Genomic DNA, 68,070 nt, shown 5'->3' with positions numbered 1-68,070 from the left:
GCCTTGATCTGGATGTTTCCACCCTGCAGGCATTCGTCAGACTACGTGCTTCGCGTCTGTGCGTTTTCTACGCGTGTCGTCCAGGTTTGCAAAATGTCTTTTAAAGGGCACTTCCTGCCCTTCCGACTCGTCTTCTTCCTAGCCCCAACCCTACCGACATCTGATCGCCTTTGGGTGCGACTCAGGACGCGAGGCGAGGGAATTCTAGCCTGTTCCTCTGCAAGGCAGCCCCAGGGCCAGGCGCGGCTATTTCAATCGCGATTAGTTAAAAAGAAACGAAACTTAAAGCTCGGTTCCTCGGTCCTACTGGCCACATTTCAAGTGCCCAATAGCCACGCGTGGCCAGGGGCTACCGTTCCGGGCAGTGGAGAATCCCGCTCCCCCGCATTTCCGTGGGGGCAGGGAGCTCTTCCGGCCCAGCGCCTCGCTGGCGGGCCAGGTCCCCGCCGCCGGGGACCACGCGTCTTGCAGGCTGCGGCCTCCCCAGCACCTAGCAATAAGCACCTGGCGAATGACCGGCGCGGAGGAATGGATGAAAGGAGCGAATGGAGGAGTGGGCGGATGGATGAATGAATGACCCGCGAGGCTCCGGCGTGGCTGTCCCCCGCCCCCGGCTGCCTCTCCCGAGACCCCACCTTGGCCTCGGGGTCGGTGCGGAAGAGCCCCTCGAGCACGTGCAGGGCGTCCAGGACGCCGTGGTCGCGGCCCTTGCAGTAGGAGAGCAGGCGGTGCACGTCGGCGGGGGCCACGAACTGCTTGGAGATCTTGTTGGTGGTGCGCACGGGCAGGCAGGCGTTGGCCAGCAGGTGGCCCGGGCGGAAGTAGTAGGCGAACTCGAGCGGGCAGGCCGGGTGCGAGTGGGTCAGCTGGCACTCTGTCACCACGAGGCGGTCCCGCAGCGGGCTCAGCTTGACGATGATGAAGGCCGGGCAGCCGGGCTGGGGGGGCCTGCGGGAGGAACGACCACCGCCGCCGTCACATCACCCTCTGCCCTTGTCCTCCTTCTCTGTCTCTCTCTCTGTCTCCTTTTTTAAATTTTCATTTTATATACTTTTTTTTTCTAATTTATTTTTTGAGAGAGAGAGAGAGAGAGAGAGCGTGCGCGCACAAATGGGGGAGGGGCAGAGGGCGAGAATCTTAAGCAGGTTCCACACTCAGCGCAGAGCCCCATGCTGGCCTCCGGCTGGATCTCACAGCCCTGAGATCATGACCTGAGCCGAAATCAAGAGTCGGACACTGCCCCCCCCCCCCCCTCCCCCCCCCGAGCCGCCCAGGCGCCCCTGTTTTCTAAAATTAAGAATTGTTTCCAGCACAGAGAAGAGAGAGGGCCTCACGATTCCAACGGTCGTGTGACCTGGGGCGAGTGGCTTCCAGCCTCTGTGCCTCAGTTTCCTCCTGAGTTGAAAGGGAGAGAATATGGATGGTGCCTGTCTCCTAGGCTTGTTGTCAGGGTTGAAAGAGTTGATGTGTGGAAAGCACTTGGCTTCCCGTGCGCTCAGGGTTTGCCGCGGCTCTTTACCTACGACGGCACCTCGAGAGCGATTTAGCTTATCATCTTTATCTCAATTTTAAGAAAGAAAACACTGCCATTTCCCATTTAGCGGTAACAACATCGCGAGTGCAGGGCCCCTGTGCACCTGCCCTCCCCCAAAAAGGACCCCTCCCTCCTCTGCCCCCCAAAGTAGCCACCTCCCAAAGTGGGTATTTTGCCTTCCTGCGTATGTTTTTAGCTACCCGTAAGCAGCAGGAGGTAGGTTCTTAGGTTCGGAAACTTTGTCTACGTGATGAGGCGCTCAAGCTCACCAGGCATCGAGGGAATGCAAACAGCAACCCCCAAGGACATGCCACTACACGCTGCCAGAAGGACGAAATAAACGTGGGCCAGGAGGCGGGGCAGGCCCGATTCGTACTTCTAGACCACGGGCGTGTAAAACCTAAGTCACTTGTGGGACACTGCGTGACACGATCTGCTAACGCTGATCACGGATGTGCCCCTCCGGGACCCAGGATTTCCACTCAAGCGTGGGGAAGTAAGCAGGGATATATTCCTCAAACGCAGCCCTAACCAACAGTAAGAGGGACCAAATTGTTACCGTCCCCGGCAACGTGGATCATCTCCCCAACCCGCCGAGCGAAGGAAGCCCGACGTGAAGGGTGATAAAGCACCACGCGTCCCGTTTATCGCGAGTTCAGGGGCGCCTGGGTGGCTCAGGTGGGTAGGCGTGCGACTCTTGATTTCGGCTCAGGTCGTGATCTCTTAGGTTCGTGAGTTCGAGCCCCACCTCAGGCTTTCTGCTATTGGAGGGGAGCCTGCTTCAGATCCTCGGTCTCCCTCTCTCTCTGCCTCTTCCCCGCTCCTTGTCTCTCTTTCTCTCAGTCTCTCTCTCTCTTTCAAAAAGTAAACATTAAAAAAAAAAAAAGAGGGGTGCCTGGGTGGCTCAGTCGGTTAAACGTCCGACTTCGGCTCAGGTCATGATCTCGCGGTCTGTGAGTTCGAGCCCCGCGTCAGGCTCTGTGCTGACAGCTCAGAGCCTGGAGCCTGTTTCAGATTCTGTGTCTCCCTCTCTCTCTGACCCTCCCCCGTTCATGCTTTGTCTCTCTCTGTCTCAAAAATAAACTTAAAAAAAAAAAAAAAAGAAATTTCAAGAGGAAAGCCAGACTGCTGTGGAGAGATCAGAGAGAGGTCACGACCTCGAGTGGTTAACCCTAAGAGGGGGGAGTGTGAGGGGGTTCTTGGCACTGGACGCGTGTATTCCCTTGTTCTGGGTACTGGTTACATATGCATCTTATTTCCGGGAAATTCACTGAGTTGCATACATACGCTGCGTGTGCTTTTTTAAACATGTGATGAAATTAAGGGTCTTGCAATGGGGACGTGATCCTGGCTTATCCAGGTGGGTTCTGTGTACTGACAAGGGTCTTTGTAAGGGGAAGAGAGAAGCAAGAGAGGCAAATCAGAGAGAGAGAGAGAGAGAGAGAGAGATGTTTCTCTGCTGGAGGAGTGGCAAACCCAGAGGAGGCTCCAAGCCCAGGAACACAAGTGCATCTAGAAGCTGGAAAAAGGAAGGCAGCAGATTCTCCCCTGGAACATCCAGCTCTGCGGACACCTTGATTTTTTAGCCCCGGGAGTCCCGTGCTGGACTTGCGCCCCCTCAGAGCTGTAAAATCACAGATTTGCATTGTTTTAAGACCCTCCAGTTTGTGATCATTTGTCACGGCAGCAACAGGAAACTAGCCTGAGCATCACATTCTATATATACTTTTGCAACTTGCTTTCTCGGTGCTTTTCCACCCATCAGTTTTTCAACACTGTATCCTTTGGCTGCCCCACATTCCACTCACAATTCTTCCAGCTCTACGTTGGGGTGTTTTGTTTGTTTGTTTGATTTTTATTTTCATGTAATCTCTACACCCAACATGGGGCTCGAACTCACAACCCCGAGATCGAGAGTCGCACGCTCCAACTGACCGGCCAGGCGCCCCTCTAGTTCTCTAGTTCTAATTCTAGTTCGTCTCTAGTTCTCTCTTCTTACAAACAACGCTTTGATGACACCCAACTCTCTCACCCGTCTGTGTGTGAAAAGAGCCTGTCTGTCTAGGACAATGGTTCTCAGACTGCAGGGCCTGGCCCCGTAGCTGAAATTGATTTAGGGGGTACAACCAGCATTGTAAAGAATGAAAGAGAAATGGCGGGGCTGGGGAGGGGGGGTGGGGGGACAATCAGGGTGTATTTCCCTGACAATAATACTTAAAACTGACATCGGCTTTTGGAAAGGAGGCTCCGTGTTTCTCCATGAGGGACGCTAGCAGCATTTTTGGTAGGGGGTTTTTATGTTTGCAGACCAGGGACTGGCCGTGCTTTTTCTGCAAAAGGCCAGACAGTAAATATCCTCTATTTGGTGAACACGGCCATAGAGCCCATGTAAATGCATGGGCCTGGCTGGGTTCCAATAAAACTTTATTTATGAAAAAGAGCTGCAGGGTGCACCTGGCCAAGGGCCTTGTAGTCTGTTGACCCCGGTGACACAGGCTGTCCAGGGCTTGGCGAGTCATTACGAAGCCTGACTCCCAAGCAGTAAATGCCAGGCGCGCTCCCTAAAACGCTCCCAGATTGTTTCCAAATGGCCCCTGAGAAGGGTGAGGCTCCTCAGCAGCCAGGGTAAATATTTCAGAACTGTCTCCGTTAAACCAGAAGGGGACCCTCGACACGTTCCTTTCCTTCTCTGCGCAGGAGGTCAAAACCCAGGGAGCCTGCTAGATTGTAAAAGTCTGCCAAAGACGCGTGAGACGCTTTGCCTTATTTAAAGTAACAAAAATAACACAAGTTTGGAAAACCTGTAAGCACACAAGTCATTATACACAAGACACAAAAATGTCCAGCCACCACAGTGCTGTCGGGAGGGACTGAAGGAAGTTTCCGACGTGCGGTCATCTTTGACCAAAACGGCCAGTTCGTGGGGCTCTTAACCCGACACGTTTCTCCCTGGATAACTCACGGGCTTTTTGTGAAACTCTCTGGTCTGGCGTCTTGTGGCCTGAGTGTTTCAGCCCCGAGAACAAGCCCCCCCCCCCCCCCCCCCCCGCCCCGCTCAAGAGAGGTCACACTTCCGTGAGTCCCCTCTGGGGTTCCAGGACCTCCCAGGACTGGCTACTGAAGCCTCCAGACGCTAGTTTTGCACTTTCTTTACTTCACACCTGGCGGGGGGGGGGGGTGAAATAATGCCCCCCAGCTCTGAATGTGAACTCCAAGGGGGCAGGAATCTTTGTTTTGCAAACCGCTATCTTCCCAGCACCGAGAATGCCAGAATGCCGGGAGGCGCTCCGTAAATAAATGACGTGGAATGATGGAATCCTGTTGTACGAACCCCCCAGTACCCAGGCAGTCTGCTCGTTACATCAAGCCACCCAGTACCAAGTCCTGCCTATGGCGCCTTCTAACCTCGTCCAACCATCCACTTTCCCCCATCCCCACTGCCACCGGTCTACTCGGTTCTTTCCTTCTTCGTCCTCCTTTGCACCTAGTTACCTCCTACGCATCCTTCACGGCTCAGACTCAGTGTCCCCTCCTCCAGGAAGACTTCTCTGACCATCCTCTGGGAAAGGGGGACAGAATGGCCAAGGAGACAAAGTCCTGATGTGTGTTCTTGGGACCCTCAGTCCCAGCCTCCTCCCCGGCCTCCCGTCTCTCTCTTCCGGTCCGTCCCCCCCCCACCCCCCCGTGGCCCCCGGAGGGATCATCCTAAACCCAGAGCTGCCCCTGCTCACAGCCCTCCCAGGGCTCCCCCAAGATGAGTCCTGGCCCCTGGACTCAGCCCCGCCGGGCAAGACCCTGACACCATTCCCCCCACATCTGCTGCCCCGTCACACACCAGACACCCCCTATAGCACCCTGGCCTATGGGCTGCTCCTGGGTTGTGACACCGGACAGGTGCTGCCTGAGCAGTTGGGGGAAGAGAGGGTCTCAGAAACCATGGGCCCCCAGTCATCATCCCTGAACTGGCTTGCTAATCCCCCCTTCCTCCTGGGCTCCCCATCCCGGGACCATCCTGCTGTCTCCCCAAAGCCACCACCAGCCTGTCAATCCCCAGCCCTGCCCCTCCTGTCCCCTGGCTCCCTGTGATATTTGCAGAGCACTGGGGACAGTGCCTGTGCACAGCAAGCGCTGCGTGTTGAAGTCACATACATACATCCATAAGTGTATAAACAGAGAGAGCCCTTCGAGTTTTCATTTACTGGTCACCTCTTCCAGGAAGGCTTCCAGGAGCACCCCATAAGCTCTCGGATGGAGCTGCCCACTCCTCTTTTATCCCCCTCCCTCCCCCCTTCAACTTCTTCTCTCTCACAACTGCCCTCATTTCCCTTAAAAATAACATTTTGGGGGGGGGTCTTTGTCTCCTCCATTAGGTACTCAGCTGCTCAAGCGCTGAGCAAAGTGCCCAGCAAAGAGCGTGCACTCAGTTGGTGCTCAATAAGTGTTTGTTACTTGGAATTGGGTTCTGTTAACGAAGAGAGATTCCAGGATTGGGCCCAAGCCACTCGCAAACTCTGGTGTTCTAGAGTTCTCTGTGATGATGGGTGTTTGACGCTGCTCTGCTTCTGGGTCTCTGCTTCTACATAGGCAGTGAGTAAACTACCGAGAACAGTAAACTCCCAATAAATGTTTAAATAACTACGGTCAGAATCGCTGTCAGAAGGTGCTCACGTCGTCTTTTGAGCGACGTGCCTCTATTAGCTCATTTAATCCTCACAAAACCTAGGAGATCGATGCCACGACTTCCTCCACTTTCCAAGGCAGAGGACTGAGACCCAGAAGGGTGACGTCACTTGCTCGGTGTCGCTGGCTAACTGCAGCAGGCCTGGGGGGTCGGAGGCTAGGCTGCTGGCTTGAGGCTGTGCTCTTTGACTTCTAGAATAGCTGTCGTTTACCGGGCCGCCCATGTTCCAGGTACCTGGTAAGTGCCTTCCCCCATCTTGGTCTCACGGTAACCTCACAACAGCCCTGTAATACGGAGCCTGTCTTTAAGTGCCCCGTCCTTGCCCATGGCTCTCCAGCCAAGGGTCTCAAACTTATGCACCCACAGGGACCAGGCGGGCGAAACACACAAGCGGCAGGGGCCACGTATGAGGCAATGGAGAGCGGTGGGGTCTGGGGCAAACCTGAACGCCATCACCCAGTCTAACTGGAGTGGCCATCTGCCTCGCAGGAAGGTGGGCTCAGCCTCTTCCTGTGTTTCCAGAAAAGCCGGAAACCAAACATTTTATGGGGAATGCTCTGATTTAGAAGTGGGGTCGATTGAAACACCCTTGGCCACCCGGGTGAGTCTCCCGGGTCTCTTTTGGGTGTTTTGCTTGCCCCTTGTGACATTATGTTTATAGGAAACTGTGAGCTTGTTCATATAATGTGTCAGTCTCCCTGTCTTGCCTGAAAGTTCCACGAGGGGAGGGGATGTGTCTGTCCCGCTCAACCCCTGCTCTCCCCAGTGAGGTATCGCTAGCCCCTGTGTGGGACCTGGCCCCGTATTTACGGAAAGCGTGGATGAATCTTTTTCTCTTTGTCCTGTGGCTTTCTCTGCAGCTCAGTCTGGCTCTGGTCTCTTTCTGTGTGTCCCAAACCTGGCTCTCACCCAGTTTTCTGACTTTGGCTTGGGTCATGATCTCACGGTTTGTGAGTTTGAGCCCCGCGTGGGGCTCTGCACTGACAGCTCGGAGCCTGGGGCCTGCTTTGGATTCTGTGTCTCCCTCTCTCTCTGCCCCTCCCCTGCTTGCACACACACACTCTCTCTACCCCTCAAAAATAAATACGTTAAAAAAATGTAAGTCTGGGGCGCCTGGGTGGTTCAGTCAGTTAAATGGCCAACTTCGGCTCAGGCCTCTGTCTGGCAGTCAGTGAGTTCAAGCCCTGCATGGGGCTCTGTGCTGATGGCTCAGCGCCTGGAGCCTGCTTTGTATTCCGTGTCTCCCTCTCTCCGCCCCACCCCTGCTGTGCTCTGTCTCTCAAAAATAAATAAAGGTTAAAAAAAAAAAAAAAAGGTCTGTAATTGGAGCCCACCCTGTCACTCACTGTGTGTGCGCCTTTGTCCGGCCAGCAGACTGGCTGTCTCCCTTTCTCCCTTACTCTCGGCCTCTCTGCAAGGTGTATGCATTTAGCAGTTTTAGCGGGCATGTCTCCCTCCGGGTCTTTCTCCGCGGGGGGCTCACTGCCTACTCCTCCCCGTTGCTTCCCCTCCGCCCTCCCCCCCCCCCCCCCCCCGCTCCCCGCCCCCCAGCACCCAGCAAGGGGCAGCTCAGCTCACGCACCCCACGGTGGGCCGGCTGGGGGCGCGCACGTCCTTGCACACGAGCCGCACGTAGCTGTACTTGAGCACGTCGATGAGCGTGTAGAGCGGGGGCGCGCTGGCCCAGCGGCAGCGCGCCAGGTGCATGGAGCTCTTGACGAAGAAGAGTGCCAGCCGCTGCTGGCACCACGCGTCGAAGAAGCGGCTGAACTCGGCCCACGAGAAGAAGGCCCGCTCCCGCAGCTCCTGCTCCTCCTGGCCTGCCGTGCTGGGTGGGGACTCCATCCTGGGGCGCCTGAGGGGAAGAGGGGACACGTGGATATCAGAGTCGTCCCCATCAGGGTACCCCACCTCCTCCGTTTTCCGCCCGCCTCTTTGGTGCTGGTGCCTCTTTCCAGGTGGGGTCCACGGCGGGATGCACCCCCATTAATATTTATGTATGAATCTACGCTCCACCTTCGGCTTTCTCCCATCCCTGCATTATTCCTTGGGACAACTGGAGCCGGTCATCCTGGTCCCTGATTTCAGCTCTGGCCCCTTCCTCCGTAGATGTGCCCCTGGGTACAGCTGGGGTCCCTCTCCCAAAATGGGACTCTTAAATTCCGTGGTGCACACCTCCTCAAATGTGTTCCCTCCTTCCATTTAAGACCTCCTCCCCCTCCTGATGTCTCTCCTCCACTTGGCCGCCACCTCTAGCGCCCCCATTCTTATGAAACGCCCCCTTGTGTCTCCTCTTGGCCCTAACCCACATCCATCTGTGCCCTCTTCTAAAGATGTTCCATCTCCAGATGTGCTCCGACGTCCAGTCACGGACCCCGCAACCCCGGTCATATTCTTCACGCACCTGTGGCTCCCTCCTCCCAGGATGTATCTCCGATATGCAGCCGCTGCCCCTCTCCCAGAGGTGACCCCATGGGTCGCCACATCCAGCTGTAGCCCCTGCCTCCGAGATGCTCCCATATCCAGATGTCCTCTCCACATCCAGTACGTACTTTGCGCCCACAGGTGTGTGCCCCATTCACTTGTGGCCAATTCTCACAAGTGTCACCGATATTTGTCTGTGGTCCTTCCTGCCCAGACGCTCCCCCAAGTCCAGCTGTGGTTCCCTCCTCCCATTCGCAGCTATCCTACTCCCCAGATGTGCATCCTGGTCCTAGACATGGCCCCTGGTCTTCAGATGGGCTTCATCACCCCAGATGCTCCCCCACGTCCAGCTGCGCCTCCCCACCGGGTGCAGCCCCTCCCAGCCCGCCTCTGTCTCCCCAAGCCCTCCCAGCCCCTCCTGCCGCGGGCCCTCCCATCTCCGCTGTCCCACCCAGCTGTGCCTCTCCCCTCCCCCAGATGTGCACCCTTCCAGCCCCTCCCCACTCACCTACCCGCCCCGGAGCGGCGTCCACCTCCCACAATGCTCCGCGCCGGGGCCAGGCCCGGCCCTTGCTCCCGGGATGCCCCGCGCGGTCGCCCGCCTCTCTTCCCGCCGTGCCACGCGCAGCGGCTTGCCCTGAATCTCCTTTCCCCGTCAGTCACTTCTCGGACCCACAGCTACACCCGCCCACCCCGAGCGAGGGAAAGCGCGGGCCGTTTCCCGTCGTGCTCTGCGGGAGGGCTCACCCCACTTCACCCCTTTTCCTAGTAGCCTCCGGTCGGGGAGACTACAACTCCCAGCGTCCCCCGGGCGGCAGCGGCGGAGGGGACGACGCCCGGGCCCCGCCCCCCCGGCGCGGCCCCGCCCCCGCCCGCCCAAGTCTGCGCGCGAATTCCGTGGCGCCAATTGAGGACTGCAGTCGAGCGCCGAGCGGTTCCGGGTGTGACGCGCGAGACAGCGGCGCGCGGGGCCGGCGCGAGGCAAGTGGGGCTGCCGACGCGGGGCTGGGAGACTGGGGGGCGTAGCGCGTGCCGTACGCTCGGGGCCCACGGCTCCGCGGGGTCGGTCGGCTGCAGAGGAGCCGGCGTGGGAGATGCTCAGGGGGCCCAGAGCGTGGCAGGGAAGGGAGAGCGCCCGCAGCGGGTCGCTTGAGGGGGCGGGGGGCGTCCGCGGGAGAGAGAGGGCCTGGTAGAGGGTAGACGAGGGCCGGAGTCCGCAGGACCGGACGGGGTTTGAGGAGAGGCCTGGAGGGGCGGTGCCTCCGCGGGGGGGCGTGGTCGTAGACGCTCGAGGGGAGGGGCGGGGGGGCGGAAATGCTTGATGGGCGGGGCCATGGAGATTGAATGGCCGGGGAGGCGGGCCCACCTGGAAGGGGGTGGGGAAAAGTTTGTTAGTGGGCGGGGCCAGATGCTAGCAGGCGGGGCCAGGGAAAAGGTTCCAGGAGAGGTGGGGTCGGCTTTAAGTGGGGAGGGAATCCCGCTGGACGGAGGTGGGGCAGAGAGAGAGATTAGTGGAAGGGTCCAGGTCTAGGCAAAGGGCAAACGAAGCGTCGGGAACCTTCTGTGTAAGGAGAGGTCTGGCTTTGTGGATGCCTGATGAGGGAGCGGAGCTGAGGTGGGGTTGGCCGAGGCCAGGGAAGGGAGGGGGCCCTGGAGAGAGTAAATCAAATGTCTCGGTGTATTGGGTTTATTGTTGCCCGAAGGGGTGGAGGGAGGGTCAGAGGAGCCTGGGGAGCCAAGAGAGAAGGATGTTGATGACCTTAGGTGAGGGGGCGGCTTGAAGGGTAAGGCGAGGCAGGGGCGCACGTGGCTGGTAGAGATGAGCCTTTGGAAAGGGGAGCTGGCATCTGAAAGCTGCGGGGAACCATTGAGGAGAGACGGTAGGGAATGGGATCAAGGACATCACTTCACTTCTTGGCCCCCCCCCCCCCCCCCGGTCCCCATTTCAGCCCGTTTTAATCTCTCACCTGTTAGTTAGCCAGAGGGAGGCATGAAGGAAAAGCCAGTGGAGTCTAAGTGAGACTTCCTTAATATCCTTTTGTCTTAGGATTCTCTGGGAGTTTGCTAGGCTTGCAGATCTCTCCCCCCCCCCCGTCCCCGTCTTCTATTCCCAGAACTTCTAATTCAGTGGGCTGGGGTATTGTAAACATAGTCCCAGGCGGTTCGTGGAGCTGGCACTCTCCATTCCTGGTATCCATCATTGGCTGGCTATGTGGCCCTGAGCAAAAGGTCACTTTCCTTCTCCTGTCTCAGCTTCCCCAGTCGTCTTTGGGGGACGTTGAGCTGTTCTAAGCCTCAGAGGATGAGAGAGAGTAGCGGATTTAGGGGAACGGTGTAAAATATTTTCCGTGGGTGGAAGGGGGGGTGGTCAGGGGAGCAGAGAGGTCAGGAGATGTGAGCTTTCATTAACGAGAAGAGAAAGACTAAACTGTTTAAAGACCCTTTTATATTTCACTCCTTGCCCTGTGGCTTCCAGGTTTTTGAAAGATCGAAAGATCCTGCTTAGTAATTCTTCAGTAATGATGTTTTTTGTTACCCTGATTTTTTTTTTAATGTTTTTTTTTTTTTTTTTTTTTCAACGTTTATTTATTTTTGGGACAGAGAGAGACAGAGCATGAACGGGGGAGGGGCAGAGAGAGAGACACAGAATTGGAAACAGGCTCCAGGCTCTGAGCCATCAGCCCAGAGCCCGATGCGGGGCTCGAACTCACGGACCGCGAGATCGTGACCTGGCTGAAGTCGGACGCTTAACCGACTGCGCCACCCAGGCGCCCCATTAATGTTTTTTTTTCAACGTTTATTTATTTTTGGGACAGAGAGAGACAGAGCATGAATGGGGGAGGGGCAGAGAGAGAGGGAGACACAGAATCGGAAACAGGCTCCAGGCTCCGAGCCATCAGCCCAGAGCCTGACGCGGGGCTCGAACTCACGGACCGCGAGATCGTGACCTGGCTGAAGTCGGACACTTAACCGACTGCGCCACCCAGGCGCCCCTGATTTTTTTAAATAAAGGCATATGTGTGGGCCAACGCATTCAGGACCAGGCACCGGTTTAGGTCCTGTGGCCATAATCTGAACAAAGTAGACAAAATCCTTACCTTTATGGAACTCAGCATTTTAGCTCTGCACTGCTGAATAGAGTAGCAACTAGCCACATATAAATATTGTATCTATTTATTTGTTTTGAGAGAGAGTGTGCAAGAAAGTGATCGGGGGAGGGGCTGCGAGAAAGGGAGAGAGAGAATCCCAAGCAGATTCTGCACTGTCAGCACAGAGCCCTACACGGGGTCTCGAACCCACCAGCTGTGAGATCATGACCTGAGCCAAAACCAAGGGTCTGACGCTTAACCGACTGAGCCCCCCCCCCCCCCCCCGCCCCGCCAGGCATCTGCCACATGTACATTTTTAAATTTAAATTAGAAACAAATGAGAAACTCCTCAGCCCCACTAGCCGCGTTTCAAATGCTTGAAGCCCCACGTGGATAGAGTGAGCTTTTTGGACTACGTGGGTACAGAACGTTTCTATCGTGCAGAAAATTGTGTTAGAAGCACTGCTCTAGAGAGTGGGGCAAATTCTAATCTGTAAGGTCCGGTTGTGCTAAATACTGGGAAGGATAAGAGGGAGGGGTTAGGACAGCATTTGTGGCAGCGGGATTGACTGTGGGGGATCTTTTGGAGACGGCGCCAGTGGGATTTATGGGTTGATGAGTTTTGGGCGTGAGAGAAAGAGGTTGAGTCTTTGGGAACTCCAAGAGTTGGTGGTGGTTGTTTTGTTTTCCTTAATATTAAAAAAAATTGCGTAGAGTCAACTTCCTCTTTTTGGCGTATGGTTCTGCCGGTTTTGAAACGTGTCGAATTACGTGACGATCACTGCGCTCAACACACGGCACGGTTTCGGGGGGCCTGGGTGGCTCCGTCGGTCAAGCGTCGGACTTCGGCTCAGGTCATGATTTCACGGTTCATAGTTTCCAGCCCCGCGTCGGGCTCTGTGCTAACAGCCTGGAGCCTGCTTCGGATTCTGTGTCTCCCTCTCTCTCTGCCCCTCCCCTGCTTGCGCTCTGTCTGTCTCTCAAAAATAAATAAACGTTCAAAAAATTAAGGAAAAAAAAAAAAAGAATAGGTAGCAGTTAAGGACACGGACTTCGGAGCCAGATACCTGTCTTCGGGTCCTGGCTTTGCAACCCTTCAGGCTGTGTGACTTTGGGCAGATTACTCGACCTCTCTGCTTCTCTCGCCTCATTTGTAAAATCACTTTCATCCAGTGCTCAGAGCTAGGCAGGGCGCCTGGCTGCTGGGGGGGGGCAGGGAGGGCATTTCCCAGAGGGAGTGGGAGGCTGGGTAAGTACAATTTTTTCTTTTTTCTTTTTTTTAATATGTCAGTGTTTAATTTTGAGAGTGTGAGCGGGGCAGGGGCAGAGAGAGAGACGGGGAGACACAGAATCCGAAGCAGGCTCCAGGCTCCAGGCTCCGAGCTGTCAGCACAGAGCCCGACGCGGGGCTCGAGCTGACGAACCGTGAGATCGTGACCTGTGTCAAAGTTGGCCACGGAACCGACTGAGCCGCCCAGGCGCCCCTGGACAATGACATTTGAATAATTACATGGGGCCTAGAAATTGAACAGGTAATAGATACGCAGGGTTTCACATGAAACCGGGACAGAGGTATGACAGGTCTGGTTCCCACCCTTCCTCCCAGCCGCCTTGGGTGCCCCCAGCCACACCTGTTGGCTTCTTGATTATCCTTCTGTAGTTTCTATCTGGCAAATAAAAGCAATACGAAAGAATAAACAGGATCGTATTTTCTCCTGTTTTACAAAATTAGGAGCATATTACATACACCGTTCTGCCTCCTTCTTATTTATTATTATTGTTTCAAATGTGACTTAAGTATTCCTAGGGACTCGATCATGTGACTCAGGTCATGATCTCATGGCTTGTGGGGTTGAGTCCCGCGTCAGGCTCTGCACTGACCGTGTGGAGCCTGCTGGAAATTCTCTCCTTCTCTCTCTGCCCCTCCCCCACCTCAAAATAAACAAACATTTAAAAATATGTATACGTATACTGGGACGTCTGGGTGGCTCAGTCGGTGGAGCGACCAACTTCTTGGTCTTGGCTCAGGTCATGATCTCAAAATTCACGAGTTCGAGCCCCACATCCGGCTCCACGCTGACAGCACAGAGCCTGCTTGGCATTCTCTCTGTCCCTTTCTCTGCCCGTCCCTTGTTCATGCTCTCTCTCTCTTAAGTAAATAAAACAAAAAAAATTAAAAGTATATATATATATATATATATATACCTAGAACTTCTTTTTACATTGGCACGTAGATTCTGCCTTTTTTTTTTTTTTAATTGAAAGATTTCTATAGACTTACAGGAAGTTGTAAAACCAGTACCCCTGTCTTCCCCCAGGGGTGACATATACCCAGAGTCCAATATCAAAACCAGGAAGTTGGCAGTGGACGGTACCGGGAACTAGACCACAGAGTTTGTCCGGGGGGGGGGGTGTGTGTGCGCGCGAGCGCGTGCATTTTCAACCCATGTGTAAATCTGTGTAACCACAACCACGGTCTGGGTGTGGAAAAGCTCCACAAAGGCACTCACTGTGCTGACCCTTGTAGCCGCTCCCCACCTTTTGTCCCTAAGCTCCGACAAACCCCTGATCTCTTCTCCATCCTGAGTTTTGTCATTTGGAGAATGTTGTGTAAATGGAATCGTACAGTACACAACTTCCTTTCTTTTCTTCTCTTTTTGTATGTGTTCATATTAGATAAGAAGAAAGCTCTGTTCCGTCGAGGAGCCTTCTTATCTTGTTCTGACTTGGAGCTTTTTCTTTTTTGTTTTGAGAGAGAAAGAGAGTGCGAGCAGGGGAGGGGCAGAGGGACAAGGAGACGGAGCATCTTAAGCAGGCTCCACACTCCGCACGGGAGCCCGACTCGGGGCTCGATCCCACGACCGGGAGATCATGACCTGAGCCCAAATCAAGAGTCAGATGCGTAACCGACTGAGCCCCCCAGGTGCCTCCGGAACTTTATCTTCGCTAATAAATCCCACCAGCCAGTCATTCCGGTCCATAAAAAACGGGAGTTTCATCTCGGTGGAGGAACTCATGTTTCTGACTTTGTGGGGTTTTCTTCTCTCTGGAAGAAGGAGGGCCGTGTGTTTCGGTCTCTGCACGACCCGTATTCTCACCAGCTGTTGGGATTTCTGTCTCAGGAACATCTGGCTGGACAAGAGGAGGAGGAGAGGGGGGAGAGAGACTTCGGACGGCACCATGCAGCGGAGTATCATGTAAGGAAACAACTCCCCCACCCCGCCCTGTCCTACGCTCTCTAAAGGTCTCTGCTCTTCTCTCTCTCTTTCTGCGCCTCTTCCTGGAAGAACACAAGTCACTCTTCAAATTGGAATGTCCAAGAGTCAGAAGGTAACATGGGGAGTGCGACGCGTAGGACAGTGAGTGTGTCGACCGAGAGTTTTGAGCCACGGGGTTCGGAAGTGCTGACCCGGTGCTTTGCAGTCGGTGGTTCGGCCCCCCCCCAGGGAACAGCCGGCAGCGTCGTAACTAGGGGGAAGAGAGGGGGCGCTTCTCATCAGCATCTGCTGGAGAAGGGCCAGGCACGCTGCCGGACGACAGTGCACAGGGCAGCCCCCGCCACCAAGAACGGGCGGCCTGAAACATCAGTAGCGCCCAGGTTGGGAAACCCTGTCCTGATGCAGGCCGGCCTCGGGGAAGCAGGAAGGGGAAGGCCTCGGCTTGTGGAGTTGAAACCGCTCGGTTGGGGCGCCTGGGTGGCGCAGTCGGTTGAGCGTCCGACTTCAGCCAGGTCACGATCTCGCGGTCCGTGAGTTCGAGCCCCGCGTCGGGCTCTGGGCTGATGGCTCGGAGCCTGGAGCCTGTTTCCGATTCTGTGTCTCCCTCTCTCTCTGCCCCTCCCCCATTCATGCTCTGTCTCTCTCTGTCCCAAAAATAAATAAACGTTGAAAAAAAAAAAAAATTAAAAAAAAAAAAAAAGAAACCGCTCGGTTGGACCCAGCAGCCCCAACTCTCTCACTTGGGACTCTGAGGGGGCTGTCCCAGTCGGAGAGTGTGTGGAGGGGCCCCTCCCAAAAGGAGTGGATGGATTCTAGGCTGACCCAGTCCTGGACCCCCAGCCCGGAGGCCTGGGAGGTCACAGATCACAGGCTCCCTTCTTCTCACATGGCGACAAATCTGGCCGTAGCCTGTCCTGGGCGGACGGCGTGTCTGATGGCTTTCTTGGCTGGATCGGCTGACTGACTGGCTGCTTTAAAGTCAACCATTCTGGAACGGGTTTTATTTTTATTTATTTATTTATTTAAGTGTTTATTTGTTTTACTTTGCGAGAGAGAGAGAGAGAGAGAGAGAACGAGAACACAAGCCGGGGTGGGGCAGAGAGGGAGGGAGACACAGCATCCGAAGCAGGCACCAGGCTCCGCGCTGTCAGCAGAGGGCCGGGCGCGGGCCTCGAGCTCACGAGCCGTGAGATCATGACCTGAGCCGAAGTCGGACGCTTAACCGACGGAGCCACCCAGGCGCTTCTAGAATGGTTCCTGCCCACGGCGCCCCGGGTTTCCACCGTTGACGCCTCGTGTGCCTGGTCCGTCGGCCACAGGAAGGAGCCGGTTCTGCGACGTTACTGTTGACTACGCTCCACGCCATGTTCGGATTTCAACGGTTTATCCCTTAACGCTTTTTTCTGTTCCAGGCTGCGCTTCGGAGTCCCATAGTCCCTTTCGTTGTCATGCCTCCCCCGTTCCCTTTGGTGTCACTCTGGGGGACGGTTTCTCCGACTTTGTCAGGATGCCTGCAGACGGTCCCCAAATTTGTCCGATGTTGTTGTCACTGGGGTCACGGGCGGTGAAGTGCAGCAGCCTGGCTTCACCCTGTAGGAGGGGGCACGGGACATCCCCAGTGACACTGGCCTCCCTCACCCGGTCGGCAGAGCGTGGGCGAGGTGCCTGCACCAATGGGTTCCCACCATCCCTGCTCAGGACTCCGGACTCCGGAAGCCAGCCACTCGGGCGAGCCAGTCTCAAGTGGAGAGGGGACGCCTTGCCTTGTTTGTCTTCATAAGAGCACTTCCCGCCTCCTGACATTTTATATTTAGCGACTTAATATCGCCTCTTTTACTGGGTGTCGACCCCTCGGGGGTGGGGGCCTTGTGTCTGGGTCTCCGCCGAATCCCCGGGGCCCGGCCAGGTCCCCGGCGCCTAGGAGGTGCTTAGCTGGTACTTGTTGAAGGAAAATTGGGATGCGTCATGGCTGTCGGGTGTCAGGATGGGAAAAATAAGCAGAGCGTCACCCCACCCCTGCCCTCCCCCCTGCCCAGGCTGAGCGTCACTTTCCTTATCAAAGGGAGTTGTCGAGCACTGGGACGGCAGTCCGCGTCGGAAGCAATACAACGGGGCACCGATCCAAGGACCCATTTGTGCTGTGTTCATTCCCGTTTTCCCCTCCTCCTGTGTTCCACTAGGTCATTTTTCCACCCCAAGAAGGAGGGCAAAGCGAAAAAGCCGGAGAAAGAGACCTCCAGCAGAGAGACAGAGCCACCTCCAAAGTACGTAACGGGGCTAGGACGTGGTGAATTTGTTCTTCTCAATCAGGACCCTCTTGGCTCTAAGTGTTTCGAGCCCCGCTCAGAATGTCTTGGAGCCCTAAGGGGAATTTTTTTTGGCTCTGATAACTGGGAAGTCCAAAGGTAGGTCCGGCTTCAGTCATGGCCGGATCCAGGACCTCAGGGTTGTTAAGGCGGTTGGCAAGTCTGAGAGTCCCAGCAGTAAGACAACATGGGGACGAGCAGTCGGGAGCGGGTTGCGTGCATCAGTCCTACCCCTTACATCCTGTTGGTCAGGGCCCGTCACAGGGCCGCGCCTAGCTGCAGGGGAGGCTGGGAAGTATAGTCTGTAGCCGAGAGGCCATGGCCTTCGCCACATCCCAGGGGCTTGTGTGACTGAAGAAGGGAGGCCTTCTCTGCTCTCAGCAGGGACTCCCGTCCGCTCCCCAGCATCGCTCATCACAGGAGGTGGGCACGTAGGATGTGGTCGATGGACGGATGATGAAGAGTGTAGGGAAGGAGGCCTCCAGAAGAAGCCCGTTAAATGCTTGAAAGGAAAGGGACGGAATGAAACTTAGGGAAGGCGCTGGAACGTTCAGGGCAGTATACCCCCTCTCTGCCTGCTGGAACGCCTCCATTTTCCCACCCTCCAGGGTGGCGCTGAAGGAACGGAACGGAGAGGTGCCTGAGAACGATTCTCCAGTGAAGAGGCCAGGGCGGAAGGCGGCCCGGGTCCTGGGCAGTGAAGGGGAGGAGGAGGACGAAGCCCTCACGCCCTCCAAAGGCCAGGTAGGTCCCCCCCCCCCCCAGCCTCCCCGCTGTTTCTGGGAGGAACCATAATTCCCATCAGCTCCCGGTGGCGCCTGCCCCCCAGGGCTTGTGCGTAAAGAGGGGTCTGTTCACATACGGATCTGAGAGTAACGCACGATACAGACTAAGGGCTCAAAAACAGACGTGCAGTCTCTCCGGAGGTCAGAGGGTTTTTCGTCTTTTCCAAAGACATTTGCTTCCGCCCCTCCCTTGCTTAAAAGTCACTTAAGGGGGGGCGCCCGGGTGGCTCAGTCGGTTGAGCAGCTGACTTTGGCTCAGGTTGCGATCTCGCGGTTCGTGAATTCTAGCCCCGCGCGGAGCTCTGTGCTGTCAGCGCGGAGCCTGCTTCGGACCCTCCATCTCTCTCTCTCTCTCTGCCTCTCCCCGACTCACGCTCGCTCTCTCTCTCTCAAAAATAAAACGTTAAAAAAAAAAGTCACTTAACGGGCAGCTGATTAGTAACCTTAATTCCCTCTGCGGCCTGAATGGCCCTTTGCCACATCCCTGAGTATATTCACGGGGTCCAGGAGTAGCGGGGGCACCTTCAGGAGCTTGGACTTTGCCCTGGGGCTGCTGGGGATCCTTGGACCAGTTCTGAGCAGGAGAGAGATGGAAGAGGTGTTGGGTCACTGGCAGCCTTCACGACACTCCTTTGGGGCCCGTATCCATGAGGGTCCAAAGAGGAGCGGGAGACCACACGAGTGATTTGAACGGAGAGTTTAATACAGAGAATGGCCAACCGGGAATGCGGTTTTCAAGTGGGTGACTGCAGGGGTGAAGGGAGAACTCCTTCAGGCAGCGTGGGGGTAGTGACCGCAGGATGCAGCCACCACGTCTAGAAGCGGAGAGCCGAAGTTCAGACCTTCAGACGCTGGCTGGCGGTTGCCGAGGTCTCTGAGCTTACAGGTGGTGCCCTGAAGGCCTGCTCAGATCTTTGAGGAAGGGGCACCGGGCGGAGGGGGCTGGTGTCTGTGGGGCATCACGTCGCAGGCCCCGTGAGCGTCGGAAACACCGTCAGTTGGATCCAGCTGGCGCGGGCCCCGTTCTGGCACCGCGTGATGCACAGCGTCACAGCAGAGTGGGAAGGGGGTTCTCAGAGTCCCTGCGTCGTGAGAGGGGACGGGGTAGGCTGAGAGCTGAGGGGCGATCACTTAATAACTGGCAGGGGGCCCTGTAAGATGAGTAGAGTAGCACTTGAAACCAAGATACGAGGTAGGAATTTCTTTCTAACGAGCACAGAAAGTCCAGGATGAGTGTGCCAGTCTCTCCGTGTCGAAGACCCGGGCTGCGTCTATACCATTACTTTTATCCCTGGATGCTCTTGTCCAAGTGAATGTCGATATTCAGCCAGTGAGGAGGGCAAGACGTTCCTTGGGAAGTGTGCATCATTTTCCCTTATGTTGCCTTGTGTAGAAGTGAGGCTCCTGGCCACACCTAGCCGCAAGGGATGCTGGGAAGTGAGGTTCTCAGGCTCCTGACCAGACCTAGCTGCAAGGGATGCTGGGAAGTGAGGTTCTCAGGCTCCTGACCAGACCTAGCCGCAAGGGAGGCTGGGAAGTGAGGTTCTCACACTCCTGACCAGACCTAGCTGCAAGGGAGGCTGGGAAGTGTAGTTCTCAGGCTCCTGACCAGACCTAGCTGCAAGGGATGCTGGGAAGTGAGGTTCTCAGGCTCCTGACCAGACCTAGCCGCAAGGGAGGCTGGGAAGTGTAGTTCTCAGGCTCCTGACCAGACCTAGCTGCAAGGGATGCTGGGAAGTGAGGTTCTCAGGCTCCTGACCAGACCTAGCCGCAAGGGAGGCTGGGAAGTGTAGTTCTCAGGCTCCTGACCAGACCTAGCTGCAAGGGATGCTGGGAAGTGAGGTTCTCAGGCTCCTGACCAGACCTAGCCGCAAGGGAGGCTGGGAAGTGTAGTTCTCAGACTCCTGACCAGACCTAGCTGCAAGGGAGGCTGGGAAGTGAGGTTCTCAGACTCCTGACCAGACCTAGCCTCAAGAGAGGCTGGGAAGTGTAGTTCTCAGACTCCTGACCAGACCTAGCTGCAAGGGAGGCTGGGAAGTGAGGTTCTCACACTCCTGACCACACTAGCTGCAAGGGAGGCTGGGAAATGGGGTTTTTAGTTGGGCCATCATATGCCTAGCTAAAAGTCAAAAGTTCTGCTACTTGAGAAAAAAAGAGTCCATTTAGAAAAATTAGTGTCCGTGATGGGGAGAGTCTGGTACCATGAAATTTCACAGGAGGGTGGAGTGAGGCCCAGGTAAGAGAGGAGGAGGCCTGAACTGGGACTGAACCCTCGACGAGGAGGTGGCCCCTATTCCTCCCCTCACTGTAGAATTGCTCTTTCTTTTGCCTTCCAGAAGCCGGCCCCAGGCTCTCCACAGGTCTCCCCTCCCAGCCCTGTCACATTTCCCGAGGACAGCCCTCCCCTCTCCAACACCTCTCCTGCGGGCCTCTCCCCAACGGGGATCCCGAAGCGGCGCACAGGTAAGGACACACAGGAAGGATGCCCCTTCCGTGGCTCCTCTGTGCACGCGAGGGTTTCTGCACCAGGCGGCCACCCTCGTCCCAGCTCTGATCTTAATGTTGTGGTTGAGAGCATGGCTTCACCATCCGCTGGCTGTGTGACCTCGGGTAAATGACTTACCTTCTCTGAGCGTCAGTTGCTTTATCTGTAGGACAGAGATGACCATAACTGGGCATTTACCCTACAGAGGTTAAGAGGAAATAGGCGTAAAGTGCTTGGAATTGGGCCTGGCCCATAGTGAGGGCTCAGGAAGTGTTGGTTATTCTAATCGTGGTTACGTGCCATCGTGGAGGCAGCGCAGCTCACGGCGGGAGCACGGGGCCGGGGCCACGACGCAAGGGAGGCTTGTGGAAGAGAGATTCCCCAAGCCGAGCCCTGAAGGACAAGGAAAAACAAACGGGGAACGGGGAGGGAAGAGAGTTAACGGAAGGAGGCGGCGGGAAGGCCCTTCAGGGCACCGATGCCCTGGCGTGCTGGAGCTCAGCGCACAGGGTTGGGGACACCGAGCAGGGACACTGGAGAAGGTCCCTGGGAAGCCGGCCTGTGGAGGGGCACCTGTGTCCCTTGAGGGATCAGGAAGGTCTCGTACAGGGGGAGCACAGGTGAGAGACCCTCGTGTGATGGCAGGTGACGGGTGTCGCAGGTGTGACACATGAAACTAACAGACCGTATGTTAATTACACTCGCGTACAAAAGCTTTAAACAATTTTATGTTTTTATTTTTGAGAGAGAGAGAGAGAGTGAGCGCGAGCGGGGGAGGGGCAGGTTGGGGGCAGGGGGACAGAGGATCTGAAGCAGGCTGTGTGCTGATAGCAGCGAGCCCGACGCGGGGCTCGAACTCATGAACCGCGAGATCGTGACCTGAGCCGAAGTCGGTTGCCCAACCGACTGAGCCACCCAGGCTCCCTCCCAATTTTCTTTTTAACAAGAAAAAAAAAAAAGAAAAACAATAGCGGTGGGAATAGGGCACTGTACGTACGTGGGAGCTCAGAACTGAGCCAGCGCGGAGGTTGTGACACCTTGAGCTGAGCCTTGGAAAGGGATTGGTGCTGACTGCGCGATGCGGCCAAGAGCAGCCTGTACGGAGGCCTCGAGGCCTCGGGAGGGCGCTCTGGGGATCACACACCCTGGAATGTTTCTGGAGAATGAAACGCACTTCAGGGAGCAGGGAGACCTTGAAGGCAGTGCGCGGGGAGACAGGAGAGCGGGGCTGGCTCGCGGAGGCCTGCACGTGCTGGGCCAGGGGCCCGGGGCCCGTCCTGGGGGTCCTGGGGCGCCACCGGAGGGCTGCGGGAGCGGGGGGTCATGATGACACAGCTGAGTGGCTCAGGGCTGACGCTGAGATCGGCCCTGGGTTGGGAGGAGGGGGGTTGGAGAATTCTTTTTAGAGGTAATGACCTCTGAACTTTGCCCCAGAGGGCCACCGAGCAGCAGCACGTGCCAGGGCCCGGAGTTGTGACACAGCGTGGTGTGTCTGGGAACAGCAGCAGTTCAGCGGGGGGGGGGGGGGGGGGGGGGGGGGGGGGGGTTATGTGGCATGGGAGGAGTTAGAAGGTCAGCCGGAGGTGAGGTAGGACAGGGGCCCACATCCAAAGACTCTATCCTTCAATGGCTGGCTGGTGGGGAGACACGGGCGGCTTTCTGAGTGAGGAGGACCGTGCCGGCCGCGGCTGAGAGCAGGTCCCTCTGCGGCCATGCGCAGGAGCCACCGGGTCCAGGAGGCCGGGGAGAAGGTGACAGATGGCAATAAAAAAGACTGCAGTTGCCTTTTCGGTGAATTCCTCACCGCGCTTGAGCATCCACTTGGGGTCTTCTAGAAGCGGCCTCAGAAGTTCCAGAACAAGAGTGCAAATGCGAGTCGTTTGTTTTGGGAAGCACAGAGAACGCAGACCGTGAGGGATTCAGGGAAGGCGGCCCAGCCGGGAGAAGACGGGCGTTCATGGTGGCTCCTTCGGTGTACAGGAGTCACTAGCGAGGGCCCGTCGCGGGACCCGTTGCTTCCTGGCCTCTCGCAGACGTCTGAGGCCCCGGAAGAGCCATCCGGGACACGCACTGATGGTCAGGTCTTAGGGGTGCAGGCAGGGCACTGAGGGGGTCTACTAGAGTCCTCCCTGGGTCCTGAGCCGAGCGCATCACCGCGTCACTAACTTTTGGGGGTTGTTTTCACTCTGCACAGGCAGACGAGCGAGGCACAGAGAAATTAAGTAACTTGCTCCGGGTCACACATCCAGGAGGCAGCACAGCTTGAAGGATGAGGCCCGCCTCGGGGCAGAAGGGGGGGCGGTCCCAGAGACTTCTCCAGGGGCCCTCATCACCGATGGGCCTGAGCTCACTGGGGAGGGGGGCAGACAGGCCAGCGAGGTCAGCCCTACCGTGCCCTTTGCCTTCCCAGCTCGGAAGCAGCTTCCTAAACGGCCGATTCAAGATATCCTGGAAGAACAGAGCAAGGATGAGGACAGAGAAGCAAAGAGGAAGAAGGAAGAAGGTGAGTCACCAGGAGGAGGGAGAGAGAGGGAGAGAGTGTGTATATGGCGGGAATCTGGAAGGGTGGGGGCCTCTCCGATGGGACAGGGTGTTAGGATCCCCGATTTGATGCCTGTGTCCCTGGATCCAGATGTGGCCATCAGAACCCGACCCCCCCCACCCCCAGCCTAGGCGTTGCTGTTGTGAGAGCGTTTTGAAATCCATTCCTTGGGCCTCTTCAGTTTAGTGTTAATTCGTACACAGTTTGGCCCATTTTTATCTTCTGTTTGTTTTGATGGAAAATCGTTTCCTCTCTATCACGTCTTTTTCCTGACAGATTTTATCAGGAAGCAGAGATCCCTAGCCTCTCACAGCGCCCTTAGTGTCTCAGTGATTTTTTTTTCTGGCCCCCCCCCGCCCCCCCCCCCCCCCAACCAGGCCACGACCTCAGTGGCTCCGTCCGTTAAGTAGTTACGTCCAGACGACTGTTTATGTTCTAGAAACCTGGGCGTTGGAGAAAATGGTGCACGCACATCGAAAGGGAAAGCAGTTATTTTTTTGGTCCGTCCTTAGTCACCATCAGTGACTAAATAGGATGTCTCCTGGCCTCCGCACAATTTCTCAAACTGTGGAATCCGATTGAAGACTGCCCCCCTGGTTTCCTGTTCCACATTGATTTTTGTGCAAAGTTTTTTGTTTTTTTTGTTGTTGTTGGTTTTTTTTTTTTTTTTTTTTACCACGGCCACCAATGAAAGCCCAGCTTTGCAGAAAGGTAATGCAAGAACTCCAAGGATAGAGGTCAAATGATACTGGAATCTGATACCTCGAGCTAGTAGTTCCTGAAGTGTCCACCAGATGTCGCCATTTCCCCTTGGAACCTTAAACCATCCTACCTTGTGGTGGTGGGGGGGGGACTGGCAGCTCTGTGCATATGAAATGGGCGGGGGGGAATGCCACCGTAAAGATCTGATCCATTGGTCATTTGGGGGCCCGTGTGAGATTCTACCAGTTATAGCCTTTGCCACCGCCAGTGTTTGTTAGGCTCAACTTCCCCGGGGCACACGTGACTTCCTGTTGGCCATTTTTAGTCGGTATCCATTCGTAGTGTTGTGCGTTTTTAGCCAGCATTAGTGTGTGGGGTCACCGGAGGGCGGGTAGCTTCTTGATACTAAGGCATGTTTTTCTCAAGTTCACATGCTTTTTTTTTTTTTTTTAATGTTCATTTATTTCTGAGACAGAGACAGAGCATGAACAGGGGAGGGTCAGAGAGAGGGAGACACAGAATCCGAAGCAGACTCCAGGCTCTGAGCTGTCGGCACAGAGCCCGACACGGGGCTCAAACTCGCAAACCGTGAGATCGTGACCTGAGCCGAAGTCGGTCGCTCAACCGACTGAGCCGCCCAGGCGCCCCATCAGTTTAAAAAATTTTTACTTTTTACCCATATCAGGTTATCGCATGCGTTTGGGACTCTTTCTGGTTGTATTTTGCGGTATAATTCTAAAAGTTGCTAAGATGGTACTGGCTGTTTGTGTCCAGGTCTGGTTGCCCAGGCAAAGGAACACAGGGTTTGGATTGTGTTGGGGGTCCTGCCGTGCTTGGGGCTGACCAAGAACGGACTGTCACATCTCCTATCACTTTACAGATATGCTTGACTGGCACACAGGAATAGCCGGGGGCTGACCGTCTCGGGACTTGAAATGTTCTTGGGGGAGTCAGAGTGATTCTTTTTTGCCATCTGACTTTTCTGTCTGTTATCCAAAGCAGAGACCCCAACAGAAAGCCTCACAGAGCCTGAATTGGCCCAAAAGGAGGAAGCAGAAGGGGACCGGCCCACGACGCCCGCTGAGCACTTAGAGACCTCCCGTGAGTTTCCAGTCCTCTGCCTCCAGCCCGCCCTGGCTCTCTGGCTTTGGGTCGGATGTCTTCGGAGGCCAGTTAATTTTCAACACGACATAGCTCCTCAAATGTGTTGTTTAAATGCAAATTCTAGGAGGGGCGCCTGGGTGGCTCGGTCGGTTGAACGTCCGACTTCGGCTCAGGTCGCGATCTCGCGGTTCGTGAGTTCGAGCCCCGTGTCGGGCTCTGTGTTGACGGCTCAGAGCCTGGAGCCTGCTTTGGATTCTGTGTCCCCCTCTTTCTCCGCCCCACCCCTGCTCGTGCTCTGTCTTTCAAATATGAATAAACATAAAAAAAGATGCAAATTCTAGGGGAGTCGTAGGTTTTATTACCGTTCTTACGGTTATAATCTCCCCCCCTGTGTGTGTGGGTAAAGAAAAAAGAGCTGGGCGTCCTCCAATAAGATATTTGTATCTCTGCGAAATCACAGGTACTAAGTGCTGCTCACTGAGCGGGAATTTAGGAAGTTAGACAGTATAGTTACCCTCACAGGCCAGACCACAAGCCCGCAGGTGGGCGTCCGTGAGACTCCTGTGTGAGAAAGGACACCATGGGTGCATTTTGAGGATACAAATCGCATCCGATTTGCTGCAACGGCAGGAGAAGCGGGAGTGTTTTCTTCTAATCGTGCTGAGATTTCTTATTACCGCCGTTCGCATAACGTCTCCAGTTTCAGGCCAGATGCCGAGCGGAACCCTTAGTACTTGACGCAAAAGCTTCAGGCCCAACCCCAGGCTGGGGTTACAAATGAAGTTTCGGGTTGGATGTTGGCGTCTCCAACTGACCCTGTGTCTCGCTTTAGCAGCCGAGCCCCTGACAGACAGCACCTCAGAGCCTGAGGTGGCCGGAAAGCAGGAAGCACGGGAGGGGGACCAGGCTAAGCCTCCCCCCAGAGCTCCCAAGACGGTCAGCAGTTTCTTCGGTGAGTGTCTCCCGCCCATCAGCTCCCAGCCGCGCGGGGAGGAAGCCGGTAGGCCTTTCTCCGGAGCACGCCCTGCCCTACCCCTGCCCTACGGAAGGCCTGACCCCTCTCTCCTGGCCTGATGGGCCGAGAGGAGTTGGGCAGTGGGGGCTCTCAGGAGGAAGGGCCCACAGTTTCCTGACTTCACTCCCAGCCCCTCGGAAGCCGGCGACCAAGAAAGAAGGGAAAGAAGAGGGACCTGGCGCCCCTAGAAAGGAGGAGGCCAAAGGGTGAGTTGATATCGACTGTCGAGTAGCGAGGACAGGGCATTAAAGGGAATAGCACAGTGGGTCCGAATTCTCTTGATTTTATCCCTGTAAAGACGAGACCGATAATCACCAAAAATTCTTTTAGCTTTAAAAATCTGTGATTACGGTAGGGCCTGGAGGGCTCCGCCGGTTTGGGCGTCCGACTTTGGCTCGCGTCACGATCTCGCGGTCCGTGGGTTTGAGCCCCGCGTCGGGCTCTGCGCGGACAGCTCGGAGCCTGGAGCCCGCTTCGGATTCTGTGTCTCCCTCTCTCTCTCTGCCCCTCCCTGCTTGCACCCTTTCTCTCTCTCAAAAATAAAATAAAAAAAACACGCAAAGAATGTTTTGAAAAGCTGTGATTACAGTTAATTCTTTTTTTTTTTTTTTTTAAAGTTTATTTGTCGATTTTGAGAGAGTGCACGCACGGGCGTGCACGACCAAGGGAGGGGCAGAGACAGAGGGAGAGAGAGAATCCCAGGCAGGCTCCGCGCTTGCCAACGCAGAGCCGGATGGGGGCTCGATCGCCCAAACTGCGAGATCACGACCCGGGCGGAAGTCAGGAGTCGGGCGCTCAACCGATGGAGCCACGCAGGCTCCGTCCGGTGAACTGTTCCGATAAAAATGTTTTGGGGAGGCTTACCAGCAGTTTTGTGCCCCAGTTGAGACGTCGTTGGCGGGAGTAAAGGGCACCGTTTCAGCACGCGACGTCGCTCTGGGAACCGCTGGCTCGTCTTGAACACCTACTGTGCGTCGGGTAGAGCGCTAAAGGTTCCTTTTACGCTGTTGTCCTTCATCTTGTGGCAAAAGAGGGCATTTTAGCCATTTTACAGGCATCGGAACCATTAGCCCAGAGAGGCTGCGTTAGCTTCCCTGGGTCACGCAGGAAGACGGGGGTAGGGCCGGGCCTAGGACTCGGGTCCCCCTGAATCCTGGGCGTGCTCCTCCTCAGTTCTGGCCCGTCTGGCCTTCTGGGTACGTGCGTGTGCTTATGCGTCCAGAAAAAAGTTTCTCTGACGAAATCGGTGGCCTGCTGCCTACAAGGCTTTGTATCCTGGCTGGATTTGTCTTTCCTAAAGTTTATTTTGAGAGAGAGAAAGCATGTGGGGGGGGGAGGGGGGGGGCATCGAGAGAGGGAAGGAGAGAATCCCAAGCAGGCTCTGCGTGGTGCCAGATGCAGGGGTTCGAGCCCACGAACCGTGAGCTCCTGACCTGAGCCGAAACCAAGAGTCGGACTCTTCACCGACTGAGCCACCCTGGCGCCCCCGTCCTGTTACCTATTTCACGTGATCCCGAGATCATTCTTCCGACTCCATTCCAAGCCTGATTACTCGTCCATCTCCGATGGCTGCCTCCAGGAGACAGACAAACGTTCGGGACGTCCAGTTTTTCTCACCTCGGAAATGGGGACAGACCGGTGACCGCACTCGCTTTCATCCAGCGGTCACTGTGCATAGGTTCTGTCGGTATCCCCATCTCACAGACGAGGAAGGTGAGGCCTGAAGGCAGGACGGTATCGTGGAGTGGTGAGAAGCCCCAGCTCCTCCTCGGCCAGCTGTGTGACCTTGGGGAAGCGCCTTAGCCTTTCTGTGCCAGTTTCCTCCCGAGGGTTGGAAACATTTGGCTAGGGCCTGGCCACTGCCAAGCTCAGCAGGTTGTAGCTGCTACTATTGTTCCTCTTAGTATTAATTTACCGTCGGTGCCTCGCGTAGGTCACGGGTGGGGAGCGAGGCCCGCGCGCTGAGATTTGAACCAGGCGGCCTGGCTGTAGGATTTCTTAACTGCTGTGCTGTCTCTCATAAGAACAGTACGGTCGACCGGGACGACCACCACCTAGGAAATGCCTCCCCTGCGGAGCCCCACGCACGCCCCGTCCGGCTCAGCCGCACAGCCCCGTCTGTGCATCAGAGTCCGCGCAAGAGCTGGAAAAATTCCAGAGTCTTCTCTCCCACCCTCTTGTGCCTCCCCAGTTTTGAGGTAGATACAGGCCTGAGGCTGGGGAGTCCGGGTCATTTTAAACACGCTCCCCACAGGGGCGCCTGGGTCGGTCCGTCAGTTAGGTGTGTGACTCTTGATTTCGGCTCAGGTCGTGAGCTCGCGTTTCATGGGTTCGAGCCCCGCATCGGGCTCTGCGCTTTGGGTGCTCTCCCTCTCTCTGCCCCTCCCACATGCACACACACACACACTCTCTCTCTCTCAAAATAAATTAATTAACTAAAACTTTTTTAAAAAGCTCCCCATAGAGTGCACCAAGGAGGGGGCGCCCTCACCATAATTACTTTTTTATTTATTTTTATTTTTTTTTTACATTTATTTATTTACTTTTGAGAGACAGAGAGAGACAGGGCATGAGCGGGGGAGGGGCAGAGAGAGAGGGAGACACAGAATCCGAAGCAGGATCCAGGCTCCGAGCTGTCAGCACAGACGGACGGGGTTCGAACTCACAAACCGTGAGATCATGACCTGAGCCGAAGCCGGACGCTCAGCCCCCCTTCACCGTAATTTCTTAACCCTCACGACAACGTGTGATGGTGGGGACTCTTGGGAGCTCCGTGGTACGGACGAGGGCACCATGGTTCAGAGAGAGGAAACTGCTCTCTCAGGGTGACGCGGCTGCTCGAGGAGGGAACAGGGACGGGAACCCAGATGGGTCTGACTGCACAGTCTGGCCGCGAGTGGCTCCAGCAGAGTCAGCGTGAGGCATTTCCGGAGGCATTTAGAACGGGGAGGTTTGGAATGCCATCTCTGGGGCTGTGCTGCTTGTCATATGACCCTGTGCCACCTACGAGTATCCGGGAAACAGGGTTAGAAGAGTCCCTAGTGTGGCTCATTGCGAACAGAGGCAGTGCTCTGAGCACAGTGCCTGGCACTTTGCGGCACCCAGAGACGGCACCCCTTTCCTGCTGTTCCATCCAGAGAAAGTAAGGGAGACGTTGGTTGGGAAACCCGAGGGGTCCCTAGCCTCTTAGAATGGACTGTAAAAAGCAGCCAGATCATGCTGGCCACGCCCCCAGCCACGTTTCCATTCCTTAAACGTGTCACGTGCGTGTCTACCTCAGGGCCTTTGCACTGGCTGTTGCCCCTGCCTGGAGTGCTCTTCTCCCCGATACCCAGTCTGCTCACGCCCCAGGTTATTCTGCCCAAACATCTCCTTCCCCACCTTTTCCTCAGATCTAGCACCTTCTATCCCACTGTGCCCCCCACCACTTGGTTTTAAATATTTCTTAATATCAAAATTGTTTGCTTCTGTGTTTTGTTTTGTCTGTTGCCCCTGACTCTCCCACTAGAGCGGAAGCTCCAGGTTCACCAACTTTGTTTTCGTTCCTTTGTGTGCCCTCGTGCCTAGAACGGTGTCGGGTGCACAGCAGGTGCTCCAGAAAGTGTTAGTTGAAGGAGCGGCTCTGCTTTGCCCCAGGCGTCTGATCTCCCCTTTGCCCCCACAGACCCCTGGACCCCTCTGGCTACAACCCGGCCAAGAACAACTACCATCCCGTCGACGACGCCTGCTGGAAGCCGGGCCAGAAGTGAGGCTTCTCCCGCCCCCGACTGCCTTCCTCGCGCCCCCGTCGCCGGGTGCCTCTCCCTGGAGGCCTCCGTTGGAGGGAACTGCTGCGTCCCTCGTGTCCACGTTCAGGGGACACAGGCAGCAGCGTGGAAAGCGCGGGGAGGCAGGCGGACAGACGATGGACGGCGTGGGTTGTATGCACTGCCCCGTGTCTCTCTTCCTCCCCCAGGGTCCCTTACCTGGCTGTGGCCCGGACATTTGAGAAGATTGAGGAGGTTTCTGCTCGGTAATCTGTCGGACCCCCCCTGTGGGAGGGGCGGGTGGGGGGAGGGATGCCTCCTGCTGCCTGGTCCCTTCACCCTCCCTCCCTCTCATGGCCATGGCCCTGGGAGCAGCTGCGAGGCCTCTTGGGCCCCAGGCTCGGAAGGCCCCTGCCCCGTGCTTCTGTCTGTTTCTGTTGATCAGAACGAGACGTGGTAGGGGAGAGAACCCAGATCCCTGGGGTGGGGACACCGCCTCCTCCCTATGACATGAGCTCCGTCTACCCGCATTTGGTGAGAAGTCGCCGCAGCCCAGCTGATTTCCTCGCCCTTACCGTGAGGAGGTCCGGGTGTTGGGTACAGTGAGAACCCCACTCCCAGTGAGCACTGCAAGGGCCCTCGGGGCCCTGGGCTGCCTGGGCCTGGTCCCCGTTCCACCCCATCCTGCGCCCCCCCCCCCCATCCCTGTGTATTCAATCGGTGTTGTCAGGGGGCCCACGTCATTCTGGTCCCTGATGCTCCATCAGCATTGTTTCCAGATCTTTCCATGTTGCTTTAAGTAGGTCTCACCCCTTTTAACCGCACCGTGGGATTCTTTTGTTTTCGTACATCGCGGAGTGTTTAGGCTCTTCCCAGTGCTTCAGCGTGTGTCTTTGTGAACACGGGAGGCGCCTCCTCTGGGGCCCAGAGGGTGCGGGAAGGGCCGGGAAGGCCAGACCTGTGGGCAGTGGAGCCAGTGCCCAGCCCCGGGCGCAGACCGGTCTGGGAGTGGGCCCCGTCCCGGCTGCTTCCTGGCTGTGTGACCGTGGGCGGGTGGCCTGACCTCTCTGAGCTTCGGCCTCTGCGTAAGGAAAGTGAAGATCATCCGTCTCGGGTTTGCTGGGAGGGGGTGCCAGAGTGGCACAGCGAGGTGCCTAGTAAGTACTTTTAGGAGGTGCTGTTGGCAGTCACTGAGTTCAGGAGGACTGTGGGTGACTGTCCAGTCCCCATGATCCCCAGTTGGAGGGTTTTACAACTTTTTTTTAGGGTCTTTAGAAATAACTGTAAACTTCGAGAAAAATCGTAGAAATGGCACAGCGAGCCCCCACGTACCCGTGATCAGCTTTCTTGAACGTTGACGTGTTTACGCCGGCAGGGGGATGGTTACCGAGACCGCGATGTCAGCGTTAGTGCGGGCTGTTACGCGACGCGCAGACGTCATTTGTGTCTGGCTGGTTTCCCCCTTTGCGTTGGCTTTGCTAGGCCGGGACCCACCCTGGACCCTCGCCCTGACCCTGACCCCTGCCTGTGGTGCATGGTCACCCTGTCTCCTTGTCTCTATCCTCGACGCTCCTCGGTCTTTCTTGGTCCAGCCTCCCCACTGTGGCACTTTCGACGAATCCGGTGACCTTGCACAAGTCTCACTTTGGGTCTGTGTGACGTTTCCTCGAGAGCTGATTCAGGCGGGGCGCCTGGGGGGCTCAGTCAAGTGAACGTGCGACTTTTGCTTCTGGCTCAGGTCGTGATCTCACGGTTTGTTGGCTTTGAGCCCCGTGTTGGGCTCCTTGCTGACAGTGTGGCACCTGCTTAGGACTCTCTCTCTCCCTCCCTCTCTCCGTCCCCCACTCTCACTCTCTCTTTCTCCCAAGATAAATCAACTTTAAAAAAAAGAAAAAAAAAAAAAAAAAGGAAGTTGAGGATTCTACTCCTGAAACTGTTACCACACCATTTTCTAACTGGCAAGTAAAGTCCCATCGTGAGGCTCCGGGTAGACCTGAGTTTGGGGGGCAAGCCGTTCCGCCAGCATCGGAGCCACTGGTGGGTCCGCCCGTGATGGTCACGTCTGTGGGGTCTGCTCGGCGGGCTTCGTGGTCCTCCGGTGTCTCCTCCACGGGAATAGACTGAGCTCCTCTGTCCAGTTAGGCTGCCTGGGTGTGCGCTTAACGAACGTGCACACGTTCGTACAGACTTCCTGACACGGACAGAGGTGTCATACTTTTACTTGTTTTTTTTTAAAAGCTTATTTTGAGAGGGGGAGAGAGAGAGAGAGAGAGAGGGAGAGAGAATCCCAAGCAGGCTCCACGCTGTCTGCACAGAGCCTGACGCGGGGACCGAACTCGTGAGCCCGGGAGATCATGGCCTGAGCCGAAGTGAGGAATGGGACGCTGAACCCACGGAGCCGCCCGGGCATCCCTAACGTGGTCGTGCTTCTAGAGCCAGCGCAGCTTAGTGGCTGGGAGCGCGGGTCCTGGAGCAGATGGCCTCGGGTCACCTCTCGGCTTGAGTCGCACGGGCTCTGTGACCTCGGGCGACCTCTATGCCTCAGTTTCCTCATCTGTGCAGTGGGGGTGATAGCGTCTGTGTGATGGGGGAGCCGTGAGATTTCAGTGAGCGGAAACACACAGATGCTTGGAAGCGGCCCCGGCACTTAGACAGCACTCCGTGCTCCCATCATCCTCTGTGGATGGTCCTCCCCGTCTCTGTCGTAAGCAGGGACCGGGCTCACCCTCCTACCAGCAGCCTGTGGCTGTGCCCGGGCCTGGGCTCAAGCCCTTTGTCTTCTCCTCTCCCGGGTCCCTTCCCCCACCCCCCCAGCTTTGACCCTAACCTGCCAGCGGCTCACACCCCATCCCCCCCGCCCCAGGCTCCGGATGGTGGAGACACTGAGCAACTTGCTGCGCTCCGTGGTGGCCCTGTCCCCCCCAGACCTGCTCCCCATCCTCTACCTCAGCCTCAACCGCCTCGGGCCGCCGCAGCAGGGCCTGGAGCTTGGCGTCGGGGACGGTGTCCTCCTCAAGGCGGTGGCCCAGGCCACGGGTAAGCAGGGCGTGTGGTGGCCGTTGGAGCGTAGGGGGCTCAGAGGGAGAAGGGGGAGAGGTGGGGAGCGCATGAGGGATGGGAGAGGGGACTCTGGAGGTGGGGAAGAGAGCCGGATGGATGGGACAGACTGGTGGGGCGCTGGTTCCGGTGAGGGAGGCCCCGCAGCTGGAGGCGGGGCTGGAGGCGGGCCCGCGGGGTTGGGAGGAGGGGCTGGGAAGACGGTGTGGAGGGAGCAGGTGCCCAGGGAAGCGGCAGATGTGGGGAGAACAACGTGGGCGGGGCCCCCGGGGCTCCGTGTGCATGGGGGGGGGAGCGGGGGGAGGGGCAGGGTGGGTCCTGTGGGGACCCGCGGCCCGGTGCGGCCCCCTCAGCCCCGGCTCCCTGCACCCCAAGGGCGGCAGCTGGAGTCCGTCAAGGCCGAGGCGGCCGAGAAGGGCGACGTGGGGCTGGTGGCCGAGAACAGCCGCAGCACCCAGAGACTCATGCTGCCCCCGCCCGCTCTCACGGCCTCCGGGGTCTTCGCCAAGTTCCGAGACATCGCCGGGCTCGCCGGCAGCGCTGTGAGTGGGCAAGGCGGCCACCCTGGGCCCTTCCCCTGGGGACCCGGAGACACGGCGGGCGGGTAGCGACAGGGGGGCTTCTGGCGGCCGGGTCGCTTCAGTCCTGCTTGTGGGGACTCTCGGGACGGGCAGGGGGGTCTCCCCTTGCCCTTCAACACCTGCTCTGTTCCTACCATGTGACGGGACAGTAGACACTGGCCGAATCAAGGTGGGGCCGGAGGGGAGCCGGACGCGGCCTTCTTCGCTGTGTCAGAGCACGACCGGGCGCTGGGAGTGGGGAGAGGTGGGGGCGGCTCGCTGGCCAGGAGGAGGCGGGGTCCTCACCCCGCGCCCCAGACACCCACTGGCCTGCCCCGCCTCAGTCCACAGCCAAGAAGATGGACGTCATCAAAGGCCTCTTTGTCGCCTGCCGTCACTCAGAAGCCCGATTCATCGCCAGGTGGGCATGGGCCCGGGAGGCCGGGGGAGGTGGCAGGAGCGGGGGACTGGCCACGGGCGTCCCCACTAGGCTCTTTTCCTTGTGTCCTCTCGGGGCTCGTGGGTAAAGGTGCAGTGATTGATTAGCCGTGTCTGCCGTGGCCTCGGCGGGTGCAGGACGGGCCGGGAGCCAAGCGGTCGCCACGACAGTGAAAACAAAACCGTAGTCGTCCCCCATCGTGCGGTGTTTCTCGGGTCCCCGGTGTGGCATGTGTCAGTGCATCACTTCCTCCCCATGGCCCTACCGGGCAGGCCTTGTTACCCTCAGCCTGGTCTGCGGGAGGGGGAGGCCCAAGGAGGATAAGCCTTGCGCCCGAGACCCCCGGCTCAGAGAGAGGCCTGTGTGGGGAACACCTTGCCCATCACAGTCTGTGTCCCGCTCTGCCCCGGCTCGCCCTCCCCGAGCTTCACTGCTTCCCCAGAGGGCATCTGAGGTGAGCCGCACAGGCCCCTGGGGGGCACTTTGTTCTGCCCCAGAGAACACCAGCGGCCATGGCTGCTACGGGCTGGCCTCAGTTTCCTTGTCTGTTCACTGGGGCTGTGTGACCCCTCAGGTCCCTTCCAGCCCTGAAGATTGTTCTGGCTTTGAGGAGAGGGTTCCAGAGGGTTCCAGAGGGTTCTGGGAGACCGGAGGAGGCAGGCGCAAGGGATAGAGGGCAAGGCGGTGCTGACAAGCCCTCTCGCCTGCTCTCCCCCTCAGAGCCCTGAGCGGACGGCTACGCCTCGGGCTGGCAGAGCAGTCGGTGCTGGCCGCCCTCGCCCAGGCCGTGAGCCTCACGCCCCCCGGCCAAGGTGAGGCCCCGCGGCTGTCTCCGCCTGGCGCTCGGGTTAGCCCGGGCTGCCCTCCACGCCCCAGCTCCTTTCCAGGCCCCTTCCTTCCCTAGCAGCCTTGTCTCCAGCACCGCCCGCCCTGGGGGAGCCGAGGGGTCGGGCCCATCCCAAAGCCTCTGCTGGTGGCTCTGGTCTTAGATTTCCCCCCGGCTGTCGTGGACGCTGGGAAGGGCCGGACAGCGGAGGCCCGGAAGACGTGGCTGGAGGAACAGGGCATGATCCTGAAGCAGACGTTCTGGTGAGATCTGGGGCCAAGGGCCGAGGGCGGGGGGATGGGGAGCTGGAGGGGCGGGAGGCTCGGCACCGAGGGCTGCTGGCGACGTGGGAGGGGCCGGTGGCTACTAAGCGCTAGTGGCCGTCGCAGGGCGGGTGATCCAGACGGGACTGGGGCCGGACACAAGGCTGGGGACAGAGATTAGGAAGGTGGCAAACGGTGAGGGATCCTGTGACTGACGCGCAGTGGGGCGTTAGCACATGCATGGAGTGACAGCAAGGGCTCCGGGGAGGGCCGCCTGGAGGACCTGGCCACAGCAGGACCGTGACTGCCCAGTGACAGTGGCAGGACGGCCCGTGAGCGTCTGCACGGAAACCCTGGGGGCACCCGCTTGGGCACACGGCCATGAACCCTGCAAAACCGCGGGCCAGGACAGCCGTCTCTACCCTGCCCCCCACTCCCACATCAGAATCTCCGGAGGCGGAGCCTGGCCTTGAACTTTTTACTCCATCCCCGAGTGCCTTTTACGTGTGGCTCAGGTGGAGAGCCGCTGGTCTCACGACGACAGGGCTGACGGCAGGCCCAAGACGAGGGGAACAGAGGGATGTGTAGTGACACTGAGGGAGGATCGTGAGAGTTGGGACCAAGGGAGTCGGGGATGGGAGGGAACAAACAGGGTGACAGGCTCACAGCGGCGCATCTCAGAGCCAGAGAACAGGGTTTCCAGGCTGCGGGAGTTCTGGAAGGACACCTGCTCATTCTTGCCCCCGCCCCAGCGAGGTGCCCGACCTGGACCGGATCATCCCCGTGCTGCTGGAGCACGGCCTGGAGCACCTCCCGGAGCACTGCAGGCTGAGCCCAGGTACAGGGCCCTCAGGAGAGGCCGCAGCCCCTCCCTGGGCAGAGCCGGCCGTGGGGCCACGGAGCTCCGGGCTGGCCTCCTGCGGGCCCCACTCCCTCCTCCCAGCCTTAGCTTTCTTCGTCCCCCTGAGAACCTGTAGGTTCCTGTCACCACCAAAATTGAATCCCATTCCCCATGCTGAAGCCCATCTGTTTGTTTGGAGGCCCCATCTGTATCAGGAGGAGCGTGGGGGAATCTGCCGTAACAAGAGATCCCCCAAAAGGCAGTGGGTCTGGCCACACAGCCTCTTCTTCCCACCCCGTAAGAGTCCAGAGGAGGGCAGGGATCAGGGAGGATGCGTGGCTGGGCTCCACGGACCCCCAGGGGCCCCCGGGGACCTAGGTTTCTGTCTTGTCACTTCGTTTCCCAGAGGTTTTCACCCTCATGTGTGTGACCAGGGATGGCTCGGATTTCTAGATAACGAGAAGAGGGAGGGAGAGAGAGAAGAGGGGTGAGGATGTGACCCAGACGGCGCGCATATCGTTACCACACGCATCCTAATCGCGTGGCCTTACCTAGCTGCAAGGGAGTCTGGGAATGTCCCAAAGCTGGGAGGCCACCCCCCCCTCCTGCCCCGGGAGGGCGTGTTCTCTTCGCGGTGGGAAAGGAGAATGGGCCCTGGGGCACAACGGGCTGTCTGTGCCACAGACCCCTCCCTGACCCGGGGTTGGCCCTCCCCCAGGGCACCCTAACTCTCGCTCCTCCCCTCCCAGGGGTCCCCCTGAAACCGATGCTGGCACACCCCACCCGCGGTGTCAGCGAGGTCCTGAAACGCTTTGAGGAGGCGGCTTTCACCTGCGAGTACAAATACGACGGGCAGAGGGCACAGGTAGGGGGGTGGACGCGTTCCCTCGGCAGAAGGGAAAGTGCCAGAGAGCCGGGGCCTGGGGTTTGACCCGAGCTCGTAGCGGCTCGTGCCAGAGACTTCCACCTTCACGTAGAAGGTGTGTTAACACCCACCTCCCCCGTGTATCTGAAAGCCGATTTTATTTGATTAAACCATCAAAATTCCCGACCCCCCTGCAGTGGGCATTTGAGAAATGCCAGCTTTGCACGCGCCCGGCTGGCGGGGGGGTCAGTGTAACAGCCATCACGGGAGGCGTCTGTACAGCCTTCGGTGCGGTGATATAAACATGTGTCGTGTGACCCAGCGCCAGGCACGCCCGTGGGCCCTTGGTTGGGTCTGTAAGGTCGCTTCTTGGGTCTCTTCTGTCCTGGCGGGGCCAGCTGGGGCCAGCCAGCGTTTGTCGCCTGGATGGATGAGCAGGTGTCGGGCTGACACTGTGTGGTGCTTAACAAGCAGTGAACTTGGAGAGTCAGCATCATCGATCTTCAAAATACAGTAAAACCTCGGTTTTCGAGCATAATTCGTTCCGGAAACTTGCTTGTAGGCCTAGTCGCTTGTATATCAAAGCGAATTTCCCCATAAGAAATAATGGAAACTCAGGTGATTTGTTCCGTGACCCAAAAACATTCATATAAAAAATGATTACGGGGGCGCCTGGGTGGCGCAGTCGGTTAAGCGTCCGACTTCAGCCAGGTCACGATCTCGCAGTCCGTGAGTTCGAGCCCCGCATCGGGCTCTGTGCTGACCGCTCAGAGCCTGGAGCCTGTTTCTGATTCTGTGTCTCTCTCTCTCTCTGCGCCTCCCCCGTTCATGCTCTGTCTCTCTCTGTCCCAAAAATAAATAAACGTTGAAAAAAAAAAATTAAAAAAAAAAAAATGATTACGGGGGCGCCTGGGTGGCTCTGTCGGTTGAGCGTCCGACTTTGGCTCAGGTCATGATCTCACGGTTTGTAGGTTTGAGCCCCGCTCTGGGCTCTGTGCTGACAGCTCGGAGCCTGGAGCCTGCTTCAGATTCTGTGTCTCCCTCTCTCTCTGCCCCTCCCCTGCTCATGCTCTGTCTCTCTCTCCTTCAAAAATAAATAAAAAAATGATTACGATACTGCAATGTAACGCAAAATAGCAAGGAAAATACAGAATATAAAGAAAAACAAATTAACCTGCACTTACCTTTGAAAACCTCTGTGGCTGGTGCGAGGGAGACGAGAGAGGGGAAGGTTCTTGTGTAGGACGCCTTTCACTGTCACTGTCACTTTCACTGTCACTAATCACTGCTGTCTATGGGCTCCATGGATCTCATCTGAAGTGAAGGATTCCTCCACCCTTTTCTCCTCCTCCTCTGGAGACGAGATGTAGACTTCTTATGAAATCTTGGAATTTCGGTCACTCGCCTGCCTCGTTCGTACTTCGCCATGATTTCCTTCTTAACTTCCAGCGTAATCACGTCCTTCTTCCTGCCTTTCTTTTCAGCCTTTTTCTGCGTGGGGGCCGTCGTATACGCCCGCACGGAGGTTCTTCACTACGGTACAGTAGTGATAAACTCTGGTCGTATATTGTATTTCACGTAACTGACAATAAGGCAGCAGAGGAAAGGGTCTATATTCGCAGGCAGCCCGACCTAGAATGAAGCAAAGCATTCCTTAAGCTTATTCTTTTGTTTTGTTTTAATGTTTATTTTTGAAGGAGAGAGAGCGCATGAGTGGGGAAGGGGGCAGAGAGAGAGAGGGAGACACAGCATCAGAAGCAGGCTCCAGGCTCTGAGCCGTCAGCACAGAACCCGACTCGGGGCTTAAACTCACGATCTGTGAGATCCTGACCGGAGCCAAAGTCAGATGCTTCACCGACTGAGCCACCGAGGCGCCCCTCTAAGCTTACCCTTGTACGGAAAAGCAAAGGACTGTCCATAGGTGCTTCGAAATGACAAAAAATACACCAATGCCAGCTGTGGGCACCTTCCAATATTCTGAAAAACCACTGATTTCTGCCGAACACCGTGGCTTGCGACCAAGCACCCGAGCATGGGAGACGATCACAATCCCACAGAGAAAGGGAGAGAGAGAGCGACAAAGAAGAACCATTGGCTCAGTTGTGCTCATGGGACGTTCGGCGTCACGGAGTGTTCGTGCTGCAAACATCGCTCGTTGTACCAAGTTAAAACTGACGAGAAGTGTTTGCTCGTCTTGCAGAACGTTGGCAGAACAAGTTACTCGCAATCCAAGGTTTTACTGTAGGCTGCTGAGAAAAAACAAGAGACCAAAGGATTTTACGGTAGCGACCGTGATTTTTAAGATACGGGCGTATTTTTAAGTCCTGTACGTTACAGCCCACGCCCACGCAGCTGTCGAGATCACGTACGTTTAAGGCGGCACATATGGACCGTGACCAGGCTGTTTTAAAATGAATTAACCGTAGAATCCGAATGATGTTTACGGCTTGAGACCAGGCAAATCCTCTTAGACATAGCAAGACACTTCGGCATCTGGGTGGGGGTTGGATAGGGAGGATGAGGTAGGTGACGGCGGGGTCCAGGGGGCACGGGGCGGGGGGGCTTACACAAACGGGTGGGAGTCGCCGTTTGGATGGAGGAGATGATTTACTCCGGTCTCTGTACCAGTTCCTCCTCCAGAGCTTCTGGAACCTTCTGCCGGTGAAGGTGGGGTCAGAAGAGAAAAGAGGGGCTGTGGGGAGGCGGGGAGGGGCCGGGCTCTGATTCCCTCTCCCGTCCCCTGCTGCCACAGATCCATGTCCTGGAAGGCGGGGAGGTAAAGATCTTCAGCAGGAATCAGGAAGACAATACCGGAAAGTACCCGGACATCATCAGCCGCATCCCCAAGGTGGGCGCCTGCCACCCGCTTCCCCTCTGGCAGGGGCTGCACTTACGGGGGGCAGGGGAGCGGCGGGGGTTAATTACAAGGACATGGGGGTGTGTCTGGCTGCAAATGACGGACGCCTGACTCCCAGAGGCTTAAGCAGGTGTGATTTTTTTTCTTTTCTCGCGGGCGAGATCGGGGTGGGCGGCCCTACCCAGGCTCAGCTGTGCACCAAAGCCCTCCAGAAGCCGGCCCATTTCTGTCTCTGTCCTCTGCTGTCCTTCGCTGGTTGGCTCTTCACCCCAACACTCGGGCCCTGACCGCCCCTACATACCTGCCATGCTTCCGGACAGAAAGACGGGCAGGGGGTTCTGGCTTCCCACTGTTCCCCTCTCCAGAGGAAAGTTCACGCTTTCGGGATACGTCCCACCACCCCCGGCCGACTCTGGCTTGGGGTTGCTGTCCCGCACGGGGCCCCGTGGCGCAACAGAGGCCGGGAAAACCGGAATCTCACTCTGACAGGGACAGGTGGCCGGGACGAGGGCAGAGGGAGCCGGCCCGCACATCAGCCCCGCCGTCAGAATATGGCTGGGCCTTGCAGGCCCCGGAGCAAGGGCTTCTCTGCTTCCGGGGCTTCTTGGGCCTGCTTTGGGAGCCCTTGGTCAAACAGCCCTTCCTGCCTGCCCCTAGTTAATCAGGACGTTGGCACTTTCCCAGAGCAGCGAGGACTGACCTAACAGATTCATAGGCACGGGCGGAGCCCTTGTTAGCTGCCAAGCCCTGGATTTTCTAACCCGTTTTACTAGATGTACTTTCTTTTCTTTTCTTTTTTTCTTTTAACATTTATTTATTTTTGAGAGACAGAGTATGAGCAGGGGAGGGGCAGAGAGAGAGGGAGACACAGCATCAGAAGCAGGCTCCAGGCTCCGAGCGGTCAGCCCAGAGCCCAACGCGGGGCTCGAACTCACGGACCGCGAGATCGTGACCTGGCTGAAGTCGGACGCTTAACCGACTGCGCCACCCAGGCGCCCCAACTAGACATAGTTCCTACGAAAGGTTCCGATCTTAGCGTATCTGGCTTGGTGAGTTCGGATAAGGTTATACACACCCACGTGAACATAAAAAAACCTTTCCATGTAAGCATCGCTCCGTATCGCTTCCCTGTGTCCCGTGCCAAGCCGCGCCCCCATCCGTCTCCCAGAAGCAACAGCCACCGATGTGCCTTTTTGTCGGCACAGGTGGTGTTGTCTATATCGGAGCTTCCTGGGAGTGTTTGGATGGAGCCCCTACAGTTCGGGGCTCCTTTCCCTGTTCCCTCAGCCAAGGTTTACCAGGCATCTGCTCTGTCCTGAGCCCTGTGCTGGCAGCTGGGGGCCTATTAGCGTGGACGGGCCCATTAAGTCTCTTCTTCCACCGACCTTAGGCCTCACGGGGCGGGCAGATCTTATCAGAGCATCCTGCTCTTGGCCCCGTAGTTCTGTGTGGAGACCTGGGCTCTGAAGGAAAGGACCGCCATTCTGGGAGCCTCTGTAAGAGTCAGACTTGACCTAGGCCCGGTGTCAGTGAGGCAGGCCACCACCGCGCACGCGGCCCCAGGCTGCAGGATGAATGGGGCCACCTGGAGTGGTACGGGGGCGTTCCTCTGAGAGAAAAGAAGTCCTCCCAGTGGAGGTGAAGGACAGGGACAAGCACGCTACAGTGATCGGCATGTGCAAAGGCCTGGTGGTTAAGGGAACATAGCCCATCCACAAAACAGAGAAGCTAGTGTGCTGGGGTGCGGGGCCTGAGGGGGGCCGGGTGAGGTGAGGGGGGGCCGGGGACTGACGGGGACAGCTGTGGTTTTTAGCAGGGATACACTGCGACCTGTTTTGGCATCTGCTAACAGTCCACCGAGTGCCATGAGGACGGTGGGTTAGGCGCGGGTCCGTGCGGGAGCAAGGAGACCGGTAGGATGACATGGCCTAGGCCGGACTGGGCTCAGTGAGGGGGTGGCCCATGGGCGGCTTAGAGATTTCGGAAGGGAAATGGACAGGTTCACGGGGACCTGACGAGGGCCGCTGGGTTCCCAGCTTATGGCACCAAGTAGGAAGTCTTAGAAAAGTTCGCTTTTTCCTTCTTCGAGAAGAGAGGGTCTGTGCTCGTATGCGTGTCCGTGAGTTGGCATCAGTATGTCGGTGCATCTTGGGAGCTAAAACAGGGAAAGGCCATTTGTGTCCCTGCGTCTGCCTTTTGGCCTCGCCCCGTACCTCTCAGCAGCCCGGGGTCTCCCCCTCCACCTTTCAGATTAAACTGCCATCAGTCACATCCTTCATCCTGGACACGGAAGCTGTGGCTTGGGACCGGGAAAAGAAGCAGATCCAGCCGTTCCAAGTGCTCACCACCCGCAAACGCAAGGTAGCCCCGGTCGCCCTGAGCTGCCTGCCGTGGTCCCCCGCTTTCTCTTCCTCCCAGCCCCGCCCCGTCCCCAGGAGGACGGAGTGTCAGTCGTGATGCAGTTCTTGCGGCCTTTGGCAGGGTGGCTGTCCCAGCTCCAGCCATTGCGTTCTCATCCCAGCATGCTAAAGTACAAAGGAGGAAGAGCCCCTTTCCTATGTCTCTGTCTCATTCTGGAAGATCTGTTCCAGGAGCCCGCCCACCACCTGTACCCCAGCAAACTTCTTTCCTCTCATTGGCCAGAATTGTGTCCTGTCACCACCGTCAGCTGCAGGGGAGGCTGGGAGGGCAGATACCTGGCAGAGGGGAATGAGGCTGTTGGGGTGAGCTGAGAGCCATCACACTGCAGAGCCTGGGGCCAGCAGTATGGTCACCCTCACGGGGGGTGTGGCCCATTGGCTGGAGAGAAGGGGAGACAGTGACAGGTGTCGGCCTCAGGCATGACGGGAGGCAAACCAACCGGGCCCCGTCTCACCGGCCCCCCTCCGCCCTTGCTCTCCATCCCGCCCCAACCCAGGAGGTGGACGCAGCAGACATCCAGGTCCAGGTTTGTCTATATGCCTTCGACCTCATCTACCTCAACGGAGAGGTGAGTTCCGGCTGCATGCCTGGGGGGTGACGGGCGGTGTGGGAGCTCGGGAGCCGGCGGTCTGAATTTCCCTCCTGACCTCCACGTCACCGAGCTGGGAGGCCACACGCAGGTCACGGCTCTCAGGGTGTGGTCCGAGCACCCCTGAGGGTCTCCAAGGTCCTCTCTGGGGAAGCGTGAGACCCTGCCTGCCTTCCCGGCTCCACAGCTGGGGGAGGCAGATCCTCTTCCTGCCCTGCGGCCAGAGCGACACGTCACAGCCGTCTCTGGCCGCGTGCCCTCCTTGTACACAGCAGGTGAACACACGGGAGTCCGGCTCCGTCAAAGGCCCGACTTTAATGATCTCACGGTCCGTGGGTTCGAGCCCCGCGTCGGGCTCTGTGCTGACTGCTCGGGGCCTGGGGCCCGCTTCGGATTCTGTGTCTCCCTCTCTCTCTGCCCCTCCCCCGTTCATGCTCTGTCTCTCTCTGTCCCAAAAATAAACAAACATAAAAAAAAAAAAAAAAAGCCCGACTTTAAAGAATCTGCAAACATGGAAAGTAATGCCCCTCTTCTCATTCGTTTTTTTCTAATATAAGCACATTTCATAAAAGCATGTTGTTGGGTTAACATATTGGGGTTTGTTTTTTTTTTTTTACTTTTTTACTTTTTTTTGAGAGAGAGAGACAGAGTGGGAGCAGGGGGAGGGGGAGAGAGAGAGGGAGACACAGAATCCGAACCAGACTCCGGGCTCTGAGCTGTCAGCACAGAGCCCGACGCGGGGGCTCGAACTCACAAACAGGTTGTGACCTGAACTGAAATCGAGAGTCAGACACTTAACTGAGTAAACCACACAGGCGCCCTGGAGTTATATTTTTTTTGAGAGAGACAGAGCGAGAGCGGGAGGGAGACACAGAATCTGAAACAGGCCGCAGGCTCTGAGCGCAGAGCCCGACGCAGGGCTTGAACTCCGGAATGGCGAGATCGCGATCTGAGCTGAAGTCGGACGCTTAACCGACTGAGCCACCCAGGTGCCCCGGAAGTGAATTAATAAATGTTAAGGTTTCTCACTTTTAATACGGCAACTGCGTTAACGTGGGCCGTAGTAGCTGATACTGTATCACTTCTATGGTAAATATCAGGGAGAGTAACCCTTTTTTGGACACAAAAGCTCTCTGGAGTGAGTCCTCAGTAAACTCCAAGGGTGTGAGGTCGGTGGGGCGCCCGGCTGGCCCAGTCAGGAGAGCTGGCGACTCTTGATCCTGGGGTTGTAGGTTCAAGCCCCACACCCAGCGTAGAGAGTGCTTAAAAATAAGATATTAAAAAAAAAAGCGTAAGGGGATGCTGAGACCGGGACGTTTGAGCACCGCTGCTCCAGGGCACGGGTTAAGAATCTGGAGCCGGGCCACCTGCTGTCACCCGCAGCCCAGCTCTCCCTCCCTGGCTGTGGGGCCGCAGACAAGTGATTCAACCTCTCTGAGTCTCAGCTTCCTCATCCACGATAAAGAGCTCCCAGTAGCTCCTTGCCCCGCCTGCTTCGGGACAGAGGGAGCCGTGGGACCCAGGCGTGGTGGCTGACGCGTACCGGTGTTTATTCTGTGAAATGCGTCTCCATCACCACCATCATCCCATAGGCAATTAGCATTTGGCGATCTGGCAGCCGAAAGGCGACCGCTTGCACTCGACTCACGAACCGGAGCATCTTTTCAGCCTTTCTGTGACTTACCGGTCTGGCGGCTTCTTGTTAGTGTCTTGTCGGTCTGCAGAGCTCCTTCCCCTGGAGGCCGGTTCGCCCTTTGCCTCGACGGAGGAAGCCGGGCGAGGTCCTGAGGTCCTGATGCCGAACGCCGGCCGGTGCCTGAACCACCCACTTTTACGATGCATGTGAAAGATAGCGTTTGGGGGCGCCCGGGTGGCTCAGTGGGTGAAGCGTCTGACTCTTGGTTTCAGTTCAGGTCGTGATCTCACGGTTCACGAGATCCAGCCCTGCATCAGGCTCTGTGCTGACTGTGCAGAGCCTGCTTGGGATGGTCTCTCTCAGTCCTTCCCCTGCTCTCTCTCTCTCTCTCAAGTAAATAAACATCAAAAAAACAAAACAACGAACGGTAGTCACAATGACAAGAGTCCGTTCTGGCGCCAGCAGGGCCGGGGCCCCGCCTTACGCACCTGAGGGCACAGGACTGAACGGCCTCCAGCCCCCTCGGTGTTCTTGACCTCTGCTTGAAATTGGTTCGCGTCCTTGGGCCGGTGTGGCTCCTCCCTCCCAGGGCGATCGTCGTAGCCTGCGTGGTGGCTTGTGTGACACAGCCTTCCCGTCTCCCCCCAGTCAGATTTATGCTTTCTCTACCCCCACGGTGACGCCTCTTCCTCTCCCTTCCTGCCCCCTCAGTCCCTGGTTCGCGAGCCCCTTTCCCGGCGCCGACAGCTGCTCCGGGAGAACTTCGTGCAGACGGAGGGCGAGTTCGTCTTCGCCACCTCTCTGGACACCAAGGACACAGACCAGATCGCCGAGTTCTTGGAGCAGTCCGTGAAAGGTGAGGGGGCCTGGGGCCAGCCGCCGTGTGTCCGCCCCGCCCCGGGCGATTGCCCTGGTGGAAGCCAGCTGGCCGTCCTGAGCCCGGGGCTTCACGAAGGCCACGCTTCCTTGTCTCCTTCAGACTCCTGCGAGGGGCTGATGGTAAAGACCCTGGACGTCGACGCCACCTACGAGATCGCCAAGAGATCACACAACTGGCTCAAGGTGAGCCGCCCCGGCTGCCCTTCCCAAGCCTGGAAATCTTGCCTTCCAGGTTTCCGATCCGTACCACACCCTGTCTGAGCGCGGGCACCTTTCCTCCGTCCCCGCTGCCTCCCAGCGCCGCGAGCCTGAGTGCTGCGGAAGCTGGATGAAGTTTGTGGGCTCAGAGCTTGGCCCCTGGGTCGAGTGGGGCCAGCGGGAAGGGAGTCAGCCAGGACATAAATGAGCCGACGTTGGGGGCAGTGAGCACTGTGAAGAGAGCAAGTTGAGCTGGGGCCAGCGAGGATCTGGCCGTGCTCTGGGTGATTGGGAAAGGCCTCTCCCGAGGTGACGCTTGTGTGGAGACGTGGACGACAGGAAAGGGTCAGCCACATGGAGATCTGGGAACAGAGCAGGGTGGGCGGGGCAGAAGGGCGGGGGCAGCCAGTGCAAAGGCCCTGAGGTAGGAACAAGCTCGGTCCATGCAGGGAGCACGGCGATCAAGGTGTGAGGTGAGGTTGAGAGCAGGCCCCCGATCACACAGCATGTTGGGAGTCGCTGTAAAATACGCTGGGTTTTCCGCTAAGGGTTTTGAGAAGCCGGTGGTGGTTTTAGGCAGGAAGCCCCGTGATCTGGTTGTCATTTTGCACAGGACATCTGGCTGGCCGTGAATGGCGGATGGCACGGGGGGGTGCTGGGCAGAATGGGAGCCGGCGGGCAGGAGGCTTTCCTGGAGAGGGGCGGGAGGACTACAGCAGGAGGCCAGCTGGAGGGCGGCCGGCTGGATCGCCCCGTGGGTTTGTTAGAGGCCCGTGGTCCCTCTGCCCACCCCCCCCCCCCCCCCCCCCCGTCCCAGACTGGGAGGGAAGGAACGTTTACTGTTGCTGCCGCATGCCCAAGGCTGAGCCCCTGCCTGGCACTGAGTTAATGTTCCTGGAACAAATGGCAAATGTTCTCCGTGTGAAAGAGCGGAATGCGCCTCGTCCCAACGGAAAGGGGGGACCCACGGGGACCCCCAAGGTCTCTGACCTGTCCTCAGTTCTGCTAGCCTTTCCTAGTTTGGTCACCTCTTTCCCATTCACTCGGGAAGTCTAGAAGCTCGGCCTGTGTCCAGCCCCGGCCTGGTGGCCATCCGTGGTCTTCTCCCGAGACTCCCCCCTCCCACCCACCCGTGAGCCTCCGGCAGCGAGGTCCGTGCCTCGCGCCCTCTCACCTCCTGCCTTCCCTCCCCAGCTGAAGAAGGACTACCTCGATGGCGTGGGTGACACCCTGGACCTCGTGGTGATCGGCGCCTACCTGGGCCGTGGGAAGCGGGCCGGCCGCTACGGGGGTTTCCTGCTGGCGGCCTACGACGAGGAGAGCGAGGAGCTCCAGGCCATATGCAAGGTACCGGGAGGCTGGAGGGAAGTCGATTCGACTCAACGTGGTGGGGGCCTGAACCAAGAGGCTCTCGTGGCCTCCCTGTGAAGCGTTATTTTTTTTCCTAGTTTTTATTTGCTGTTTCTGATCCCACAAGGAACTCTTGCTTTGTGTAGAAAAATACACTAGCGTAGAAAGATGTAAGGAAGCTACATCAGGTTAGGAATGAGCTATATCTGAGCTCAGCTACAGATAGTGATGGCTTCAGAGAGATTTGTTTTTCTCCCACAGAATGAGAAATCTAGAGGGGGGGCAGGCAGCTCTCCGAGGTCATTGGGGGACCCAGCTTCTCTCGCCCCGCACAGTGGCTTTGTCGTGTGCTTCCAATCTCACCTTCCTAATGCGGCTGCAGGAGCTCCAGCCATCACGGCCACGCTCCAAGCAGCAGGAAGGGGAAAGGCCCCTGAGCAAAGGGATGTTCCACCTGTGTCAGCCTCAGCCAGCAAGCAACTTCTGTTTAAGTGGCATTGGTCAGAATTTTGCTCCCAACGCCATCCACAAGGGAGCTTAGAAAATGCAGTGGCTTCTGTTTTTGTTTAAAGCCACACACGTCGTTGACCCAACAAATGTGAGGCTTTTGCCACAGAAACAGAATAGACTTACCCATAATTCCAGTGCCTCGAGGTAACAATTACTAATATTTGAGGGAACGTCTTATTTCTACTTTTTCAAAGTTGTAATCTCTGTATATGAGGTGTTTTTTTTTTTTTTGCACTTTTTACCCACTAAGGACCTTTTTTTTTTTTTTTTTGCTTTTTTATTATTTCTTTAACATTTATTTCTGAGCGACTGAGACAGAGGAGGATGAGTGGGGGAGGGGCAGAGAGAGAGGGAGACACAGAATCCAAAGCAGGCTCCAGGCTCTGAGCTGTCAGCACAGAGCCCGGACGCGGGGCTCGAACTCACGAGGTGAGATCATGACTGGAGCCGAAGTCAGATACTTAACTGACTGAGCCACCCAGGCGCCCCTCTAAGTACCATTTTAAATACCGTCAGATACGCTTAAGTATCATAGGGATAAAAAAATATTAGGGTGTTTGCACTTGTCCCCAGGACTTTTATAAACACGACTTGAATGGGCTAATATAATCCTAAAAATAGAAACAAAACGGTTATTTGAAAGCGGGTTTATTTTTTTTTTTTTTCAACGTTTTTTTTTTTTTTTTTTTTTGGGACAGAGAGAGACAGAGCATGAACGGGGGAGGGGCAGAGAGAGAGGGAGACACAGAATCGGAAACAGGCTCCAGGCTCCGAGCCATCAGCCCAGAGCCTGATGCGAGCCTGACGCGGGGCTCGAACTCACGGACCGCGAGATCGTGACCTGGCTGAAGTCGGACGCTTAACCGACTGCGCCACCCAGGCGCCCCTCTAAGTACCATTTTAAATACCGTCAGATACGCTTAAGTATCATAGGGATAAAAAAATATTAGGGTGTTTGCACTTGTCCCCAGGACTTTTATAAACACGACTTGAATGGGCTAATATAATCCTAAAAATAGAAACAAAACGGTTATTTGAAAGCGGGTTTATTCAGAAGCAGCAGAGCGTTGCAGCTTGGGACACGCAGACAATGGCAGAACCACAGCTGGTCCCACGAAGGAGAGGAATGTAATTCTTTGGAGGAGGGAGAAGTTGGGAGGGGTTGTTCTGAACAAAAACCCATTGGGGAAAAAAGCGTCCGTTTGGGGGGGATGACAGTTTCTCACTGGCTGAGTTGCTGGGGGCGGTCAGTCGCGGCTTCTAGGATGCAGACTCCCTCTTTCCCTCTGGGGGCCTGTAATTGATGACTCTTCCCTGTCGGGGATTCTGTTGGGGCCTGTAACTGACACCCGGGGGTCTGTCATTGACTTTTTTGGGGGGGGGGTCCTCCCTCGACTAGCCGCTGACTCTGCTTTAGCGACATGGCCCGTGACTGTTGACAAACGCTTGCGGCTGAGTTTTCAACACACGCCCCATTTCCGGAACGAACTCCCTATAGTCAGCCGGCTACGGTGGGGCCGGCTTTGTTCTGTCCGCTAAACCGATGCTCAGCCCGGGTGACCCGTGGCCGAAGCGGCTTTACAGTTGGCCGATTATCTCAGGGCCCCAACCGGCCACCACCCTGCGTGAACGCACCTAGCACAGTTTTCCGAAAGAGCTATTGTCGGACAACAGGTAGGAAGCCGTTTCAGGCTCTCGACCCCCAAACGGGCTTCCCGGCGGGGAAGTTTTCTACGTGCGGTTTGAAGCCGGCTGTCTGGCTACGTTCGCGGGCAGCGAGTTCTGCTTTGGCTGTGCTGAGATTGGAGAGGACATCCGGTTGTGGGGCCCGTGGCGGGGAGGGGAGCCCCGGGGGAGCGGCTCCAGGGCCCGGGAGGCCGGGTGGAAGGAGCAAGGGTTTCTCCACAAGGCGAAGGGCAGCAGGGGGGCAGAAGGAACAGAGCAGGGAGAGGGCGTCCCCGCTCCGGGGTCTGCACCCGGCCCCCCCCCTGCAGCTTCCTCTGCGGGTTTCGTGGGTGCCGGCTAGGCCGGGGGAGGGCGGGGCCTCCGCTAGGCGCAGGTCGCCGGGTCTCAGGGGCAGGAGCAGGGGGCAGTGCCTGGCCGCCTGCCCTGCGAGCTCGCCTCTCACCTCCGCCGTCCTCCCCACAGCTCGGAACTGGCTTCAGTGACGAGGAGCTAGAGGACCATTTCCAGAGCCTCCAGGTGGGCAGCGCGGCCTCCTCTCTTCTCCCTGAACCCTCTGGGTGGGGGCGGGGCGCTGGGAGGGGGGCATAGGGCGGTGGAGCTGGCTTGGGAGTCCCTCGTGTCCAGGTTCGAGTCCCAGCTCGGCCGGCCGACGGGATGGGGCTTGGGGTCTCCACCACCTTCCCCGCTCCTGCCCCCGCTGATGGGGGATGAGCCGCGGGGCAGGCGCTACCGCAGGGGTGCCCGAGTTGGCCCTGAGCGGATCCCCGCGGGGCCGGGTAAGCCCCTGGTAATGTAATTGGGACTGTTTGTTGTCATGGTCACAGGCATCTTGGGGTAGACTCCCTTTCCGGTGTGCTGGTGTCTCTGCCTCTGTGACATTCTCGCTTCTCTCTCTCTCTGGGTCTCTGTCCCTGTCTTTGCGCCTTTTATCTTTAATGTCTTTAAAAAAAAAATTTTTTTTTTAATGTTTATTTATTTTTGAGAGAGACAGAGACAGAGCGTGAGCAGGGGAGGGGCCGAGAGAGAGGGAGACATAGAATCCGAAGCAGGCTCCAGGCTCTGAGCTGTTAGCACAGAGCCTGATACGGGGCTCGAACTCATGAGCCGTGAGATCATGACCTGAGCCGAAGTCGGACGCTTAACCGACTGAGCCACCCGGGCACCCCTGTCTTTGATGTCTTAACTCAGGTCCCAGGGCCTCTGTCCTTCATTTCTTCCCTTCACCTTTCCCCCCACCCCCGTCCCCACCCAGGCTTTTACGTTAAGGCTTGTCTGTGTCTCCGTCTATCCCTTTTGCCCATTTCCTCACCTTGACTTTGAGATCCAAGACCCTCTCTTCCTCCCACCCGCTGCTGTTCTCCACAGGCGCTGGTGCTGCCCACCCCACGCTCCTACGTCCGGGCCGACGGCGCCGTGGCCCCCGATCACTGGCTGGACCCCAGCGCCGTGTGGGAGGTGAAATGCGCCGATCTGTCCCTGTCCCCCATCTACCCCGCTGCCCGGGGCCTGGTGAGTCGCAGGGGTGCAGCAGGAGGGACCTGGGGTCAGCCTTCCAGATGGGGGATGGGCAGGGGATCACGGAGCCCACACCTGTGCTTCCAGGCTGATAATAGCCAGGAAAGCTTGAGCTTAGGTTTTATTTGGGTGTCAGAAACAGGGTCAAAGTCTCTCTTTTTCTTTCTTTTTTTTTTTTTTTTTAAAGCAATTCCCCAGGTTTAGAAAGCAAACAGTGAAATTGTTTCCTTTAATATAATCATCTCACCTTTGGCTCTTCAGTGAGTTTTAAAAACACGGTTCTTTTGGGTAAAAGCTTATGGCGCTTTTTCACTTCCTTCAATCCATTTTCTTGCTACCAAGGTTTAAAATTCCCCGGGCTGATTTCTGTCACCCATGGCTCAGTCCTCAGCACCAGCTCTGAAGGGTCAGCGTACGGGGGACACGCTACCCTGTGGCTGGCGCTGGGGTCGCTCTTTGCTTTCCCCTCCAGAAATCTTGAATTAAAAATGGATTTCTTTTGTGATTTCTTCTGGTCCTTCAAAAATGTAGCCAGCGTATGCTTTTATGATTGGGCGTGGACTTCCATTTAAAGGCGAACTCCTATTTTTATTTTTATTTTTTTAAGTTTGAGAGAGAGCAAGAGCAGGGGAGGGGCAGAGAGAGAGGGAGAGAAAGAGTCCCAGGCAGGCTCCACACTGTCAAGAGTAGAGCCCGATGTTAGCCATTCTGACAGGTGTGAGGTGGTATCTCATTGTGGTTTGGATTTGTCTTTCCCTGTTGATGATGATGTTGAGCATTTTTTCATGTGTCGGTTGCCCATCTGGATGTCTTCTTTGGAGAAGTGTCTGTTCATGTCTTTTGCCCATTTCTTCACTGGATTCTTTGTTTTTTTGGGTGTGGCGTTTGAGAAGTTCTTTATAGATTTTGGACACTAACCCTTATCTGATGTGTCATTTGCAAATATCTTCTCCCATTCCGTCAGTTGCCTTTTAGTTTTGCTGATTGTTTCCTTCTCTTTTAATTTTGACGAGGTCCCAGTAGTTCGTTTTTGCTTTTGTTTCCCTTGCCTCCGGAGACATGTTGAGTAAGAAGTTGCTGCGGCCGAGATCAAAGAGGTTTTTGCCTGCTTTCTCCTCGAGGATTTCGATGGCTTCCTGTCTTATGTTTAGGTCTTTTGTCCATTTTGAGTTTATTTTTGTGTCTGGTGTAAGAAAGTGGTCCAGGTTCATTCTTCTGCATGTCGCTGTCCAGTTTTCCCAGCACCATTTGCTGAAGAGACTGTCTTTATTCCATTGGATATTGTTTCCTGCTTTTGTCAAAGATTAGTTCGCCATACATTTGTGGGTCCATTTCTGGGTTCTCTGTTCTGTTCCATTGATCTGAGTGTTTTTGTGCCAGTACCATACTGTCTTGATGATTACAGCTTTGTAGTATAGCTTGAAGTCTGGGATTGTGATGCCTCCTGCTTTGGTTTTCTTTTTCAAGATCGCTTTGGCTATTCGGGGGTCTTTTCTGGTTCCATACAAATTTTAGTATTATTTGTTCTAGCTCTGTGAAGAACGCTGGTGTTACTTTGATAGGGATTACATTGAATATGTAGATTGCTTTGGTAGTATCAACTTTTTTAAAATTTTTTTTTTAACGTTTGTTTATTTTTGACAGAGACAGAGACAGAGACAGAATGCAAGGGGGTTAGGGGCAGAGAGAGAAGGAGACACAGAAGCAGAAGCAGGCTCCAGCTCTGAGCTGTCAGCACAGAGCCCGACACGGGGCTCCAACTCACGAGTTGTGAGATCATGACCTGAACTGAAATCGGATGCTCAACCGACTGAGCCACCCAGGCGCCCCTAGTATCGACATTTTAACAATGTTTGTTCTTCCTCTCCAGGAGCATGGAATCTTTTTCCATGTTTTTGTGTCTTCTTCAATTTCTTTCATAAGCTTTCTATAGTTTTCAGTATATAGATTTTTCACCTCCTTGGTTAGATTATTCCTAGGTATTTTATGGTTTTTGGTGCAACTGTAAGTGGGATCGATTCCTTGATTTCTCTTTGTGTTGCTTCATTGTTGGTGTATAGGAATGCAACCGATTTCTGTGCATTGATTTTATATCCTGCCACTTTGCTGAATTCATGAATCAGTTCTAGCAGTTTTTTGGTGGAATCTTTAGGGTTTTCCATATACAGTATCATGTCATCTGCAAAGAGTGAAAGTTTGACCTCCTCCTGGCCGATTTGGATGCCTTGTATTTCTTTGTGTTGTCTGATTGCAGAGGCTGAGACTTCCAGTACCATGTTGAATAACAGTGGCGAGAGTGGACATCCCTGTCTTGTTCCTGATCTTAGGGGGAAAGCTCTCAGTTTTTCCCCACTGATATTAGCGTTGGGTCGTTCATATATGGCTTTTATGATCTCGAGGTATGCTCCTTCTATCCCGACTTTCTTGAGGGTTTTTATCAAGAAAGGATGCTGTATTTTGTCAAGTGCTTTCTCTGCATCTATTGAGAGGATCGTATGGTTCTTGTCCTTTCTTTTATTGATGTGATGAATCACGTTAATTGTTTTGCAGATATTGAACCAGCCCTGCATCCCAGGTATAAATCCCACTTGGTTGTGGTGAATAATTTTCTTAATCTATTGTTGGAGCTAGTTGGCTGATACCTTGTTGAGGATTCATTGGGGAAATTGGTCGGTCATCCATGTTCATTGGGGAAATTGGTCGGTCATTCTCCTTTTTAGTGGGGTCTCTGTCTGGTTTTGGAATCAAGGTAATGCTGGCTTCATAGAAAGAGTTTGGAAGTTTTCCTTCCATTTCTATTTTTTTTGGAACAGCTTCAAGAGAATAGGTGTTAACTCTTCCTTAAATGTTTGGTAGAATTCTCCTGGAAAGCCATCTGGCCCTGGACTCTTGTTTTTTGGCAGATTTTTGATGACTAATTCGATTTCCTTACTGATTATGGGTCTGTTCAAATTTTCTATTTCTTCCTGTTTCAGTTTTGGTAGTGGGACTCCCTGTTTTTATTATTTATTTATTTATTCATTTTAAATGTTTGTTTATTTTTGATAGAGCAAGCGAGTGAGCGTGAGCGGGGAGGGGCAGAGAGAGGGGGACACACAGAATCCCAAACAGGCTCCAGGCTCTGAGCCGTCATCACAGAGCCTGATGCAGGGCTCGAACTCATGAACCGCGAGATCATGACCTAGGCCGAAGTCAGACGCTCAACCAGCTGAGCCACCCGGGCGCCCTGGGACTCCTATTTTTAAATCGACTTTCTTTTTCGAAAATTCTCACTCAGACTCCACCCTAGACAGTCAGGGTGCCCCGGTGACAAGTGACAGGAGCGGCGTTTGTGGAACGTCTGTGCGAAGCGGGCACTGTGCTCACAGGCTCGGCACTCACACGCACGCGTCCTGTCCTCACGACACTGAACATCCCCAGTGTGCAGCTGGGGAAATAGAGCCCCGGGAGCGGAGGTCACGCAGCTCCTGAGTTGGGAGCTGGGACTTGCACCCTGCCTCTGGTTCTAGAACCTGCACCCCATCTCTGCTATCCTGCCTCTCGGCCCTAAGAATAATAATATAATAACAGCTGCGGTAGCTGGTGCTTCTTAAGCACCTATTACGCTCCAGGTATGGTCCTAACTAAGCACTTTGTTGCCTTATTTAATTTTTATAACCTGTTGCTTGGCCCCATTGTGTGGACGAGGAAGCTGAGGCCGGAGGGGAGGGAGCGGAGAGGAGACTGGATAGGAGACCGCTGGCGTAGGTGGCCTGTGGGCTAGACCCCAGGAGCGTCTCCATCATCGCCCCTCCCCCAGGTGGATAGCGAGAAGGGGATCTCCCTCCGTTTCCCCCGGTTTATTCGCGTCCGCGAAGACAAGAAGCCGGAGGAGGCTACCACCAGTGCCCAGGTGAGGCCTCGGCCCGGGTGGGCTTGCCTGGCCAGGCCGGCTTCTCGGCGGTGGGTTCTGGAATGGGGGGGGAGGGGTACCCCCCGGGGCTTCTGATCGCCCACTCCCACCCGCTGTCCTCAGGTGGCCTCTCTGTATAAGAAGCAGAGTCAGATTCAAAACCAGCAGGGCGCGGACTTAGACTCCGACCCGGAAGATTTCTACTAGGCTCCCACCCTCCCCGGGGGCAGCGGGGGCATCACCTCTGTCGTTCAGCAAATCCGGTGTCACAGTCGAGTGGGTTTTGAGTGTCAGATGTGTGTGCGCGCGCACGGGGACAGTGTAAGTTGGGATCCGGGATTTCACCAGTCGTTTGTGTTGTCAATAAATAATTATTGAACCCCCACCATGGTGTCAGAGTCTGTGTTGGGTGCTGGGGGCGCGGCTCCTGGAGCTCCCACGTGGACGGCGGGGGACAGATGGGAACTGTGAACCAGCACCTTCCAGTGGGATTATCTGCAGGGCTGGAAATGTCCTTTATCCACACGCGGCCACCGAGCCCTTGAAATGTAGCCAGTGTAACTGAAGGATGGATTGATTGATTGATTGATTGATATTTATTTTTATTTATTTATTTATTTATTTATTTTGAGAGAGATAGAAACCGTGCAAGCAGGGGAGGGGCAGAGAGAGAGAGGGAGAGAGAGAATCCCAAGCAGACTCCTCGCTTGTCCGTGCAGAGCCGGAGGTGGGGCTCAAACCCACGAAACTGTGAGATCACGACCGGGGCCAAAACCAGCAGTCGGATGCTTAACCGACTGAGCCACCCACGTGCCCCGCTGGTGATGTTCATTTTATTTATTTATTTTTAATTTAAAACAAAATTTAAAAAAAAATTTTTTTTAACATTTTTATTTATTTTTGAGACAGAGAGAGATGGAGCATGAGCAGGGGAGGGGCAGAGAGAGGGGGAGACACAGAACCCGAAGCGGGCTCCTGGCTCTGAGCTGTCGGCACAGAGCCCGACGCGGGGCTCGAACTCACGGACTATGAGATCATGACTTGAGCTGAAGTCAGATGCTTAACCGATTGAGCCACCCAGGTGCCCCTAATTAAAAAAAAATTTAATGTTTATTTTTGAGAGAGAGAGAGTGAGAGGGGGAGGGGCAGAGAGAGGGGGGAGACACAGAATCAGAAGCGGGCTCCAGGCTCCGAGCTGTCAGCACAGAGCCCGATGTGGGGCTCAGACCCATGAACTGCGAGATCATGACCTGAGCCGAACTTGGACACTCAACTGACTGAGCCACCTAGGCGCCCCTGGAGATGTTCGTCTTAATCATTTGATCGAGATGGTGTCTGCTCAGTGTCCCCCCTACAGAGCGACTCTCCCGTGCAATTAGTACCTTGTAAGGGGATACTTTGTGCCGTGTAGGTAAATGTGGTCAAGCTTGGCCCTTTTTGTTCCTGTCTGTGGGGACTCCTGGTGTCCTGTGTTATGCTATGTAATCTGTTGTTCTTTCTTTGGATTTCCAAATGGCCCCCGACCTGGCCAGTGGAGCTTGTTCAGGCTGGCGTCCGTGTTCCTTTGCTGTGACCCCACAATGCTGTGCTGGCCTCACGGCCCAAGATTTGTTTCTAGGCGCATCTGCCTGCTGGTCCTGTTCCAGTCATGGGAGCGGCCGTGTCTCCCGGTCTCGGTTCCTTTGAGTGCAGAATGCTATTTAGAAGTCAAGCCCCAGACGCTAGATGTCATGTAGACGCCGCCTCTCTCCACTCACGCTCACGTTCCCACCCGGCACCCTGGGCCATGCCGCCTCTCTGCGGGCACCTCCCCCTACTTGGATCCCCTCCCAACCCCCGGGGTAGAGACCCTCGTTGCCTCCTTGGGCGGTGACACGTGGGTATGACTTCTTCCCCTCGCCAGCATGGATGCCCACCTCGTTCCTCCCCTCCCCTCCCCCACATCATTTAGGGAGACGGAAGAGAGACAAGCAGAAGCAGCCCAGACAGCACCCTGTTGGTCGCGATGCGTGCCCGCTTCCTGAAGCCAGGGTTCTGACCCAGTCCCTGGGTTCCTGCATCCGCCAGCTGGCCCTCGCGGGTGGCACACAGCTCCCGGCAGCCAGGGCCGTGCCCTCTATGTCTTTACCCGCCCAGAGGCCAGCAGAGGCCCGGCCTGCGGTGAGCGCCCGGAACATGAATGAAGGGCTGCCCTGGGCTCTAATCCCCATTTTTGCAATGATCTTTCCAGTCCTATTCTGGGGATGAAAGGTCAGAGCCTGAGACTGGCCTCCCCCCACTCCGCCCGCCCCATCCCCGCCCGTCTCACTGGAGCCAGATGGGGAGGCAGACACAGCTCTGATCCCCTCCCCAACCCGAGTAGAGATTTCTGATCCAGCTGTCACAGCTCGCGGACACCAGGGGCCGAGGGAGAGGCAGGAAGAGTTGGCGGAGGAGTGACCGAGAAGATAAGGAGGCTGAGCCACCGCCACCGAGGGGGACGGGAAGGAGGGGGAGCCGACTTGAGCCTGGTGCCTGCCGAGCGGTCCCCGTCCCTCCATGCAGGTCCCTGTGGGCCCCGCCTGCATCTTCCTGAGAAAAGGCATCGCCGAGAAACAGCGGGTGAGGCGGCAGCACGCTTTTAACTGTCAGGCTTTCAGATGAGCTGCGAATCGGTGGGATTTCCCAGGTCGGGTGCGACGGCCCCAAGCCTGACCCTCGCGGTGTCCCAGATACGGGGGCGGCAACAGTGATTGGAAATTCTTAGCCGGGTTAGGAACCGGTCGTGGGGGGCACGGATCCTCCGGCCCCGCCGTAGCTGAACGCTGGTCCCCACAAAAGGGATTCTGAGCCTTGGGAGAAAGAATGGGGTGGGTGGGGTAAGAATCCAGGGGGTGTAGCGGGAAGAATTCGGACTCAGAACTCAGATCTCAGGCGCCCGCTGCATCTGACCTGCTGCACAGCCTGGAGGGAGTGATTTAAAGTCTCCCCGCCTTGGGAGGGGCTCTGCCCCTAGGAGCTGTGTGACCTCAGGCAGTTTCCTTAACCTCTCTGTTCCTCCGCTTCCTCTTTTTTTCAACTTTTTTTTTTTTTTTTAATTTTTTTTATTTTTTTTGGGACAGAGAGAGACAGAGCATGAGCTGGGGAGGGGCAGAGAGAGAGGGAGACACAGAATCGGAAACAGGCTCCAGGCTCTGAGCCATCAGCCCAGAGCCCGACGCGGGGATCGAACTCACGGACCGCGAGATCGTGACCTGGCTGAAGTCGGACGCTTAACCGACTGCGCCACCCAGGCGCCCCACTCCGCTTCCTCTTTTATAAAGATGGGAATGCTGTTTATTTGGTCCTGCCCTGCACCGGGTGGTTCTGAGGTTTAAATGAAGGGACTGTGGACGTCTGGCCCAGAGCTGGCACTCTGAGCACGTTTGCTCTGATTCTAAGCCTCACTGTCTTCTCCTGGAAAAGGAGGGGACTGGATTCCATGGCATCCAAGGCCCCCTTTCAGCACAGTGGGATGGATGTCCGTTCAGGAAGGGCAGAGGGAGAGAGATCAAGATTCCAGGACAGGAGAGAGGAAATGCGAAGCGATGAGCGAGAGGGCGAGAAGCAAAGAGCCGTGGGTGGGAGGCAGGAGGTGAGCGAAGGAAGGGAAGGAAGGGGTGGGTGGCACCAGCAAGAACGGAGGAGAAACAGGAAAGGAGAGGGATCGCTCAGAGGAGGGAGGGGACGTGGTTGGAGAAGTGGACGCTGGATCCCTGACCCTCTCCAAATTCCCTCTCTGCATTCCTTTCCAGGAAAGACCGCTGGGACAGGATGAGATCGAAGGTAACCTCTGTCCCCAGAAGACACCCCATGGTCACCTGCCACTGAGCCGCTCTTTGTGCATCTCCGTGTAGACCCTTTCGTCCCACCTCCCTCTCCTCCCACTTAGCCACGATTTGTGGAACTTATGGTACTTTAGGCACCTCCCAAAGTGTTTAGAAGGCAAACCCATCCCCAAGTGTCTCGGAGATCCAGGAGTGACGCATGCATGAGTTTATTTTGAGAGAGAGAGAGAGAGAGAGAGAGAGAGAATCCCAAGCGGGCTCCATGCTGTCAGCGCAGAGCCTGGCATGGGTCTCGATCTCATGACCCGTGAGATCATGACCTGAGTAAGCCAAAATCAGGAGTCGGATGCTCAACCGACTGAGCCACTCAGGTGCCCCATATGCCTGACTTTTTTTTTTTTTTTTAATATTTATTTATTTTTGAGAGACAGAGAGAGGCAGAGCATGAGCAGGGGAGGGGGAGAGAGAGAAAGATACAGAATCCGAAGCGAGCTCCAGGCTCTGAGCTGTTTGTTAGCACAGAGCTCGACGCGGGGCTCGAACCCACGAACGGCAAGACCGTGATCTGAGCCGAAGTCGGAAACTCGACCGACTGAGCCACCCAGGCGCCCGTCCGTATGCATGACGTTTAAGGTGAATCAAAACCTATTGGTTTTTCTTCTGGTGGTTTTGAAGTTTCCCATAACTTCACCCCCAGAATCTGAGACTCCGGGGCCATCCCTTTGCGGTCTCACGAACCGATTCCACTTGCACGCTGACATCTCCATCCACATTTTGTATGTCACCCCTTTTCGAAATTTTGGTTTTCAAAGACGTGTTCCTCGACAAGTCTCTCGTGGGCACCTCCCTGATCGTTTCAGGGGATGCCAGTCTGCCCCATTGACTGTTTCAAGTCTCCCCAGCCAGTCTGCCCCATTCACCGTTTCAAGTCCCCCCCCAAAGTTCTTCTCTCTTCGCTTTCAGAGCTTCGGGAAGCGTTTCTTGAGTTCGACAAGGACCGAGATGGGTTCATCTCTTGTAAGGATTTGGGGAATCTCATGAGGACGATGGGCTACATGCCCACAGAGATGGAGCTGACTGAACTGGGCCAGCAAATCCGCATGAACCGTGAGGCCGGGGGTGGGCACAAGGACTGGGGCTGGGGGCGGGCTGGTGGGGGGAATCGGGAAGGATGTGGAGGCTGAGCGGCAGGTAAGGAAGAGGGTAGGCGGCCCTGGGAGTCCGGAAGCCACTGGGAGTCCGAGCAGCTCAGGCTGTACTCGAGGAGGCAGCGTTTGAAGTGAATAAAAATGGTGACCTTAGAGGCAGGATCTGGACTCAAGGCCCATTTCTGTCATTTACTGATTGTGGGTTTTTTTTTTAAATTTATTTATTTTGGGGGAGAGAGAGCGACGTGGGGCTCAAACCCACGAACCGTGAGATCGTGACCTGAGCCAAAGTCGGACGCTCAACCGACTGAGCCCCCCCCAGGCACCCCGACTGTGGCCCCTTTTTTTTTTTTTTCAACGTTTATTTATTTTTGGGACAGAGAGAGACAGAGCATGAACGGGGGAGGGGCAGAGAGAGAGGGAGACACAGAATCGGAAACAAGCTCCAGGCTCCGAGCCATCAGCCCAGAGCCTGATGCGGGGCTCGAACTCACGGACCGCGAGATCGTGACCTGGCTGAAGTCGGACGCTTAACCGACTGCGCCACCCAGGCGCCCCGGCCCCTTTTGAAAAGTGGAGTCAACCCCCACTCTTGAGTCTCAGTTTCCCCACCCGTCAGGCAGAAATGATGTCACTCCTTGTGCGATTGCGACAAAGGAGGTGACGCAGGTCAGGCTCTTGGTTAGGGATGTAGGTTTACTGCCATCACCACCGGCTTTTCGAGAAGGAAGCCGGGCCAGAATCGCTCTGAGGTTTGTTTCTGGGCATGTCACGGAGGAAAGGAGGTCGAACGCCAGGACAGGATCGTGTTCCTATCTGGAAGGGACGTGGCTCCCGTTTAATTCGCACTCCCCCGCGCACAGACAAACAGAGGAGCGAATGTAGATCTGAATCAATTAAGAGATTTGCTCGAAGTCACACGGACAGCTGCTTACTGCCACCCTGTGCACCCCATCCGCCCCGGTTTGGATTAGAGGGACCCTGGGGCCCGGGTTGGCCGAGAGGGAAGGTTCTCAGAAGGTAGAGAGGTCAGAACAGGTCTACCTCGAACAGACCTTGAAGGTAATGGTGGCTTAGGCACACGGAATCTCACTTAGATCTGCCTCTTCTGTCCCCAGTGGGTGGCCGTGTAGACTTTGACGACTTTGTGGAGCTGATGACCCCCAAATTGCTTGAGGAAACGGCGGGGATGATCGGCGTCCAGGAGATGCGCGATGCCTTCAAGGAAGTGAGTTGAGAGTTTCGCGATGCTAGAAGTAGTTGAAGAAAGCCCAGGGGTCTACGATTGGGCTTTAAGCGGGGACAGAACACACCCACACCGATTTTTTTTTTTAATCATCACAAATAACGGTGGGAGTAAGCAGCCCCTTATCTCAGTCATGCGTATGAGGAAACTGAGGCTCGTGGAATTTACTAAATCTTACCCAAGGTCCTGCAGTCCCCTAGCCCATGTTAGGACCTCTCATCTTGATGACTGTAATGGGAAGAAGGAATCCAATAACTTGAGATCCCAGAGGGGAACGCAAAGAGATAATCTGGTTTAACCCAGATGCTTAACACATGAGACCCAGGGAGGGTGAGGCGTTTGCTGAAATGCGCTCGGCCCCCGATAAAATGCTTTTCTCAGAGCTTTCAGTACAGGCGGCGAAAGTAAAGAACAGCATAGCGTTTGGAAGGAAAGACTTTGGAGCTGTGCAAACGTGGGTTCCCAATCCCAGGAAGATCTCCCCCTTTCAGCTGTGTCATTTTTCTGCCCCAGCTTCACGTAAAGATCTAGAATTGCATCGTCTGACAGAACTGCCTGTGATCTCAGAAACGCTCTGTCCAGGGCCCCTGGGTGGCTCAGTCGGTTGAGCGTCCGACTTCAGCTCAGGTCATGATCTCGTGGTTCGTGAGTTCGAGCCCCATGTCGGGCTCTGTGCTGACGGCTCAGGGCCTGGAGCCTGTTTCGGATTCTGTGTCTCCCCCTCTCTCTGCCCCTCCCGTGCTCATGCTCTGTCTCTCTCTGTCTCAATAATAAATAAACATTAAAAAATTTTTTTAAAAAGAAAGAAAGGAACGCTCTGTCCAAAATGGTAGCCACTGGCCACCTGTGGCTGCCAAACCCTTGACACATGGCCAGTATGACTTGAGGAACTGATTTGTTCATTTTCTCTAATTCTGGTTAGTTTCAGTTCAATTATTTACTTAATTTCCTTTGACATTCAACAGAATATAAATTCAATTTGTTTGAATTTTAAAAAGGAATACACAGGGCGCCTGGGTGGCTCAGTCAGCTAAGGGTTTGACTCTTGATCTCAGCTCAGGTCTTGCTCTCAGGGTCGTGAGTTCAAGCCTGCATTGGGCTCTGTGCTGGGCGTGAAGCCTACATAAAAATAAATAAAATAAAATAAAATTAAATTAAATTAAATTAAATTAAATTAAATTAAATTAAAAATAAATATAAAAAAATAAAATAAATAAAATAAAATATAATATAATATAAATAAAATAAAATAAAATATAAAAAAATAATAAAATAAAATAAAATAAATAAAATAAAATATAAAAAATAAAATGAAATAAAATATAATAAAATAAAATAAAATAAATAAAATAGTAAAGTAAAATAAAACAAAAACAAATATTCAATTCAGTTATTGGGAAACATTTTGTTTGGAAAAACTTGGGCATGTAGATCTACCCTTTCAACTCTAAATTGTATACAAGGTGCATACAGGTCAAGTATTTCCTGTACTATTTGGTGTTTGAATTGAGAGGCACTATCGGTGGTAAAATACACCTGGATTCAGACTTAGTATCCTTGGCTTAAGCATACGTGTGCACTGAGCACATTAACTAATCACGCTAAGTATAGGTACTTACTATGGTAGTATGCTAAGTCTTCCGAAATCCAGTGTGAATTAAAAAATGTAATATAGCTCAATAATTTTTAAAGATTTTACTAAAAAATTTTTTTAATGTTTATTTATTTTTGAGAGAGAGAGAGACACACACAGAATCCGAAGCAGGCTCCAGGCTCCCAGCTGTCAGCACAGAACCTGATGCGGGGCTCAAACTCACGAACTGCTAGATCGTGACCCGAGCCGAAGGCGGACGCTTGCTTAACTGACTGAGCCACCCAGGCACCCCTCAAGATTTTATTTTTAAGTAATCTCTACACCCAATATGGGGCTTGACCTCACGACCCCGAGATCAGGCTCTGCCACACATCTACGTGTGGGACGCCTGGGTGGCCCAGTTGGTTACGCGTCTGACTCTTGATCTCCTCGCGGGTCATGATCTCAGGGTCATGAGTTCAAGCCCTGCGTTGGGCTCCACACAGGGTGTGAGGTCTACTTAAAAAGTCGCTGTTCTCTTTCACCGTTTTTTTTTTTTTTTAAACGTGGCTACTAGCAAATTTTAAATCAGTCATGCAGTTCGCACTGTATTTCTCCTGGACGGCACTGCTCTGGGGGGGGGGGGGGGGGGGATCATGTTCCAGGCTGAGGAAGCAGCAGGTGTGGACGGACGCTGGAAGGCAGGAAGGCAGATGTGGGCAAGAGCAAGGTCTTGGAGCTTGGAGTCCCGAGCTGGAGAGAAAGTGGCAGGCGATCAACAAGGGTCAGAGTTGGCGGAAGCAGGGCCAACCTCATAGGAGTCTGTGTGTCTCGGAACGAGCCAGGATATCACGGAGGGGGATGAGGAAGCCACTGGACGATTTTCAGCAGGGGATGCGACAAGATCTGATTTCTGTTTTATGTTGTTATTTTTTTGTTGTTGTTATTTTTTAAAGTTTATTTATTTTTGAGAGAGAGAGAGAGAGAGAGAATCCAAAGCAGGCTCTGTGCTGTTAGCGCAGAGCCTAATGCGGGGCTCAAACTCATGAACCCTGAGATCGGGAGTGGGATGCTTAACCGACTGAGCCACCCAGGTGCCCCTGAGTTCTGTTTAATTTTTTTTTTTAAGTGTTTTTATTCTTGAGACAGAGGAAGAGAGAGAGCGACAGAGCATGAGTGGGGGAGGGGCAGAGAGAGGGAGACACAGAATCCGAAACAGGCTCCAGGCTCTGAGCTGTCAGCACAGAGCCGGATGCCGGGCTCCACCTCACGAACGTGGAGATCACGGCCTGAGCCAAAGTCAGATGCTTAACCGACTGAGCCACCCAGGGGCCCCTGATTTCTGTCTTAAGTGAACAGGAACAGGAGGTCCTGAGATGTGGACCACCATGGGATCCAGAGGACCAATCAGGGGACCGTCATGACGGTCCAGGCAAGAGACGATTGTGGCTTCAGCCGGGTTAGCATCAGCGCGGCTAGACGAGGATGGTTAGCTGCCCCCACCCCCCACCCCCCCCCCACGCCCCCCACGCTGGGGAGATGGCCCGGACGAGACTTTCTGTGCGGGTTGGTTAGGGGTGTGCAGCATGGAGGTTTGAAAATAGTTCATTAATTTAACTAATATTGCACCGTGGGGAAGGCACGGTTTGGGGGACCTGCCACGGGGCGGTGAACACGACCGTGAAAATGACCCGCCCTCCGGGAGCTGAGGACATTTTCGAGTGCACGACGGGCGCTTAGCTTAGCTCCCGACCGCTGTGGTTGTGGTCACGGTCCTTGCCAACACCGCGCCTCTGCCCCGAGCAGTTTGACACCAACGGGGACGGGGAGATCACCCTCGGGGAGCTGCAGCAGGCCATGCAGAGGCTTCTGGGAGAGAAGCTCACCCCTCGCGAGATCTCGGAGGTCGTGCAGGAGGCGGACGTGAACGGAGACGGCACGGTCGACTTTGAAGGTGACGTCGCGAGGGAGCAGCCGCCGCGCGGGTGGCTTTCTGAGCCAGGGCTCACTCCTACCTCCCCCGTGCCTGTCCCTCCCTGGCTCACGGGGCGCCTTTGTCGAGAACGAAATGCCCCGTCGGGAGAGTGGACCGGTCACCAGCTGGGGCTCTGGGGTCAGATGCACGGGGTTCAAATTCAAGGTCGTCTCTTACCTGTCCTAGCCACCCAGAGAAGTCACGCGTGACGCTGCTGCTCTGTCGGGGCGGGAACGCCCTTGCCCCTTCCCGCTGGCCCAGTTTCAGTTATGCCACCGGAAGGTGCTCCCACCTCTCCTCTCGGCGCCCCCTTGTGCCTCCGCCGCAGCGCTGAGGGTGACATCACCCGAGCTCGTAATAGCGCCTCGCCTGTTTCCTCCCGAGGAGGCCCCGGACTGAACCCTTCTTCCCTACACACCCCGGTCCTGGCACAGAGCTCGTCCCACGTGTACTGAGGGATCGGTGGAAGGGAACCCGTGGGAATCCTGTGCGGATGGGAGTGGAGACCATTTTCGTGGGAGACCTAACAGGGAGGGTCAGAGTCTCATCATGGTGACTCTAGTTCAGGCGCCCCAGCATCTAACTGCTGCCGGGGGACAAAAGCTGAGTTGTCGGTCTGATACTCAGGTGCATCCCTGGTGTGACCCCCACCCCCGGCCGCACTTCTGTCCCCACTCTCGGGGTCGCTGCGCTCTGGTGCACACTGGGTGCCTGCTCTGTGTTCGCTAAATCCGGTTTCTCCCTCTCTGATGTCCCTTCCGCTTCCGGTACCTTCCCCGGTGTTCTCCATCCCTCAGGAATCGGCACAGCTCGGTCTCTGCCATGAAGCGTCCCTTCGTCCTCAGCTGGCTGTATCCCCCGTATCTGTTGCCCTACAAAGGCTTCCCTGTCCCCCTCCCTTCAAAGGACATAATCGCCGCAGACCTCGCTGCCTTGAGTTGTGTTGGCCTCCTGGGATGTCAAATCCTGGAGGCCGGTCAGGGATGTTCTCTGACCCATCAGCTTGTAATTCCCAGTAGGGAAACTCAGGAGGCATTTATGGCCTGGCTGTAACTGAGGAAATCTTGTCGGGATGCCCGCTGGGTCTCACCAGGCTCAGGTGTACGTGGGGCATCACTGAAAGTCTGGACGAGCTAAGAGACAGATCCTCGGGCCAGCCCCGCGCAGGGGAAAGACAGATGGACCTCAAGACCTGGGTGGGGCCCAGAAGTTCATGGGGCATGGAGTCACCGCAGAGTCAGTGCGTTCCTTCCGAGGTTTTCCATTCACCGTCCACGTGGCCTCAGGCGCATTGGTCAACCTCACTGGCCTCCGTTTGCTTATCTGGGAAATTGTAGTTATGCCTCCAGGATCGGTTGGAAAGATGAAATAAGATAGTCATAACGGTTGTGTAACGCTTCATGGGTCTTGTAAGCATTCTATCGTTTAACCGTCTGGGAAACTTGTGTAAGGTATATGGCGATCCTGTGATTCCCATTTTGGAGACGAAGAAACTGAGGAGCAGAGGGTTTCCCAAAGATCACCCTTGGTTCCTGACACATAGTAAAGGGCTCAAAAAGTGCTCTTACAAATCGGCGCCTTACCAGGGGCTTTTCTTTGCAGAGTTTGTGAAGATGATGTCTCGCTGAGGAGGTTCTGGAAGCCCCCGGTCTCTCCCCACCAGGCAGGCATGGACCCCGCACTTGTGGAAGACCAGTTCCCCTCGGGCCCGTCCAGGAGAGAGGGTGGGAGGGTGCGTGGCGACTGGCCTTGCATTGTGTGAGTCGAGGCTGGACCAAAAGTGATGGCTTTGCCCGGATGGCGGGCGGGGTGAGGGGGAACCTCTCTAGAATGAGATAAGAAGCTAGAAATGAGATCAGGACCAAGGTCAGCGCCACCCCACCAATTCCAGAGGTTAATGACATCTCCTGACTTCGTGTAACCCCCAATGCCTACACCCCAGCAGAGTCTCTTCCCTGGTGTCCTCTTGGGTCAGACTCTCAAAAAGCTCAGCCCATGGGCCACCCTTCCCCCTTCTTGTTTCAGCTGCTTCAGATTTCCTCGGTTTCTTTCTGTCGGTAAGAGGGAGGCATGACAATCTTGGGGCTATAAACAGGGTTCCTGGGAAGACCGGGCTTGGGAATGGTTCCATTAAAGAGGCTTCCAAAGTGAGCTTAGTCCGTTTTCTTGATTTCCTGGAAGCACAGTCTGGTGGTGGTTGTTTCTTTTCTCCCTCCCGCCTCCTACTTCGTGGTGTAAGATAACTTGGGTAAGATACTCAGGCCACTGAATTAAACCATAAATCTGGATTACGGAGGTTTAGGGCAAGCTGATCCCCGGGGAATTAATCCCCTGCAAAATGTCATCGCGCAAAAGAGAAAGAGGATGGGGGAATTCTCAAATCCTCAGCTCGGCCAGGTGGTGTGGAAATTGTTCCTAGAAGCTCCCTGCCCCGCCCTCCCCGTGTCTGTCTGCCCTGGGTGCTCAGGGCGATTGCCTCTGGTAGGTGGGGAGTCGGGCCAGCCCTCACACCCTACGCTGACCTGCACCCTGAAACCAGAGGGTCTTTTCCTCCTCACCTCTGCCCGTGGGCAGGATGCCCCAGTAACGCAAGGTCCCCAAAGTACAGGATTCGTGTCACACCCTTCCACCGAGTTTATTTCACTTTCGAAACCCACTAAGTAGTTGTATGCAATGGGTCATTGGGGCTCAATAGCCTCGCTTTATAGAATTTAAATTTAAAAGAGTGGAACCAGAATAATGTATTTCCTAACTTCTCGCTGTGGCCACTTCCCTTTTGCCCTTCCTTCCTTCCTTCCTTCCTCCCTCCCTCCCTCCCTCCCTCCCTCCCTCTCCCTCCCTTCCCTTCTGGCACTTCATTTATTCAGTAGTGATGTATGAAGTGCTTGCTGCATACAAGGCCCTCTTCCAAGAATAGCTCTATCTCAGTGAATGAAATACACAGATCCCCACCGCCACCTCCCCCCCCCCCCAACGAGGAGCTTACATTATGAAGGGAAGAGACAGACACGGAACAAAATACATGAGTAAATATAATCCTAGTTAGTATGGCAGAAGATGGAAAGAGATATGGAGCAAAATGGAGCAGGAAGGTGATTAAGGGATCTGGGAATGAGGAGGAGTCCCCAGTCCCGGTAGGGGCAAGGAGTCTACTGAGCACCAGGGGCATATGGAGGGGAAGAGCACTTCAAACGCAGTGTTGGGTGAATGCAAAGGCCCTGAGGCAGGAATGTAGCTGGCCTGTTGGAGGGATAGCAAGAGGTCATGGTGGCTGGAGGGGGGTAGGTGGTAAGGAGTCAGAACGGTCAGAGGTTAAACCGTGTGTGTTCTTAGAGGCGTTTGAGGACCTTGGAGGGCTTTAAGCAGAGGAGTGACATAATCCAGATCACCCTTTAAAATACGGTTTCTGCCTCCTGTCTCAGCTCTATCCCCTTCCATCCATACACCTGTCCATCCCACTCACCTATTCAATGTGATATTTGCTGAGTCCCTGCTATATGCCTGGCATTGCTCCAGGTGATGGAAATACAGCAATGAAAAGGTACCTGACCTCAAGGAGCTTGTATTCTAGAGGCACGCAACCCCCTGGGATCTTCCATGATGATGGAATGTTCTAGATCTGCACTGTCCATTCGGGAGCCCCTCACCACCTGTGGCTATTAAGTTTTTGTTTGTTTGTTTCTTTTAATATTTGTGTGTTTTTTATTTTATATTTGAGAGAGAGAGAGAGAGAGAGAGAGAGAGAGAGAGAGCGCACGAGCAGGGGAGGGGCAGAGAGAGACAGAGACAGAATCAGAAGCAGGCTCCAGGCTCCAAGCTGTCAGCACAGAGCCTGACACGGGGCTCAAACTCACGAGCAGTGAGATCATGACCTGAGCCAGAGCCGGATGCTTAACTGACTGAGCCACCCAGGGTCCCCATGACTATTAAGTTCTTGTTTTTTCTAAGTAATCTCTACTCCCAACATGGGGCTTGAACTCATGACCCCAAGATCAAGCATCACATGCTCTACCAACCAAGCCAGCCAGACACCCCCAGAAATGACATTTCTTAATGATGGGCTATCTCAGGTTGGGTTCCCAGCATCCCTCCTCTGAGTATGCAGGAGGTTTATCAAGGAGTGTCCTTAGGCTCAATACCTGGGGAAGGAACCGGAATGCAAACTCACACATTGCAGCTGAGCCCACGGAAACTCCTGACCTAGCTCTTCTGACTTGTCCCCCTGGGGTTGAACTGGCTCAACTTTTAACCTGCCCTCAGTCAACACTTGCACACAGGCTGCCCTGGGAAGAGCATGACCTTGCACA

General features: G+C 55.7%; 3 protein-coding genes across 8 annotated transcripts in view; 2 read left to right on the top strand and 1 right to left on the bottom strand.

Moving 5' to 3' along the window:
- ZSWIM9 (zinc finger SWIM-type containing 9) overlaps positions 1 to 9,431 on the bottom strand; it is a 20,580-nt gene extending 11,149 nt beyond the window's left edge. Inside the window, exons 1-3 of one of the 3 annotated variants that reach the window (XM_086690253.1) lie at positions 9,148 to 9,431; positions 7,798 to 8,070; positions 636 to 948 (exon numbers count right to left, since the gene is read on the bottom strand). In XM_086690253.1, coding sequence (XP_086546379.1) covers positions 636 to 948; positions 7,798 to 8,060 — 576 coding nt within the window. In that variant the 5' untranslated portion in view covers positions 8,061 to 8,070; positions 9,148 to 9,431. Of the gene's footprint in view, positions 1 to 504; positions 949 to 7,797; positions 8,071 to 8,619; positions 9,017 to 9,147 lie in introns of those variants that run through there. The other 2 variants (XM_086690252.1, XM_086690251.1) reach the window with 2 other exon arrangements.
- A 5,419-nt stretch (positions 9,432 to 14,850) lies between these two features.
- Positions 14,851 to 54,400, top strand: LIG1 (DNA ligase 1). 4 transcript variants are annotated; one of them, XM_086690250.1, is made up of 27 exons: positions 14,851 to 14,925; positions 17,127 to 17,210; positions 17,861 to 17,996; positions 20,374 to 20,500; positions 22,933 to 23,025; positions 24,769 to 24,867; positions 25,706 to 25,822; positions 26,016 to 26,091; positions 29,550 to 29,630; positions 29,841 to 29,897; positions 32,495 to 32,667; positions 33,064 to 33,230; positions 33,593 to 33,669; positions 34,408 to 34,499; positions 34,677 to 34,776; positions 35,529 to 35,614; positions 36,367 to 36,482; positions 39,235 to 39,330; positions 41,590 to 41,700; positions 42,257 to 42,328; positions 44,697 to 44,841; positions 44,965 to 45,047; positions 46,257 to 46,409; positions 49,071 to 49,124; positions 49,974 to 50,117; positions 53,923 to 54,015; positions 54,139 to 54,400. In XM_086690250.1, the coding sequence occupies exons 1-27, from the start codon at positions 14,909 to 14,911 to the stop codon at positions 54,220 to 54,222; spliced, it is 2,733 nt and encodes a 910-aa protein (XP_086546376.1). In that variant the 5' UTR covers positions 14,851 to 14,908; the 3' UTR covers positions 54,223 to 54,400. The 4 variants fall into 4 exon arrangements, with proteins under 4 accessions (XP_086546376.1, XP_086546374.1, XP_086546375.1 ...); XM_086690248.1 differs by having other exon boundaries at positions 25,703 to 25,822; XM_086690249.1 differs by having other exon boundaries at positions 24,766 to 24,867.
- A 1,945-nt stretch (positions 54,401 to 56,345) lies between these two features.
- On the top strand, positions 56,346 to 65,914 carry CABP5 (calcium binding protein 5). Its single transcript, XM_086690246.1, has 6 exons — positions 56,346 to 56,616; positions 57,789 to 57,819; positions 58,785 to 58,928; positions 60,088 to 60,197; positions 63,595 to 63,742; positions 65,366 to 65,914. The coding sequence occupies exons 1-6, from the start codon at positions 56,554 to 56,556 to the stop codon at positions 65,389 to 65,391; spliced, it is 522 nt and encodes a 173-aa protein (XP_086546372.1). The 5' UTR covers positions 56,346 to 56,553; the 3' UTR covers positions 65,392 to 65,914.
- Positions 65,915 to 68,070: the final 2,156 nt, after the last annotated feature.

This window comes from Puma concolor, chromosome E2 (genome assembly GCF_028749965.1).
Source record: "Puma concolor isolate L17-30 chromosome E2, mPumCon1.1.hap2, whole genome shotgun sequence".
NCBI classification, from domain to species: Eukaryota; Metazoa; Chordata; class Mammalia; order Carnivora; family Felidae; genus Puma; species Puma concolor.
The sequence above is the reverse complement of the archived record's forward strand: the minus strand, read 5'-3'. Positions and strand labels throughout refer to the sequence as shown.

What these genes read in the sequence shown, in the direction of transcription:
- LIG1 (XM_086690247.1), top strand. An exon ending in GAGACAGAGCCACCTCCAAA is followed by an intron (nt 17,211 to 17,860) that starts GTACGTAACGGG and finishes CCCACCCTCCAG; the next exon opens with GGTGGCGCTGAAGGAACGGA. An exon ending in GACGGTCAGCAGTTTCTTCG is followed by an intron (nt 25,823 to 26,015) that starts GTGAGTGTCTCC and finishes CTTCACTCCCAG; the next exon opens with CCCCTCGGAAGCCGGCGACC.
- CABP5 (XM_086690246.1), top strand. Translation starts at nt 56,554, where the DNA reads ATGCAGGTCCCTGTGGGCCCCGCCTGCATCTTCCTGAGAAAAGGCATC. An exon ending in GCATCGCCGAGAAACAGCGG is followed by an intron (nt 56,617 to 57,788) that starts GTGAGGCGGCAG and finishes ATTCCTTTCCAG; the next exon opens with GAAAGACCGCTGGGACAGGA. An exon ending in CGGCACGGTCGACTTTGAAG is followed by an intron (nt 63,743 to 65,365) that starts GTGACGTCGCGA and finishes TTTTCTTTGCAG; the next exon opens with AGTTTGTGAAGATGATGTCT.